Genomic DNA, 71,680 nt, shown 5'->3' on the forward strand with positions numbered 1-71,680 from the left:
ATGTCACTTGATGGAAAAACTTTAATGGCCAATAAATAATACCGAAGATTTATTGGAGAGGTTCAAAAAATTGTGCAAATAAGTTTTTTTTTTCTTCGTTGCACAAACAAACACATGGTCGCTTATACAAATTACTCTCGACGAGTGTTAAATTAATTCAAAATTATCGTCGTCGTTTCAAATAAAGAGACGAATAACAAATGAAAATTGTTTTACATTGTGCATTGAGTTAGACAGGAACATTTAAAAAAATTTCCTAAAGTCTAAAAAAATTCAAAAAACTAAAATTCGATCCAGCCTACGAAATTTTATTAAACATCAACTCACGTAGTCCTGTCGAAATCCAAAAACAGACAAAGAATGATAAAAATATTATTCACATTGAATTTCTAATTGAATGTCGTTGTTCCCCATACGTGTCGCCATTTTGTCTTTGATCTGTTATGCTGATATTATTATTCAGCATGATGTGACACTTACTAGGCATGCGTCGTCGCTCGTTACAATTGTAACAAAAAAATGCCAACAGAGGAACAAAAAAAAAACGAAATCAATAAAAAAAAATTTTTTTGTGTAAAATGGTCAGTTTTGAAGTCGAAATTGGCTTGTTCATCAATAAATCATCTAATTAAATTTGATATTTTATTAAATAGTAGGAAGCCACGAAGGCGGAATAAATTAATTTTCACATGGCAGGTTTTGTAAACAATTCGAACATCTTTTTTTTTTGTTTTGCCTAAACAAACAAATATGCGACTCATGTCATAAATTATATTTTGGTCACACAAGAGTAGACAAAATGGAAGTCTTCGTCGTAAAAAAATGCAAATAAAATACGAGTTTAAATAGAACAACAAAAAAAAATAAAATGATGGTTATCAAACTATTTTTTTTTATTTTTTTCAATTATGAGAATAGTCGAAACTCGTCTAATAAATTTTTGTCTGCTTCAGACATTCATGAATAATTTATGTGATCTTTGACTATCAAAGAAGTTACTGCGTGTATCTAATTATTTTAACTAAATTGTTGGAAATTGTTGGCAATAAATTTTGTCCGTTGGATGATTGAAAGCTCTTTTTTTCAGAAGCAGAAGGGTCAGTAAGTATTTTTTTTTAATTTTTGAAATTTTCATTAGACCTCACTAACACATTTAAAGGAAAAATTAGCTCCTCCCAATGTGTAAGCAGTTGCTTTCAAACTGCTTTCAATATTGTTTAGAGGAAAAACATGAAGAAAATCGATGGAAAAGTAGTTAAAGCTCACTAGACTGGAAAATTTTATTCAACTAGACTCTTGTTTTTGTGTCTTAATTAACTTTTCATGCTTGCCTATATATAAAATTGAAAGTTCATATGAATATTTAATGGAAGCCGGTTTTGTTTAATCTCATTATATTTTTTGCTTCATGTTGTTTTTTTTCTCTTCAAAACACAATTACATGACGATAAGCAGAGGAGAACAAAAAATTGGGAAAACGCCGATGCATAAAGCAGTACAGCAAAAGTAAGAAGATACATAAAAAGCGAGTCCCAACAGAGACATCAAAATTTATTGCAGTTACGAAAGGTGTTTCAGTTTGGATTGAGGAATTTGAGGCTCTTTAAGGGAGTCTGTCTGGTAAGTTTTTAATGAAGTTTAATTTAATTTGAATAATTTTTACTTATTTTTTTTTTCTTAAATTTTCATTTAACTTGGAGAGATACAAATCAATCAATGAAGGCTTATCAGCTCTGCACCAAGCCACAGAACAAGCTCAAAATTGGCTAATAGAACTCGATTTGAATTTATAAATTAATTTGTTGTGATTACATACGATGAAAATGAAGTTAAATATTGATGCTAATGAATGACGAAGACTTGAAGGCAATTCAAAAGATCTGTAACAAAGCATTGAGAACCATTCTTTTCAGAGACCGAATATGGAGATCATGTTGAATGACACAGACTTACTTGACGTGAAGCAAAGAGTTTACTTTAACGCACTTAAGCTAATTAACAAAGCCAAGAAACAATGGCGGATTTTCAGGTAGGCTAATAAAGCTGAAGCTTTAGGCCCCGAGCATTATGTAGAACCAAATTCTTCAAAATAGGCTCCAAAATTGTTGAAAAGTAGGTCTACTGCCAAGAATGAACTGCTTCCTGAATATTTGACTGATAAACTTAAAATCTTTATGAGCTTCAAAGATGAAGTGTTAAAGACTCTCAAAAAATTTGACGAGTGAAGCACAGAACTCATTTTATTACAAAAGATTGAACGAATACAACAAAATGAAACGAGTAGTAACACCTTCGATCGATTTGCGAAAAATTTCTGAACAGCTCAAAATTTATTTAATGTTTAAAGTTATTTAAAACTTGACATTTTCTTAACAAAACCTGAGACCATTTATGAGACTTTAACTCGATTAATCGTAAAATTTGAGTAAAAGTACAAATGCGCTGTAAACTTTCGACTCTTGATGATGACTTTTCGCATTTTTTTTTCTTCATATAATACTCTTTATTGCAAAAGCACCTACCCATGAAAAAACGCAAAACAGGCATTCAACAAAAAAAAAAGTAACTCTGTACTGTGCTGATAATCTGCAACGAAAGGACAATAACAATAAATAACATATCAACGCCATTTTGAATACCCACTTTTATTTAGTCCCCGCACTGAAAAAAATATGCAAAGATGAAAAAAACACATTTTTAAGAACCTTTTTTAATTCCATTGTATCCAAACATAACTTAGATTTGGTCACCAAGATAAGAAACACGAAATGGATCAGGTTTTTAACAAAAATTTCAGATGTTTTTTTTTAATCAGGCACCTTTTTTTCGTCTGAATCAAAATTAAACTGGAGCCTTTCTTCTTTCTTTTTAATTTTTATTCATTTAAAATAATTAAGATTTATTTTTGTCACATTTTAAGATATAAATTTCATTTGAAATTTGATAACTTCTAATATGAATCAATTTCACGTGCGAGTGCTTTCTCATTAAATCATCTTTTTTTTGTCTCTGTCTGAATACCACACATTCTCGTTAATATTATTAAACTTATTAAAAACAAACCTTTTTTAATCGTTTCATCTATTTTTAGAGATAAATAACTTTGTCGTCTCTCTGTTTCAAATTGAGAGAAAAATTATAAACTCTTGACATTTTTCACGTGTTTTTAATAAATAAAACGTTCGTGACGACATCACATTATAAAAAATGTTTTGAAATTTAATTTCCTTCAATTAAATTTTTGTTTTTCCCTTTTTTTCACCACTTTCTGTCTTTTTAATACGAAAAATTTTCAACAGATATTTTAATTGAATGAGAAATGCACACATGAAGAAAATGAAATATGAGATTTTTTTTTTTGCTTTAGAAGATCTTTCAATTTATTCTGTAAATGGTGCAATTAATAATAATTACAGTGTGACGTCTTTTTTTTACTAAAAAAAAAAGTTTAAACGCCAATTCGCTAAAAAATCAAAATATATAAATTTGTCACGTGTCTCCATAAGTGACAAGGATTAACTTTGCAGGATTAGCTTCTGTCAAATAATTTACATTTCATTTCCTTGAAAACGTCATGACGCGTCATGCTTGAAGGAATAAAGTTAATCCCATCTAATTGCCTCTTCCCATTAATTACTTTAAGATTTTTGTTGGAAGTGTGCGACGGACCTCAAATCAAAACCGGGTGTGAACAGATTTTTTCAACGTTTGGTTTGGATTATAAAATATAAAATTTTTCGAAGGAAGAGACAAATGTATCGAATTTCAAGTGTCATCGTCCTCAACGCCTATATGACAGGTATGTTTTTTTCTAAAAAGAGTTCAAAATAAAATTTTTGGGAAATGTGTGATTTTTCTCATGAAAAATTTGATTAATTGTATCAAGACATGCATTTTTTCGTAATAATTTTTATCAAAACCATTAAGAGAAAAAAATAAGAGAGCAAAATTTTCGAAGCAGATGTTCTCTCAAATTACTCTTAAAAGCATATCAAGATCGTTCCGGAGGAGAACAATGAATTTGTTTACAATTATCATCAAAAACGTATCAACACATTTTCAGTCGCATCTCATTTTCATTCATGAACATGAATTATTGTTGTATCAACTTCACTTATCACTTATCTTTTTTGACACCCTCCTGCTTTTGATGATACAATTATTGTTGTAAGGACAACAAAACAATAGTCACGCATGAATGGTACATTATCTACCATCTACGGATTTTTTTTGGTTTGTTATTTTTTCTCAGATTCGAAATTTTGCTAAAAAAAATTACTTCAAAAATCCTTGAAGACGTAAAATTTTTTAATCTTGAAGATTGCACTTGAATATTTAATGAAATAATTGATATTTATGATGTCGTTTTCTGTTCGTTCACCCCAACGAACGGCAAAAACAATCAAATTTTCATCTGTTTTCCATTTGTCATCGTCGAGATATTCAAGGAATGCCCATTTTTTAGGTAAAATATTTTTCGTTAATAATCAAACAAATTATTTTCTTTATTTTTTAAAATAATTTGTTTGATATTATCAACGAAAAATTCTACTTGAAAAAAAAATGAAAAATAATTCCAGGTTCAGATCAGAAATAATCTCTAAATCCTCAAAAATAAATGTTAGGGTGTATGGTTGTTGGTAACTCCCTTCGATGCGCATTTCATGCGTTTGGTCTGCATTAGAGGAAAAATAATTTTCAAAGGGGAACGGAATGATGATAAGTAGGAAATGTTTATTTAATTATCTGAGATAATGTACACAAAGAAGGATGAATAATAAAATTGCACTTGTATGAAGTCGGAGTGCAATGGAATGAAATTTTGTTTTTATGTCCTTTTAATCGAATTACAGAGCGAGACTGGAGATGGAACAAATTTAATTTGGAGAGTTATGGTAAAAAGTAGTTCGTGAAGGATGGAATGGAAAAATCGATATTTAAGAATTTTTTGAGGATTGAATTTTTTTAAATAATTTTTTTTTGTTTTAGGTTCAAATGAAGCTTAAAGGTGGTTCAACGAGGAAAATTTGAGGAGAAATTTCAAAAGAGATAAACATTAAGAAAAAATTAAAATCGAAAAAGCAACTTTTAAGATCTTTTTCATCACAAATCGTTACGAATTTTGACTCAAAGAAACAGATACAGCAGGATAAAATCCCTTGATAGTGAGCAGAAGGTCCTTTGCTCTTCAAGGTATCTAAGTGCATCATGTGTGTGGTTTGCTGTCTTTAAGCATTCGAAATATGTTGATTACAGGAAAATTCGTGATAGCTCGACGTTTTCAATGTAAATATGTAGTAATGGGGAAATGCTTGCCTTCAATGAATAGATTCTGAAATTAATTTAATACATATTCTTTTTTAAATTAAATTTTCATTATTTCGTCTTTGTCAATTCCTTCAACGACTTTGTGTCACTGGAATAGAATTTAAGTCAAATTCTCAAGTTTGGGGTTCAATAAAAAATATTAAAATATTTAGAATAATAACTTTAAAATGTTCAAAATTCAAAAGAATTCAAAGAAATCCAAAATTTTTTTTTAAATATCTCATTTTTATGAAAATTTTTTATCAAAGAAAATTAATAATTTAGCCAAAATTAAAAATTAATTGAAAATATTTATAAAACCATCATTTATTTACAAATTTTCGTTGAAAAATGTGTGGATTTCAGGATATTGATATTTCCTATTAGAGGATAAATATTCTCTTTTTAGTAGAGTTATTTGAATTTTGGGTGCCCTATGATAGAATTTTCATTTTCTAAAGAAACTCTCATAAGATATGATTTGAAAGATATGTCCCAAAAGCATAACTAACCTTATCAAAGGTCAAAATTTTGTTTAAAAACAATCAAATATTCTTTATACTTCAAATTGCGTCAGAAAATTATCTAATTTTCATCTGTTTCGAATTTTATTATTTTTATTATTATTTTTGTTATCGAATTTTGGAAATTAGAAGAAAATACGTAAAAAAATACGTAAAAAAATACGTAATTTTTTTTTAATTTTTTCTTTAAGCTTGAAAGTTTTATTTGACATTTTTTACAAGTTTTCATGAGTTTAAAATATTTTTTTTTTAGTTTCATGACTTTCATCTTAATTCTGTAAATGTCAATTATTTTTTTTTAATTTTTGAAATTCTTAAAAAAATCAAAGAATTTTTTTTTTATTTTTTTAATAGTTTTCAAGAAAACTCAAGCTGCTGAGTTCACAAATAATTTAAATTTACTTTAAAAATTTCCCCAAATAAAATTAACTGAAAAAACTTTCAAAATTTCCTCAAAATCACTTTCATTCGTCTCAACTTTTGTATCTTGAATCAACAAGTTTGGCAAATTTAAACATCGGAATTTCTCGTCTTTGCATAAATTTTCCTGTTTTAAAGCTCAAAACATGACAGAAAACATCAAACTCATCCTCTTATTCAGCGGAAAACGAAAATGCGGCAAAGATTTCCTCACAGCTAAACTCATGGAACGGTAAATCCTCCTCATTTTCCCTTTATTTTCGACTAACTTTCTTTTTTTTTTATTTTTTAGCTACCAAAATCGAGCACAAATAATTCGAATCTCCGAACCCATCAAGACTGCATGGGCTGAAAAACTGAATCTCGATATAAAAGAATTACTCAGTGATGGTCCCTATAAGGAGCAATATCGAAAAGAGATGATCATCTGGAGTGACGAGATCCGAAAAAAAGATCCGGGATTCTTTTGTCGTGAAGCGATGAAGAAAGCTGCAGCTGAGATGATTGTTGTTAGCGATATCAGGCGAAAAACTGATATTAAATGGTTTCAAGAGACTTTTGGGAAGGAAAAGTTGAAATGTATTCGAATTTACGCCGATGATGCTGTTAGAGAAGCAAGAGGATGGAAATTTGAGCCAGGAGTGGATGATGTCGAGTCAGAATGCGACTTGGATGACTTTTTTTTGTGGGACATGATGTGCGATAATGGCGATGTGACCCAAACTAACACTGTGGTGACCCAATTATGCGACTTTATTGACAAAGAGCTTTCATGAAAACGCACAAAAGTTATTTGTTATTCTATTTATTATTATCTAGATTTTACTCAGACAACGTCTCGACCGTTTTTTTGTAACAATTCTCGTAAATGACAAACAAAAAGTGCAATTTTTAGCTAAATAATGGGAGAAGGAAACTTAAGTCTAAGATTATTTCATGAATTTTCTTAAAAATATATACAAGAGAGGGAAAAAAATTAGATTTCCATTAAAAAATTAGTTCAAAATGTTTTAATTAACGACCGCCGATCGTTTATCTCGGTTCTTGTTACGTGCTTTGGTGCGTGCCTTGAAGCTTTCCGCATTATAGAATCGCTTTTCAGCTTTTGTCAATTTTTGCAAACCTTCCAGCTCCGTAAGTCTCGCGCCAAGTTGCATCACATCGCGCACAAATTCATTCTCGACCAGATGATTGTTGATGCCGGGACCCATAACGTTGCAAAATGACGTGTACTGATGATGCAAAGCCCACGAATCCAAACAAACACTTTCTCTGCCGAACCTTACGTTAATTTCCGGCGACGTATCTTCCTCAATGTAATGCATGACGTCTCTAAAAGTCGCACGTTGCGTCTTTCGATCACGTTTTGCGCGATATTTGTGCGAATCCGTAGCGAGTTTCTTCGTCACATCGATGAGTTCGGGCAAATAATCGTCCAAAAAGTCCTCGTCATGAGCTCGTCCCGTCTCGTAAAGCAAAGCGAAAAGTTCGCCCGCATTTACGCGAACATCCAAATGTGCCGAATGCAAGAGTCCGAGGAGATTTTTGATCGATGGGAAATTTCCCGGCTTTTCAACCATATTGGCGACGTCAGATGGCGGCAAAAGAGTCAACAATAAGCCCCATGATGAGAGGGCAGCGGCATGTAACGAAGCGGCATCCGCATTTGCTGAACTTGCGGAATTGTCACCCTTGAGATAACTGGCAGCGAAGATGGTTTCAAAGTTTTTCATTAGTTCAAGTACTGCGCCGAGATCGTCATTTCCTAAAAAGTTTAACAAGCCGAGTGACATGCAACACTAAAAATAGAAGAAAAAATTGTTTATTTAATTTTTTGTCTGGCAAATTTTTTTGCATTCGTTCAACTTAAGTCGAGATGATTCATTCATTCACAATTTTTATAAACACGAATTCCATGAAAAATTTGTGATTTTTACGTTTTTTTCGAATTATGATAAATTTTAATCATATCGTTGAGAAGACATTGACCTAATTTTTGATAAAATTGTTAGAATTTACAACTTTTTTGTGCTCATTTCGTTAATTTCGATGGGTATTTATAAAATACATGTGATATTCGCAAATGTCGTGTCAAAGTCGCGTACAACATTCTAAAATTAGATCATAACAAAAGAGGTTTCTGTGTCATAAAGCGTGACAGGATTTGAAAAGTAGCGAAAGTTAAGAGGCTTATGTCTAAAAATATTCTTTTGCGAGTCAAAACAAACAAAAGTTAGGATGTTTTTAAAAATTTTCTAAATATTTTGTTAAAAAAATATTTTTGAGAAAATTTTTGAACTAAAATTAATTAAATAAATTTAAAAAAAAAATTAAAAATATTTAATAAATTTAATTAATTTTTATATTTTATTAAATTTAATTTTTTTTTCTTATAAAAAAAATTTTTTTTGAGCTTCTAATTTTTACAAATTAATTAATTAAAAAAATTTAAAATTAATTTTAATGAAAATATTTTTTTTTATTTTAATTTTAAAAAATAATTTTTCGAATATTTTAAATCAAAAATTAAGAAAAAAATTTTCAAAAAATTTTTGTAATTAAAATTTTGAAAAATATTTTTAGATTTTTTCAAAATGAATTCACTAGAACAAAAAAATATTTCAAAGATTTAAGAAAATCTTAAAATATTGATTTTTTTAAATGAAATTTTAAAAATATGAATTGACGATATTTTTATAAAGAAAATTTCATCAAACCTCTATTAAATTACAAATAAAATACATTAAAATTAAAAAAAAAAAAATTAAAATATTTTTTAAAAATTTTAACTTTAAAATTTAATTTGTCGTATTTCAAAAATTAAAAAAAAATTAAAATTTCATCAAATAAATTTTTACAAAAAAAAAAATTGTCACAAAATTTTGAAATATCATTTTGATATTTTTTGAGAAAATTAATTATTTTAAATCAAAATTCTAAAAATTGTTCAAAATAATTTAATTTTTATAAATTTTAATTTTAAATTAAAAATTGCTCAAAATTGATTATTTTTTTCGAAAAACTTCTCTAAAAATTGAAATTTTTTATTGAATTTAAAAATTTTTACGAATTTTGACTTAATTAGATTTCAAATTTTTTAAACTGAGACAAAAAACTTAAATTAAATTTTAATTTTTTTTTCTAACTAAAAATCCATTCCAAGGTCATTGAGCGCCAAAAACAGCTGTTAAACCGATGCCAACACGTTACGCGACACGAAATTTGTCGAGTTGGCACAATTTATGTGCACATTAATAAAAATTATTTCAAATCATTGTCATTCACTTCACACACAACACACAATGCCTGATAAGACAAACGACAAATTTTTATGGAAAAACTTCATTAGATTGCATAAGTCGCCTTCAACAAAGCGATAAGAGCTCCAAATATTTACCTTGGCTCTCGCATCGTAGCCAACAGATGGATCCAAAGCTGCTGTTCGGAGCACAGGCGTCAAAGTTTTAATTATTTCCTCGTCATTGCCTACTTGGATGACCAACAAGGCAGCCAAACGCGCAGCCCAAGCTTGTTCGAGTCCCTTTCCGCGTTTCACGGACTTTTCAACCAAATCCATTATCGTGATTTTACGATCGTCGACATAGTCGGGCAGATAACGTTGCATGAGGATTTCACAAACGGCCTGCAATGCTGAGGTACGAACTTGTGCTGATTTTTCCATTGCATTGTCGAGCGCTTGGGATAAGCTGTCTTCGTATTTTTCATTGGAATCGACATCTTCCGTGCCATCCGTGGAGGCAGGACCCTCAGATTGGTACGAGAAAACGCTCTCGTTGTCGAACATGGAGTCATCATCCGATCCATAGCCGTTCGTGGAGGCTTGATTGTGCGATTGAACTGAAAAAATTTAAAAATTTAAAATTAAAAAAATATTTTTCAAAAAAAAAAAATAATGAAAGCATGAGATAGAGCAAAAAACCAGTCTATACGACGACCTTCGCGTTATATAAGTCACACAAAAAAAAATAAACAACTGGATTCAGCTGATTGTATGTGTGTGTGGATAGAACGTGACGCAAAAGTAACATCGTAGAAGCATGGGCAAAGTCCCTTTTTTTCGTCGATTGCATGGCGATGCGAGTCTCCCGCCCTTTCCATGTGTCAAAAACTCACCTGGATTCTTTTTCTTGTGTTTCGGCATTTTTTTTGCTTTTACTTTCTCCTTTCACTTGTAAAATTTCGAATATTTTCTCCCTAATTTGGAATTTTTCCACAAAAAATTATTTTTTTTTATAATTTAATTTCAGAAACTTGTGAAATTTCGCGTGATTTCACGTTGTTGTTTTTTTTTTTGTTGTTGCAACAACAAAGACCTTCAATAATTTCCTTTATCTTTGTGTTTGTATCGAGGAAGTGTTTATATTTATATATACACCACGTTACTTAAATTGTAAATTTTCACTAATTATCGATTTTTTTCTCTTTTTATTCAGGTGTCTGATTCAGCACGAGATATCAAGAAGTCTCTTTTGACCATTTACAAGAGTCTATGTCGCAGTAATTTCTTGCTTTTGCACACACTGGCTCGCTCAACGTCACAATTTTGTCTAATTTATCGAATGGAATAAAGACAAATTGCATGATTTTCAGAATTAATTTACTCAATAGCACATTCAAAAATACACTGATGATCGAACTTTTTTTTCTCTTCTGCCGTTTTTGCTTGAATGAAAACTTTTTTCAAGTTTGACAATTGATAGGGGAGAATGGGGTACTTTTTGAAAATTTAAAAAAACTGCTTTTTATTGTTTTAAACCTTAATTTTTAGGTAATTTTTAAAATTTTGTTTTCTGAAAATTAAATAACATTAAAATATTTTTGTTTAATTTTTGTTAAGAAAAATTTGTATGAAATGTTTTTATGAATATACCCCGTATTGTACTTGAAGAAAAAAAAAAAAAGTTAAAAATTTCATCAAATTTTTCAATTTTTAATGATTTTTGTATTTCGATATGAGTTTTCCTTTTAAAAATATTTTCATAAAAATTACTGAAGTTTTATTTCAAAAAATTCAGATATTTGTTATGATATTCATTTTTTCAATTTTGGCTAAAATGTTCTTAAATCAATTTTTTAATACACAAATATTTATCATTGTAAAAAAACTCAAAACAACAAAAATATTGATAAAAGATGATTTTTTTTTTTTAAAATTAATTATTTATTTTTATACTTTTTTTTAAATCTTTAGCACAAAATGAGAATTTCATTAAAGATTTTGTTTCTTTTTTTATTTATAGAAGAGACCTTCAAATGATTTTTTTTGTCGAACAATATGCGGCAAAAATATTAAAAATTTATTCGCCTAACTTACTTTTTTTCATTTTTTTATTGATAATTGCAAAAATTACATTTTTGAGCAGCTCAAAGAATTCGATGTAATTTTAGATGAGCAAGAAAAAGCCACAAAAATTGCCTCGCCAATTACAGTGGACCTGCATGCTTCAATAAATTTAAAAATTTAGAAGCATTGTAAACTCACAATAACATGTGCCACGGAATAGAGCGGTATGATCCGATATATGAAGAAGAAGAGGAAAATCGTGACTATTCGTGCTCGTCTAACGTTGAGGATTTTCAAGCATCAGAAGCATCCACATTCTCAAATGAAAATGAAACAATAAGTGCAGCAACAACAATCGAGGATGACTCGATAACGAAATTAGGAGTCTATTGTATGGCCTTACAAAAAATGAACAGCGACAGCGACAAGAGCCAAGGCAACGACTGAGGTCAAAAGTCGTCAATCCTTTCAAAGTCAAAATGATGCTAACCTTGGACCAATTAATTTATTAATTGAAACCAAGACAAAAATTGTGTAGTTTTAATACGAAAAATTTTAATGAAGCAAAGATGAAGAAGAATCTTTGTCGTCTATTACGATCGAAATCCACGAATTGGTTGAAGTTCCCGTGTTACTCGAAGTCATCGATTTTTAAAATTTTTTCAAAATGTATTTTTTTTTTCCCAAGTCGTTTTTGGATGTTAAAGCTTAAAAATTCAATAATTAAAAAAAAATAAATTTAAATCAAAACTTGAAAAAAAAAATCGTATGAAAGTGCCCCATAATATGATGATGCCCCATATAAAAAAATCTCCCATTTACCCCTACTACTAATTCGCTTCTTCTAATTCAAGATTTTATTACCAAAACAAGCCAGCCGACGCAATCCTTTAAAATTTTCCTATTTTTCCATAAAAATAGAAGACTATGGTTCAAAAACACCTCGAATACTGTTGATTTGAGAATCTCCGAGACGAGCTGGCAATAAATTACGATTGAAAAGAGAGGAAATTAAAGAATTTAGACAAAAATGGCAACGACACCGAAACAAAGGAAGCAAATTTACAAATATAACGCTCCATGGGATCTTTACAGCATGAATTGGTAAGAAATTCCTTCCTCTGTGACTTCTAAAAAATTTTAAATTTCATTTTTTTTTCAGGAGTTTGCGTCCTGATAAGAGATTCAGATTAGCTCTTGGTTCGTTCATGGAGGAGTACAGCAATAAGGTGCAAATTGTGAGTTTGGACGAGGAAACGAGCGAATTCACGGCAAAGGGAACGTTCGAACATCCGTATCCAACGACAAAAATCATGTTCATTCCCGACACAAAAGGCATTTTTCCGGATTTATTGGCGACAAGCGGTGATTATTTGCGTGTTTGGCGCAGTACGACAAACAACGATTCCGATATTCGTTTGGAAGTTGTCTTGAACAACAACAAAAACAGCGATTTTTGTGCGCCGCTCACGAGTTTCGACTGGAATGAGGTCGATCACAATTTAATCGGGACCTGTTCAATCGATACAACTTGTACGATCTGGAACTTAGAAATGGGACAAGCAATCGGGCGAGTAAATGCTGTTGCTGGGCATGTTCGAACGCAACTTATTGCGCACGACAAGGAAGTTTATGACATTGCATTTTCCCGCGCGGGCGGAGGTCGAGATATGTTTGCGAGTGTCGGCGCCGATGGATCCGTGCGAATGTTCGATTTGCGTCATTTGGAGCATTCGACGATAATTTACGAAGATCCGCAACATACGCCGCTCCTGAGACTTTCGTGGAACAAACAAGATCCAAATTACTTGGCAACAATTTCCATGAACTCGTCTGAAGTGATAATCATCGATGTTCGTGTCCCATGTACGCCCGTGGCGCGATTAACGAATCACAAGGCGCCCGTTAATGGAATTGCTTGGGCGCCGCATAGCTCGTGTCACATTTGTACGGCAGGCGACGATCATCAGGCACTGATTTGGGATATTCAGCAAATGCCGCGCAGTATTGAGGACCCGATTTTGGCGTATACCGCAGCGGAAGGCGAAGTTAATCAGATTCAATGGGGAGCGCTGCAGCCAGACTGGATTGCGATTTGTTACAACAAGTCGTGCGAGATATTAAGAGTTTAATTTTTTTTTGCAATTTCTTCAATAGTAGCAGTGTGGAGTTACCATCATCCTAATTTTTTTATTCCTCGTGTTCTTAAAAAAAATAATTTTTAAGTTTTGACCGTCCCTTGAGTCTAAATAGAGAAAAAAAAATACATAAACAGAAATTAAAAAGACTGTTTAGAAAAGAAGAAAAATTTTTACCAGTTTTGACAAGAATTTGTACGTACGCGTTTAAAAATTTTCTAAAAAATAAATAATAATAATTAATCAGTAAAATAATTAAAATTGCATTTTTCAAGTTCAAAAAATTATTTTTAAAATTTTAATTTTTTTTGACCGCATTTTGAAGAAAATTTTTTTTTAGTTTTAATTTTTTTAAATTTCTTCAAAAATCGAGGAGATATCAATTCAAATCAACTTTAGAATGCATATTTATTAACTTTTAGCTTTGAAACCCATCAAAAGTTGGTTGAAAATTGACTTGAGAAAAAAGTACGATTTTTGCTCCTCATATGATAAAATCGTACTTTTTTTTATTTGATCAAAAATCGATCAGATATCAATGGAAATCGACTTTAGAATGAATATTTATTAACTTTTAGCTTTGAAACCCATCAAAAATTGGTTGAAAAGTTACTTGAGAAAAAAGTACGATTTTTGCTCCTCATATGATAAAATCGTACTTTTTTTTATTTGATCAAAAATCGATCAATGAAAATCGTACTTTTTTTTATTTGATCAAAAATCGATCAGATATCAATGGAAATCGACTTTAGAATGAATATTTATTAACTTTTAGCTTTGAAACCCATCAAAAATTGGTTGAAAATTGACTTGAGAAAAAAAGTACGATTTTTGCTCCTCATATGATAAAATCGTACTTTTTTTTATTTGATCAAAAATCGATCAGATATCAATGGAAATCGACTTTAGAATGAATATTTATTAACTTTTAGCTTTGAAACCCATCAAAAATTGGTTGAAAAGTTACTTGAGAAAAAAGTACGATTTTTGCTCCTCATATGATAAAATCGTACTTTTTTTTATTTGATCAAAAATCGATCAGATATCAATGGAAATCGACTTTAGAATGAATATTTATTAACTTTTAGCTTTGAAACCCATCAAAAATTGGTTGAAAATTGACTTTAGAATGAATATTTATTAACTTTTAGCTTTGAAACCCATCAAAACTTGACTTGAGAAAAAAAGTACGATTTTTGCTCCTCATATGATAAAATCGTACGATTTTTTTCATATGATAAAATCGATCAAAAATCGATCAGATATCAAGAAATCAACTTTAGAATGCATAATTATTAACTTTTAGCTTTGAAACCCATCAAAAGTTGGTTGAAAATTGACTTGAGAAAAAAAGTACGATTTTTGCTCCTCATATGATAAAATCGTACTTTTTTTTATTTGATCAAAAATCGATCAGATATCAATGGAAATCAACTTTAGAATGAATATTTATTAACTTTTAGCTTTGAAACCCATCAAAAATTGGTTGAAAATTGACTTGAGAAAAAAAGTACGATTTTTGCTCCTCATATGATAAAATCGTACTTTTTTTTATTTGATCAAAAATCGATCAGATATCAATGGAAATCAACTTTAGAATGCATATTTATTAACTTTTAGCTTTGAAACCCATCAAAAGTTGGTTGAAAATTGACTTGAGAAAAAAAGTACGATTTTTGCTCCTCATATGATAAAATCGTATTTTTTTTATTTGATCAAAAATCGATCAGATATCAATGGAAATCAACTTTAGAATGAATATTTATTAACTTTTAGCTTTGAAACCCATCAAAAATTGGTTGAAAATTGACTTGAGAAAAAAAGTACGATTTTTGCTCCTCATATGATAAAATCGTACTTTTTTTTATTTGATCAAAAATCGATCAGATATCAATGGAAATCAACTTTAGAATGCATATTTATTAACTTTTAGCTTTGAAACCCATCAAAAGTTGGTTGAAAATTGACTTGAGAAAAAAAGTACGATTTTTGCTCCTCATATGATAAAATCGTACTTTTTTTTATTTGATCAAAAATCGATCAGATATCAATGGAAATCAACTTTAGAATGCATATTTATTAACTTTTAGCTTTGAAACCCATCAAAAGTTGGTTGAAAATTGACTTGAGAAAAAAAGTACGATTTTTGCTCCTCATATGATAAAACCGTACTTTTTTTTATTTGATCAAAAATCGATCAGATATCAATGGAAATCAACTTTAGAATGAATATTTATCAACTTTTAGCTTTGAAACCCATCAAAAGTTGGTTGAAAATTGACTTGAGAAAAAAAGTACGATTTTTGCTCCTCATATGATAAAATCGTACTTTTTTTTATTTGATCAAAAATCGATCAGATATCAATGGAAATCAACTTTAGAATGCATATTTATTAACTTTTAGCTTTGAAACCCATCAAAAATTGGTTGAAAATTGACTTGAGAAAAAAAGTACGATTTTTGCTCCTCATATGATAAAATCGTACTTTTTTTTATTTGATCAAAAATCGATCAGATATCAATTCAAATCAACTTTAGAATGCATATTTATTAACTTTTAGCTTTGAAACCCATCAAAACTTGTTGAATATTGACTTGAGAAAAAAAGTACGATTTTTGCTCCTCATATGATAAAATCGTACTTTTTTTTATTTGATCAAAAATCGATCAGATATCAATGGAAATCAACTTTAGAATGCATATTTATTAACTTTTAGCTTTGAAACCCATCAAAAGTTGGTTGAAAATTGACTTGAGAAAAAAAGTACGATTTTTGCTCCTCATATGATAAAATCGTACTTTTTTTTATTTGATCAAAAATCGATCAGATATCAATTAAAATCAACTTTAGAATGAATATTTATTAACTTTTAGCTTTGAAACCCATCAAAAGTTGGTTGAAAATTGACTTGAGAAAAAAAGTACGATTTTTGCTCCTCATATGATAAAATCGTACTTTTTTTTATTTGATCAAAAATCGATCAGATATCAATGGAAATCAACTTTAGAATGCATATTTATTAACTTTTAGCTTTGAAACCCATCAAAAGTTGGTTGGAAATCGACTCGAGAAAAAAAGTACGATTTTTGCTCCTCATATGATAAAATCGTACTTTTTTTTATTTGATCAAAAATCGATCAGATATCAATTCAAATCAACTTTAGAATGCATATTTATTAACTTTTAGCTTTGAAACCCATCAAAAGTTGGTTGAAAATTGACTTGAGAAAAAAAGTACGATTTTTGCTCCTCATATGATAAAATCGTACTTTTTTTTTTTGCATATTTATTAACTCTTCAAAAATCGATCAGATATCAATTGAAATCAACTTTAGAATGCATATTTATTAACTTTTAGCTTTGAAACCCATCAAAATTTGGTTGAAAATTGACTTGAGAAAAAAAGTACGATTTTTGCTCCTCATATGATAAAATCGTACTTTTTTTTATTTGATCAAAAATCGATCAGATATCAATTCAAATCAACTTTAGAATGCATATTTATTAACTTTTAGCTTTGAAACCCATCAAAATTTGGTTGAAAATTGACTTGAGAAAAAAAGTACGATTTTTGCTCCTCATATGATAAAATCGTACTTTTTTTATTTGATCAAAAATCGATCAGATATCAATTCAAATCAACTTTAGAATGCATATTTATTAATTTTTAGCTTTGAAACCCATCAAAATTTGGTTGAAAATTGACTTGAGAAAAAAAGTACGATTTTTGCTCCTCATATGATAAAATCGTACTTTTTTTTATTTCTTCAAAAATCGATCAGATATCAATTCAAATCAACTTTAGAATGCATATTTATTAACTTTTAGCTTTGAAACCCATCAAAAGTTGGTTGAAAATTGACTTGAGAAAAAAAGTACGATTTTTGCTCCTCATATGATAAAATCGTACTTTTTTTTATTTGATCAAAAATCGATCAGATATCAATGGAAATCAACTTTAGAATGCATATTTATTAACTTTTAGCTTTGAAACCCATCAAAAATTGTTTGAAAAGTGACTTGAGAAAAAACAACGATTTTTGCTCCTCATTTGAAGACTTAAGCTTTGAAAAAAAGTACTTCAACTTTAGAATTTCATAACTTAAAATTCTTAAGTTTCTTTAAGTCCTTAAGTCAAAAGTATTTTTAGCCTTAAATTACTTACAGTGCAATAAATAGAAACCGGAAGTTGATAAAAGTTGAGGTAAAAAAATCATCAGGAAGTCTTTTTTTTTATCTCTGAATAAAATTAAACTCACACTTTCCATTCTCGTTCATTCAAGTTTCCTCCTTAAAAGGAATCGGTTTTAAAAATATTTTTTTCCTTCGTAATTTTTCACATCCTCAAAATGCTCAGCACTTCCATGTTAATTTCCATCACGATAGTTGTGATAATTTTAATCCTTCTTGCTATCCGTGTCTGTTTATTGTGTTTCCGAAAACCCGTTCGACCTCAGAGCAAATACATCAGTCATCGTTCCGCGGCATCTGGCGATCACATTCTCGACAACACCGATGTCGGACGTCCCAATTTGAGCGATAGCGTGAGCATCCAAGTGCCATCGTCGCCCAAACGTTCGCCAATCGAACCAATTTTCGAACATCCCTTTGGCGACGAGAGCATTTTGCGACGAAAAATCGCAAATAATTTGATCGCAAAGGCAGATCGCTTATCGGAGCCAATTCCTTCGAAACAACGAATTTTATCGCGATTCTTGGCACAACACGACAATCACGTTCATGCGGGCGTGGTACTTTGCAATCAAACGGATGGCGGAACAGCCGAAACGAATATCCGGGTGTTCGATAAGGCGCTGAGTCCGTGCACGGTGAAACGGATCACGGAGCTTTTTGAGGAAAGTGAGTTGAAAGAACGCTTAAGACAACGACAAAAGCCGAATTTTATCAACATTCCGACGGAATCGGAGACAGATTTGTTGAGGAAACTCCAAAATTCGTGTTTGAATCGGAAATTGTCGATGACTCAGAGATTATCCGAGAATAGCGGATTGAGACTTCCGTTGGATATTGCAGCAGCATCATGTTTGAATTGCAGAGAGCAGTCCAAAGAATCCGGATATACCATATATGGCGATGCGAGTGTCTTTCAATTTATTGATACGATTCCCAATGAAATGCTAACGCCTGAATTAATTAAAGAAATTCAAGGATAAAGTTAGAAAAATTATTAAAAAAATATTTTAAAAAAAATTGGAAGAAGTTAAAAAAAATTTTAAAAAAATCATATTTAATTAAATTTTAAAGTAAAATATTTTTTTTAATTAATTTAATATTTTTTAAAAATTAATTTAATTTTAAATTAATTCGATTTAAGATTAAATTAATTTTTTTTAACAGTTTTAATTCTTTTTATTTTTTTTAATTTTTAATTAATTTTTTAATTTAATTTAATTTTTTTTTATTTTTTTTTAATTTTATTTTATTTTTTTTAAATTTTATTTAATTTTTTTTTTATTTATTTTTTAAAAGTTTTTTTTTAAATTGATAAACAAACATTTAACCCTCATTTTTAAACAAATCATTCAAAATTACGTCATAAAATTACGATTATTGATAACTTTTGATAAGATATCAACATCACACCGAACCCAAACCCGTCGCGTCAATATCAGACAAAATTACCGAATTAATGTAAGTTGCGACCCTTAAGCTTACCGAACGTAACTTTTGTGCCGAAACCAAAACAAAAAAACTTTTGTCTACCGATTTTTAAGATAACCAACGATAAAAAAAAATGTACTTCATGCTCGGTACTGATTAGATAGAATAACATAAAATTATTAGTAGACTATTAAAAGTCATGCGGAAAACAGGTGAATAAAGTTCGTTCGCATAAATAATAAATTTTTGACGATCAATGGTGCGATACAAGCGATCTGGAATCAGCTTTTGACAAAAAAAAAAAGAATAAATAAAAAAAGTTTTTTACAAGACAAAAAAAAATAAAGAAAAATGTTTTATTTAAATTAATAAAAAAATATTAATTAAAAAAAACGGGAAATAAAATAAAAAAAATAAATTTAAATTTATTTTGTGTAAAAAATGGTAAGAAAATGAAAAAAGTAATAAATTAAATAAAATTAAAACAAAAAATGCATAAAAAATATTTCAAAGGAAAAATGTTTGTTGAATAATATTTGAAGTGACTTATCTTCTTATCTTATCTCCCATAGTTGTTTAGTTAAGATATCAGTGTCGTATTGACAATCTATTGATGAATGCGGTAATTGTTGATCAATTTATCAAAAAAAAAAGATTTATTAAAAAAGGCATGACGCGAAGTTTTTTTTAAATATTTACGAATTTTTTAAAATTATTTTTCTCATTTGTTTTTAAAAATTTTAAAAAAATTTTTTTTCTTTCAATTTTTTATTTAATTAATTTTTATTTTTTATGAATTAAAAAAAAATAAATTCTAATAAGAAAGACTTTATTTTATTATTTTTTAAAAAAAATAATTATAAATTAAAATTGAAAGAAGTAAAAAAAATTTAAAAGACCTAATTTCTATAAATGAAAAATATTTTTTAATTAAATTTTAATTTAAATTTTTTTAATTTAAATTTATTTTGTTTTATAAATTTTAATTTATTTTTTTAAATTTAATTTAATTTTTATTTATTTATTTTAATTTTAAATTTGATTTGGAATTTTTTTATTTAATTTTAAATTAGACTTTTTTTTAGCTTTATTTTTTTTTTTAATTAACTTAACTTCATTCTTTGTATTTTTTTATTTAAAATAAAATTTTTTCTTTAATTTATTTTTTTATAGAAAAAAAATTTTTTATTGATTCTTAAACTTAAAATTTGATTTTTTTAAATTTTTTTCCTATTTTTTTAAAAAAATTCAACAAGCAAAATTTATAAATTAGTACTTTAAAAACAATTGAACTTTTGAGTCATCATCATCGTCATAACTCACACAAAATTTATCGATATCTTATCTTTAAAATTCTCATCCGTCGAGTAATTCAATTTCCGACGAAAAACCTTTATTTAGTCATTTTTCGCGTTTTGTTTGCTCAACGTCAAATTTTTTGTCTAAATTTTGTCTCAATTGACCTCCTTCCAGTTGATCCGCTTTTAATCCTTTGCACTTCAAAGAACCTCACACATACTTGCAACATTTTTTTCCGTCTTCGATAAGCTTCGGCCATAACAAACGACGTCAAGTGACTCAGTCAGTTCTCACTTTGCGAGCATTGTGTGCTTATTTTTTTTGTTGTTCGCGCGGAATGGAAATCAGTGAAGTGTAAAAAAATATTGACAAAAATAATTTTTTATTAAAATTGAGAAAAAAACAACTTTTACATCAAACATGAAGATGCGACGATGGAGAAGTCTGGTAATTTACTGAAAAAAAAAATGTTTAGAAATATTTTCGAAGAAGACATAAATTCTAATCAATTTCCGATTGATTGAATTATTTTATTAACGCGGTCGTAAATTATATTTGGAAAGGTAGTTTATCGGCAAAAAATTTAACGAAGCAAGTGACGAAACAATAATTTTTGCAAAAAGTCATGAACTTCAATTTAAATTGACATTATTCGATAAAGTATTACGTGCACGACCAAAGACGCCAAACTATTATGAGAAACTCATTGATTTGTTATCTCTATTAAAGAACTTTTCATTCATAACACGCGAGAATTGTTGCGCTCTCTCGGTGACTTGGTCAGCGAAAAAACATACAATAACAAACAGTTTCAGTATTGTTCGGGCCAGCTGATGTATCGAATCTTTATCGGTACGTTCAAAGCTGATAACAACAATAGAAATCGCGTGTCGGTGTGAAAATGTGATTTTTTTAAGTCAATTTATCCGTAATGTCAAGGGAACCAAGAGGAAAAAAGTCGTTTTTGAGACTTCGGTTGATGAGAAAAAAGGTTTTTTTGTGAAAAAAATTAAAAATTATTAAATAAAAATTTATTTAATCTTTTTATTTTATGAAAAAATCTTCAAATTTTGATAGTTTTAAAAATTTTAAATTTTTTTTTTATTAATTTTTAAGATTTTTATTTTTTGAAAAATATTTTAAATTAATTTAATTATATTTTTAAATAAAATAAAAATTAAAATTTATTAAGTTAAAATATTTTTTTTGATGAATTTTTATGATTGAAAAAATGAAAAATATTTTTAAAAAATAATTTCTCAAATTTTAATAAAGTTAAGAATTTTCTATTTTTGATTTTTTTTGAATTTTTTCGAAAGTTAATTTTTATTTTAATAAATTAAAAAATTTTTTTTTTATTTTTAAGAAAATTTTTTAAAAATATTTTTTAAAAAATAAAAAAATTTTAAAAATTAAAAATTTCTATTTTTGAAATTTTTTTAAAAAATATAAAATATTTTATTTTTTTTTTTTTTTTTGTATGAAAAAAATTTAAATTTATTAAATAAAATATTTAATTATTTCGAAATTAAAAAAAAAATTTTTTTTAAATTTTTAAGAAAAAAAAAAAATTTAAAAATTTTGAAAATTTTAACTAATTTTTAGGATTAAAAAATTAAGAATTAATTAATTTCAAATAATATTTTGACAAATATTTATAAAAACAAAAATTTTCGTATATTTTCATAATTTTTAATGATATTTTTTGTTTAAAAATTGATTAAATTAAAAATAATTAAATTTTTATTTTAAATTAAATTTGTTTCGTAATTTTAAAAAATAAATTTTTGACTAAATTGAAGCTTAAAAATGTTAAAAAATATTTTTTTTAAATTTTTTTAAATCTTGATAAATTAAAAATTTTCAATTTTTTTTCATAACTTTAAAGAATAAATCTTTGAATAAAAAAATAATTTAAAAAAATAATAAAAATAAATAAAAATAATTTTTTCTTCAAATTTCGATCAAATATAATTTTTCATATTTTTAACTTTTTTTAATTTTTTTTTATTTTTTCAATATTATTTAATTCATTTTTTTTTTTTATCTTTTTTCACAGGGCAATCGCGTGGCAACCTTCAGCGAAAACCTAAACATCAAAATCGGCGTCGGTTTGAACGAAAAAAAGCCAAAACATGTCTGGACCAACAAAATCAAATCCAACAAATATTCCGCCATCACTTTCATCCCGCAAAATTTACTCGAGCAATTTCGTCGCATCGCCAACTTTTACTTCCTCTGCATGTCCGTGATCTCGCTGAGTATCGATTCTCCCGTTTCACCCTTGACATCCATCGCGCCGTTGTTCTTCGTCATTTCCGTAACGATGGTCAAACAAGGATACGAAGACTATTTGCGTTACCGCACAGATCGCATCGTCAACCATTCCCTCGTAACTGTGATTCGCGACTCGCAGATGCTCGATATTCGATGCGAAGCGGTGCGACAAGGAGATCTCGTGCGAGTTCCTCGCGATTGTGACGTGCCGTGTGACTTGGTGCTCGTTAAAAGTTCCGATGCATCGAAAAAGTGCAATATAACGACCGCGAATTTGGATGGCGAGACAAATTTGAAGACTTTGATGGTGCCAAAAGGACTTCCCGACTTGGAAATTAAGGATTTGCAGATGTTGGGATCGATTGAATGCGAACAACCGCAAACGGATTTGTACTCTTTCAAGGGAAAAGTTGAAATTGACTCGGCTGTGACGAATATCGCGGCAATTGGAGACAGTATTGATCACTTGGATGCCTCGACGGTACCTTTAATGGCGGAAAATCTCTTGTTAAGAGGCTCCAAAGTACGAAATACCGAATGGGTCATCGGAGTAGCAGTTTATACGGGTCAAAATACAAAATTAGCACTCAATAGTCGCATCACCCGAAACAAAATGTCATCCAGTGAGGTGTGGATTAATCGATATTTGGTCTTTTTCTTGTGTCTTTTGATCGCAAATGTCACCGTTTGTTACTTGCTCAAAAGATATTACGACGAAAATAAAAGCGCGCACAACGTTTACTTGGGAGAAAGTGTCTACAAAACGCAAAATATCGTCAGACAAGTGTTGCAAGATTATTTTTCGTTCCTCATTGTGTTCAACTACATCATTCCGATCTCCTTGTATGTCACAATTGAGATGCAAAAGTTCCTTGGGTCGTTTTTCATGGAGTGGGACTTCGATTTGTACGATGAGGAAACCGATCAACCGTTTATTGTGAACACTTCGGACTTGAATGAGGAGCTTGGGCAGATAAATATTTTATTTTCCGACAAAACGGGCACTTTGACGAAGAATATAATGGTTTTTCAACAATGTTCGGTGAATGGAAGGAAATTCCGGCAAACAGGACGAGGCTTGCAGGAGGAGGGGAAACCTTATTCGCTGAAATTGAATGAAACGTCGGTAAGTTTAGGTTGAACAATTCAATTTTTTTGTATTTTTATATGAAAAATTTTTAATTTTTTGTGAAAATGTTAATTTTTTTGTGAAAAATATTTATTTTTTTTTTGTAAAAAATATTAAATTTAATTTTTTTTTTTTGGAAATGATTTTTAATTTTTTTTTTTGTGAAAATTATTTAATTTTTTTTAATTTTTAATTTTTTTAAATTTTTTTGTGAAAAATTTTTATTTTTTATTTTTTTTTTGTAAAAAATATTAAATTTAATTTTTTTTGTGAAAATTTTCTTATTTTTTTAAATTTTATTTTTTTTTTGTGAAAAATTTTTATTTTTTTTTTGTAAAAAATATTAATTTTATTTTTTTGTGAAAAATTTTCATTTTTTTTTTTTTTTGTAAAAAAATTAAATTTAATTTTTTTTTTGAAATGATTTTTAATTTTTTTTTGTGAAAAATATTTAATTTTTTTAAATTTTTAATTTTTTTTTGTGAAAACTATCAAATAATTAATATTGTTTTTTTTTAAGAAAAAAATAATTTGATATCTAATTTTCCTTAATTTTAATCATAAATGTAAAAAAATATTTTAGGAAAAAAAGAAATAAAAATTTTCTAAATTTAAATTTTTCCAAAATTCTTAAAATAAGCAAAAAATTAAATTTACCTCAAATTTTTTCCTTTCAGAAAACCTGTTTTGACTTCTTCGAAGCCCTTGCCTTATGTCACACAGTTCAAGTCGCCGGCAAAATCGAAGTTGAAGGTGTTCCTGATGGCATTGAGAACAAATTCTTGAATCACGAGGAAGAAAGTGACAACGATGTCGCACAGGAAACCGACTCGAGTAGGTCTTCCGTCAAATATACCTTCATAGGTATGAAATTTCGCGTCAAAAAACCAAAAAATACTAATTTTTCTTTGAAACTTTTCCCGTAGATCGTCCCGAAGAGCCTCAACAACGTCAAACCATGATCGAAAATGGAGTTGATTTCACGCACGTTCAACCAATTCGACCCATGACATTCATCGAAAGTGACAATCGGAAGTACATTATGCGAGTAAATCTCCTGAAAGCAAAGTCAGCTTCGTTAAAACGAACTTTTAGCGATTCGCCGGATGCTTCGCAGTATCAACAATCCGTTTTGAGAACGCATCGCAGGACGCAATCCGATGCGCCAACAGTTGAGTTGAGTAGCGATTTGGAAGGAGTGACGTTGAGACGAAATGGAGCAGGATTGAGGAGAAATTATTCGGATCGGACAAAGACGAGAGAGTATTATGGAGCAGAAAGTTATACGACGAATGATTTGGTTGAACGGCGATATACGACGTTGAGGGTTAAGCAATATGTGTCGTTGATCGAGTGAGTTTTTGATGATTTTTCTTCGAATTTTAATGAAATTTTATTTTTTTGAAGTCAATTGGATTATCAAGCATCAAGTCCTGATGAAAAAGCTCTCGTTGAAGCGTGTGGAAAGCTTGGTTTGATTTACACAGGAGACAATAATGACATTATTCAACTGAAATTATCGGTTGATTGTTTAAAGGTTTGTAACTTTTTTTACCTGAAATTACTCTCAAAGGTCTTCCATAAAAATTTCTAAAAATTTTTTCTAAAAAAAATTAAATTAAAATTTAAAATTAAAATTAAAATATTTTTTGTATGAAAATTTGGTAAAAAATATCTTAAATTTAAAAATTTTGTAAAATTCTTAAATTTTTTTTTTCTTATTTTTTCATTATTAAATTTTTTAAAAATATTTTCAAGTAAAAAAAAAAATTTTAAAAAAAAAAAATTCTTTCTTTTATTTTTTTAATCTATTAAAAAAATTATATAAAAAATTTTTTAAATTTTAATTTTTTTTTTTCAAATTCAAATTTTTTTTATTTTTTTTAAGGAAAAATTTAAATTTTAAAACTAATTAATGACTTTTTAAATAATTTCAACTTTAATTTTTTAATTAATTTTTAATATAAGTTAGGTATTTTGATTAATATATTTAATTTTAAAAATTAAATTTAATTAATTTTTTTTTTAAATTTTTTTTTTTTAAATAAAATAATTTTTTTTTTATAAAATTTCATAATTCAAACATTTTTAAAATGCATTTAAAATCATTTTTTTTTAAATTAATTTTTTTAATAAAATTTAATGGAATTGAGATATACTTTTTTTAATTTTTTTTTATTTTGGACAGATTGTTTTTTTTTAATTTATTTTTTTTTATTTTTAAATTAAAATTTTTAATTAAATAAAAAATAAAAATTAAAATCCAATTTTTTATTCGAAAAAAAATTATTTTTTTACCTTTTTAAATTTTTTTTTCAATTTTAAAAAATTTAAATTTAACTCAAAAAGTCTCAAATAATTTTTTTTCCATAGAAACGTCGTCCCGATAGTCACGAAATTGCTCTCTTCAAACGTCTCCATGTGCTGGAATTCACTTCAGACCGAAAACGGATGAGTGTCGTTGTGCAAGACAAAAATCGCCAACTTTGGCTTTACACAAAAGGAGCAGAAAGTCACGTTTTGCCGTTATGTACAGGAACTCCAGATGCCAGTTTAATTCAAAAGACTCAAACACACATTGATGAATTTGCCAAAGAAGGATTACGAACATTGGCAGTTGCTCGACGAAAACTCACAAAGGAGGAATATCAACAATTTAACAAAGGTTCGTCGATTTTTTTGTGATTTCATGAGTTTTTTGACAATTTTTTATTATTTTCACAGATTTAATGGATGCGAACAACTCTCTGACGGACCGTGCAAAACTCGTCGAGGCATGTCAGAGCAAATTTGAGACTGGATTGGAGCTTCTTGGAGCAACTGCGGTTGAAGATGCGCTACAAGATGACGTCAAAGATACTTTAGGTGAGATTTTTTAAAGAAATTTCTTCAAAAAATATTAAAAATTAATTTTTTAGTGAGTCTCCGTGAAGCTAAAATCAAAGTTTGGGTCCTTACGGGCGATAAAATCGAAACTGCCTTAAATATCGCTTACAGTTGCGGCCATATACCTGACAACGCGGTGCAATATCACATCACCGCATGTTCCGACAGCAACGAAATCGTCTCACATTTCCAATATTTCGCGCAGGAACTCAAACGAAGCAAGGATTTGCCCGTTGCTTTGCTAATTGATGGCGTTAGTTTGCAAGCAGCACTCGATTATGCGCCCGAATTGTTCCGCGATTTGTCGATTCAGTGTCATGCGGTGCTCTGTTGTCGCTTAAGCCCCTTGCAAAAGTGCGAAGTTGTGAAATTAATGAAAACGGAAAAGTCGAAACCGATTTGCGCGAGCATTGGAGATGGAGCGAACGACGTTTCGATGATCCAAGAAGCGCATGTCGGCATTGGGATTGTCGGAAAGGAAGGAAGACAGGCAGCAAGATGCTCGGATTATGCGATCGCCAAATTTTCGTACATTAAAAAGATGTTTTTGGTGCACGGGCATTACTTTTCGCATCGACTTGCGTACATGGCGTTGTACTTTTTCTACAAAAATTTGGTTTTTATGGGAATTTTGGTGAGAATTTCAATTTTTTTGTGTTTTCATGCTCTAACAATTGATTTTTTTTAGTTATATTTCCAATCGGACTCGATGTACTCGACACAATCCATTTACGATTCGGTATTTTTGACCTTGTACAATGTCATTTACACCGCAATGCCCGTGCTGATCTTAGCTTTGACCGATAAAACGCATCCCGAGCAAAAGTTACTCGATAATCCGATTTTGTATCTCGAGACAATCGGCAATAAAAAGTTTAAATGGCCCAATTTTTGTGAATGGATGTTACTTGGGGTCTTTCATTCGCTTGTAATTTATTATTTGACGTACTATTTGTGGTTGCAAGACCCAATTTTGCTGGCGACGGAACATCCTCCGCCCTTGTATGGGTTTGGGACGCAAATGATGCACAACGTTGTAGTTGTCGTCAATTTGAAAATTCTTCTGGAAGCTGAATACAAAACATATGTCTTCATTATTTCAGTTGTGCTCTCGATTTTGGGTTTTATTTTGACAACTATCATTTACAATTATCTACCAATGTGAGTTTTTTACGATTTTTTTATTTAAATTTAAAAAAAAAATATTTTTTTTATTTTTTAAAATTTTATTTTTTTATAAAATTTTAAGAAATTTTATTTTTTTTTTAAATTTATTTTTCAGTTTCAATTTTTTGGCAGTTTTGAGTTATAAAATGATTAAAAATGATAAATTAGAGCCCTCTGATAAATTTTTATCCATTTGGAGCAAGATTTGACAAAAATTGCTTTGACACAGTTTTTGACACAGTTTTTTTTTCTCTTGATTTAGTTTTCAAAACAAAAAAAAAACTATGTCAAAGGAAAAATTTTTTTTCTTGATTTAGTTTTCAAAACAAAACTATGTCAAAGGAAAAAATTTTTTTCAGTTTCAATTTTTTGGCAGTTTTGAGTTCAAAATGTTTCTGATAAATTTTTATTTTGGAGCAGTTTTGAGTTATTTAGTTTTCAAAACAAAATGATTAAAAATGATAAATTAGAGCCCTCTGATAAATTTTTATCCATTTGGAGCAAGATTTGACAAAAATTGCTTTGACACAGTTTTTGACACAGTTTTTTTTCTCTTGATTTAGTTTTCAAAACAAAACTATGTCAAAGGAAAAATTTAAAAATTTTTTTTCAGTTTCAATTTTTTGGCAGTTTTTTCAGTTTGGAGCAAGATTTGACATCAATTTTTTGGCAGTTTTGAGTTTCAAAATGATTAAAAATGATAAATTAGAGCCCTCTGATAAATTTTTATCCATTTGGAGCAAGATTTGACAAAAATTGCTTTGACACAGTTTTTGACACAGTTTTTTTTTCTCTTGATTTAGTTTTCAAAACAAAACTATGTCAAAGGAAAAATTTTTTTTCAGTTTCAATTTTTTGGCAGTTTTGAGTTCTAAAATGATTAAAAATGATAAATTAGAGCCCTCTGATAAATTTTTATCCATTTGGAGCAAGATTTGACAAAAATTGCTTTGACACAGTTTTTGACACAGTTTTTTTTTCTCTTGATTTAGTTTTCAAAACAAAACTATGTCAAAGGAAAAATTTTTTTTCAGTTTCAATTTTTTGGCAGTTTTGAGTTCTAAAATGATTAAAAATGATAAATTAGAGCCCTCTGATAAATTTTTATCCATTTGGAGCAAGATTTGAAAAAAATTGCTTTGACACAGTTTTTGACACAGTTTTTTTTTCTCTTGATTTAGTTTTCAAAACAAAACTATGTCAAAGGAAAAAAATTTTTTCAGTTTAAATTTTTTGGCAGTTTTGAGTTCTGAAATGATTAAAAATCATAAATTAGAGCCCTCTGATAAATTTTTATCCATTTGGAGCAAGATTTGAAAAAAATTGCTTTGAGTTTTTGAAATTTTTAGTTTTCAAAACAAAACTTTCAAAGGAAAAAAATTTTTTCAGCAATTTTTTGGAGTTTTGACAAAATGATTAAAAATGATTTAGAGCCCTCTGATAAACATCCATTTTTTTGAAAAAACAGCTTTTTTTTTTTCTCTTGATTTAGTTTTCAAAACAAAACTATGTCAAAAGAAAAATTTTTTTTCAGTTTCCATTTTTTTGCAGTTTTGAGTTTTAAAATGGTTAAAAATGATAAATTAGAGCCCTCTGATAAATTTTTATCCATTTGGAGCAAGATTTGACAAAAATTGCTTTGACACAGTTTTTGACACAGTTTTTTTTCTCTTGATTTAGTTTTCAAAACAAAACTATGTCAAAGGAAAAAATTTTTTTTCAGTTTAAATTTTTTGGCAGTTTTGAGTTCTAAAATGATTAAAAATGATAAATTAGAGCCCTCTGATAAATTTTTATCCATTTGGAGCAAGATTTGACAAAAATTGCTTTGACACAGTTTTTTTTCTCTTGATTTAGTTTTCAAAACAAAACTATGTCAAAGGAAAATTTTTTTTCAGTTTCAATTTTTTGGCAGTTTTGAGTTCTAAAATGATTAAAAATGATAAATTAGAGCCCTCTGATAAATTTTTATCCATTTGGAGCAAGATTTGACAAAAATTGCTTTGACACAGTTTTTGACACAGTTTTTTTTTCTCTTGATTTAGTTTTCAAAACAAAACTATGTCAAAGGAAAAATTTTTTTTCAGTTTCAATTTTTTGGCAGTTTTGAGTTCTAAAATGATTAAAAATGATAAATTAGAGCCCTCTGATAAATTTTTATCCATTTGGAGCAAGATTTGACAAAAATTGCTTTGACACAGTTTTTGACACAGTTTTTTTTTCTCTTGATTTAGTTTTCAAAACAAAACTATGTCAAAGGAAAAATTTTTTTTCAGTTTCAATTTTTTGGCAGTTTTGAGTTCTAAAATGATTAAAAATGATAAATTAGAGCCCTCTGATAAATTTTTATCCATTTGGAGCAAGATTTGACAAAAATTGCTTTGACACAGTTTTTGACACAGTTTTTTTTTCTCTTGATTTAGTTTTCAAAACAAAACTATGTCAAAGGAAAAATTTTTTTTCAGTTTCAATTTTTTGGCAGTTTTGAGTTCTAAAATGATTAAAAATGATAAATTAGAGCCCTCTGATAAATTTTTATCCATTTGGAGCAAGATTTGACAAAAATTGCTTTGACACAGTTTTTGACACAGTTTTTTTTTCTCTTGATTTAGTTTTCAAAACAAAACTATGTCAAAGGAAAAATTTTTTTTCAGTTTCAATTTTTTGGCAGTTTTGAGTTATAAAATGATTAAAAATGATAAATTAGAGCCCTCTGATAAATTTTTATCCATTTGGAGCAAGATTTGACAAAAATTGCTTTGACACAGTTTTTGACACAGTTTTTTTTTCTCTTGATTTAGTTTTCAAAACAAAACTATGTCAAAGGAAAAATTTTTTTTCAGTTTCAATTTTTTGGCAGTTTTGAGTTCTAAAATGATTAAAAATGATAAATTAGAGCCCTCTGATAAATTTTTATCCATTTGGAGCAAGATTTGACAAAAATTGCTTTGACACAGTTTTTGACACAGTTTTTTTTTCTCTTGATTTAGTTTTCAAAACAAAACTATGTCAAAGGAAAAATTTTTTTTCAGTTTCAATTTTTTGGCAGTTTTGAGTTCTAAAATGATTAAAAATGATAAATTAGAGCCCTCTGATAAATTTTTATCCATTTGGAGCAAGATTTGACAAAAATTGCTTTGACACAGTTTTTGACACAGTTTTTTTTTCTCTTGATTTAGTTTTCAAAACAAAACTATGTCAAAGGAAAAATTTTTTTTCAGTTTCAATTTTTTGGCAGTTTTGAGTTCTAAAATGATTAAAAATGATAAATTAGAGCCCTCTGATAAATTTTTATCCATTTGGAGCAAGATTTGACAAAAATTGCTTTGACACAGTTTTTGACACAGTTTTTTTTTCTCTTGATTTAGTTTTCAAAACAAAACTATGTCAAAGGAAAAATTTTTTTTCAGTTTCAATTTTTTGGCAGTTTTGAGTTCTAAAATGATTAAAAATGATAAATTAGAGCCCTCTGATAAATTTTTATCCATTTGGAGCAAGATTTGACAAAAATTGCTTTGACACAGTTTTTGACACAGTTTTTTTTTCTCTTGATTTAGTTTTCAAAACAAAACTATGTCAAAGGAAAAAATTTTTTTCAGTTTCAATTTTTTGGCAGTTTTGAGTTATAAAATGATTAAAAATGATAAATTAGAGCCCTCTGATAAATTTTTATCCATTTGGAGCAAGATTTGAAAAAAATTGCTTTGACACAGTTTTTGACACAGTTTTTTTTTCTCTTGATTTAGTTTTCAAAACAAAACTATGTCAAAGGAAAAAAATTTTTTCAGTTTCAATTTTTTGGCAGTTTTGAGTTCTGAAATGATTAAAAATGATAAATTAGAGCCCTCTGATAAATTTTTATCCATTTGGAGCAAGATTTGAAAAAAATTGCTTTGACACAGTTTTTGACACAGTTTTTTTTTCTCTTGATTTAGTTTTCAAAACAAAACTATGTCAAAGGAAAAAAATTTTTTCAGTTTCAATTTTTTGGCAGTTTTGAGTTATAAAATGATTAAAAATGATAAATTAGAGCCCTCTGATAAATTTTTATCCATTTGGAGCAAGATTTGACAAAAATTGCTTTGACACAGTTTTTGACACAGTTTTTTTTTCTCTTGATTTAGTTTTCAAAACAAAACTATGTCAAAGGAAATTATTTTTTTCAGTTTCAATTTTTTGGCAATTTTGAGTTATAAAATGATTAAAAATGATAAATTAGAGCCCTCTGATAAATTTTTATCCATTTGGAGCAAGATTTGACAAAAATTGCTTTGACATAGTATTATTAATTTTTTTTTTAATTGCTTTTTAAAACTTAATTTTATTATTTATTTTAAAAAAAATTAATTTTTTTTAAAATTTTTTAAACAAATTATTTTTTTAAATTTTATTTTTTTTAGAAATTACGACGGTGACATGTTCCATGTGTACAATCGTTTACTCGGCGCCCCAAGTTTTTGGCTGCTATCCTTGTTGATCATTGTCGCAAGTTTGATGCCAGACTACTCGATTCAAGCATTCAAGGCGTTCGGATGTCGGATGAAGAACATTTTTCCGGGAAATGGCTCGCAATTCATTCCGGAAAAGCTAAAGTTGCGTTTTGCGAGTAACGGAAATAATAATAATGACAATAGTTTTAATAATTACAACAATGGAAATGCGGAAAGGGTTCATACGACGCGATTATGAAATTAGTTAGTTAAGATTTTTAATGTTAATGACAAACTTTAGTTTAGTATTTTTTGTTTTAAGAGATCTAGTCAGTTAATTGTCTTGGATAAAAGTGAAATTTTTTGTATACGATTTTAAAAAATTGCATTTTGTTGATATTTGGAATAATTTTGAAGGCTTTATCGATGAAATATGAACAGAAATCATCTTTAGAATGAATATTTATTCAATTTTAGGCTTTAAACTGATCAAAAAATGACTTGCAAAAAAAATCAGAGTTTGAAGAAAGGTCGAAAATGCATCTTTCAATTAAAATTTTGGAAAAAATTCTTGAAATTTTGGAAAAAATCAAGGAAAATCTTCAGAAAAATCAAAAAATACCAGTCGTTCGCACTAAATTTTATCAATTTCATTCGTCTCAGATGTATTGACTACTGTATCACGGCGAACAACAAACTTCGTGTGGGTTGTGATCGCCAATCGCCTGGGGTATCCATTTATGAACACGCTAATTCAAAATTCGTCCGGCGATTGGAACCCACGCCGGAGTTTGTTGTTCGCCGTGATACAGTACTTAACCTCTCTGAGACGAATGAAAGTGATAAATCGCCAGATGGCGCGTTTGTTTCCGCCGGAAGTCCATCGCCGGAAGTTAGATAACCGGAAATGAGCGCCCCCTGTCGCCAATTTAAAGAGACATTGAATTCGCGTGAAGGCAATTTTAAAAGAATCCATTGTAGAGGATACCAAAAACCTCGTGGAGTGAAAAATATAGTTTTAATTTAAATTTTTGAATGTGGAAATTCAATTAAATCATAAGAGTACAAGAAAACTGTGCAGAACAGTTTGTTAAATAGAGTGAAAATCATGGAAAATTCCTACGGCATTGGAATTACTAATAGGTGAGTGAAAAAAAGTTTTTGGCGCAGCGCATTTTCTTCTTCTTCACACGAGAAAAAAAAAGTCTTCTTCTTCGTCGCACACCGTCGCCGTGTGTGAGAAACGTGAAAAAAGGTGTAATGTGCTGCATGTATGCAAGTTGCAGCAAATGTGACTTTCGGTGCCTTTTTCGCGTCGCACCTGGCCTCGCGATATCCCCTTTTCACCTTGAATCATCGATTTTTGCCGTAAATTGTGCAATAACCCCAAATTTTCCCCGATTTTCTCGCAGGTACGACCTATTCTATCTGGACGACGATGAGCAGGATCCGTTCGAGCAATTGAAACAAAAGAAGGCGAAGAGTGCCGCAAACGCCGTGGCTGCCGTGAATGCTGCCCCGAATGCGACGGCAGTGAAGAAGGCTCCCGCCGCGGTCATCAATACGAATGTCAAGTCAAATGTAAATAACAACAACAAGACGGCGGAGAAGGAGAACAAAATTTCGGCCTCGAACAAGAGTAACCAGAACAACGAAAAAACCGGATCAGGCAACAAAGGCGGCAATGCTCAACGTCCCAAGGGAATTAAGGAAACTGGCAACTTGAAGACTTTGGACAATCGCGGACCTCGTGACGGTGAGTTTTCCTCGATTTTTCGAGTTTTTCCTCCATCCGCTGCCGAAAATGCGTGATCCGAGCCATTTTTCCACACACAAACACACGCAAAGATAAAATTAACACAAATTCGTCGTGTGTGTATGTTACTCCTTCGTACTCTTCGTCGTCGTCGTTGTTGCGCACACAGTCCGTCATATTTTTTTTTCGTGTGTTCTATATTTGTTGTTTTGCTTAACCAAACGCACGACTTGTGTCTTTATTTCACGTGTTGTTGTTGTTGTATGCGACTCTCCTCCATACCTACACAACACGAGAAAAAAGAGAAAAATACAAAGCAAAATAAACCGCGTGTATTTTTGGTTCGAATTGCTTTTATTTCGTCAATCAATTTTTTTTTCCACGGCAGACTTTGTTACGAGATTTTACACAAAGATGACTTTTCCGATACTTTGTGGCCCACTTCCTTATCACAAAATATGCAAAATAAACAAAATATTACGAGCCTCAATAAAAAATTATTGATAAGATGTGCGGTTTTGCGTCATTTTTTGTCGCTTCGATTGATAGGAAGTTTTTTTTTGTATGGGAAAGGAAGTTGTGGCTCATCATTGAGAGGCGTTTTTTTTCAATTAACTCTGAGATTTATCTTATCGCCATTTGCGATGACAACAAGAGAGCAAACATGTCAAAGGTGTTATATAATATTGGAATAGCGGCGTGCGACGTGCACCAAAACACACAAATTAGGCAGATGCGATGATTTGAAATGTTTTCGATTTGTTTTTTTTCTTAATTTTTTTGAAAAATTTTCAAATTTATCGAATGAAAGGAATTTTTTAATTTTTGATGCGGTATTCATAAAATATTAAGAATTTTGTTGAAATTGGTTCAAAGTTCAAAATTTTAATAAAAAAATTATGAATATTCTAAAAATAATTTTCAAAATTTTAAGTAAGCATAAAATATTTTGAAGAATTTTTTCTTGAAAAAAAATTATTTTTTTTTTTTTTTTTTTTTTTTTTTTTTTTTTCAAAAAATAGAAAATAGAAAGTTAAAAAATACTTGACTTTAGAACTGTTTTTAACTAAACTTTTTTTAAAAATTAAATTCTAAATATATGAAAAATTTACTTATTTTTATGTGAAAAATTCTTGTACTTATTTTTCAATCTTCAAGAAATTTTTTGGAAAAAAATAAAGAATTTTGCTCATCAAAAAAAAAAAATTAATAAGAATACTATAAAAATATTCAAAATAAAAAATCAAAAAAAAATTATACTTTATAAAATTAAAAATATTATTTGATTAATTCAAAATTTTCATTTTTTTTTTAATTTCCATGAAAAACTATCAGTTTTGTAAAAGAAAAAATTAAGAAAATTAAATTTAACAAATCATGAATTTTTTTCAAGAATTTCGCATATTTTTGTTCATCAATTTGAAAAAAAAAAAAAAAAATTTTTTTTTTTGTTAGAAAATAAATTTTGAAAAAATTACTGAATTGATTTTTATCGCATTTTTATTATTTTTTTTTAAATAATTAAATATTGATCATATATTTTTACTTTTTCAAATTATTTTAGTTAAAAAATTTATTTATTTATTTTTTTTAAAGAAAAATATTCATTTTTTTTATAATTCGAAATTTTTATGATGAAATATGTATCAAAAATTATATGTAGAAAATTTAATAAAATTTAAAATTATTTTTAACAAAAAAAATTTAAAAAAATATAAATTTTAATTCAAAAAAAAAAAAAAAAATAAAAATAAAATAAAAATTAAAAAAAGTAATTAAAATAATAAAAATCATTAAATTAATTAAAATTCTAATCAAAATAATTTTATAAATTTTCATTAGATTTTTTTTTCAAAAAAAAAAAAGTTAAAAGAGAAAAACAAAAACATTTTAAATTGTTGTTTTGGCCTAATTTTTTTTTTAAAAAGAAATTTAATATGCACGCGTCACACATGTGTTTGTCTATTTATTTTGAATCAGAATTGTGACTCAATATTCATTAAATAAAAAAAAAATGAGCATGAGTGTGTGAGAGTGAGAGTGTGTAAAGCCGGGCACATTCTTCTTATTCAAATCATCTCGCGCGCGGTGTGTTTTGCAAAAATAAATTGATTTCTGTTTTTTTTTTGTTTGTTTCTACGTCGCGCACATTTGATTCGTCGCCGAAAGTTGAATGAATGTTATCTAGAGCACAACATTGTGATTGTTCTTGATTTTTTTTTTATTTTTCGCTTCGTTTCGCAGATAAGGACAAAAATGCAAATCCCAAGAACTTTGACCGTCCACAAAACAAGGAAGATCGGAACAATAGGCGCAATCGTGACGGACAAAATGGACCAGTTGGCGAATTCAATCGCGAAGATCGACCAAGAAGGCAAGGCGGACAAGGACGAGATGGCGGCGACAAACCTCGTTTCGATCGTCGTGGCAAACGGGAATTCGATAGGTGAGTGATAATTTTTTTGTGTGTGCGCTTGAAAGTGCCAAATTATAGAGGAACTTTTTTATTTCATTTCGCGCAAAAATCCGCGTTTTTCTCTTCTGCATGCTAAGTAGGCAATCGGGCTCAGACAAAACTGGCGTAAAGGCTGTTGACAAGCGCGATGGCGGCGGTGCACACAACTGGGGCTCACACAAGCAGGACTTGGATGACTTGAACAAAGGTACGGAATACTTAACTGATGGCGAAAAGAACGATTCTGCCGTGGAGGAAACGAAGGAGGGCGATGCTGCTGCCGATGGCGAAGCCAAACCCGTCGAGGAAGAGGTTAAGGAAATGACTTTGGACGAATGGAAAGCACAACGGGCTGCAACGCGTGCCAAGCCACAATACAACTTACGGAAAGCCGGCGAGGGAGAAGATAATGCACAATGGAAGAAGATGGTTCCTTTGGACAAGAAAAAGGCATGTCGAGATTTTTATTTAAAATTCTTCAATTTTTTTCGAAATGTTTTGAGAATTTTTTTTTCGTTTGATTTTAAAGTTTTTAAGGCATTTTTATCAAAATTTTGAGACTCAATAATAAAAAAAAATTTTTAAAGTTTTTCAAATTTAAAAAAAGAAATTTTCTAAAAAAATGTAAAAATTTCTTAAAAATTAATTTTTTTTGGATAAAAATTTTTTTTGTACGATTTTAGAATTTTTAATCATTTTTATCAAAAAAAATTTTTTTTAAATCATTTTTGATAATTTTTGAAAATTAATAGTTAATTTTTGTTCAAATTTAAAAAAATAATTATTAACATCAAAAGATTTATGAGAAAAAAATTTCTTATAATTTTTTTAAAATTTTTAAAAAGATAAAAAAAATTCTAAAATTTTTATCAAGAAACGAAAGTTTATCACAAAAATATTGAAATATTTATCAAAAATTATTTTAAAAAAATCCTTTTTGGTTAAAAAAATATTTTTTTCTTAATTTTTCATTTAAAATAATTTTTCATGTAATTAAAACTCAAAAATTCCTTTAAAATTTGACCTCAAGAGCTCTGAATTTTAAAAAAAATAAGAAAAATGACAAAATTTCACAAAAAAATATTTTTAGCAAATCAAAAAATTTAAATTCTGAGGAAAACTCATCGTCAAAAGCTAAAATTTCTAATTTTTTTTTTCTTTTTTCAATTCAACAGGAAGGCGAATCTGAGGAATCCGACACGGACAAGAACAACGCAAACCAACATGGCGCTGGAAAGGGCGAAAAGAAAAAGGTACTCGACATTGATTTCCACTTCAACGATAGTCGTCGTTCGGGCGGCGGCTTAGGTCGTCCTCGTCGCGGCGGAAAACGCGAATTTGGCGATAAACCACGATTCGATGGGCCCCGTGACGGACCACGTGAAGGACAACGCGACGGACCAAAACCCGAAGGCGGTAACGAACGTGCTGGCGGCGAAAATCGAGGACCCCGTGGACCTCGTCGGAATGAGCGAAGAGTAAGTTTTCTTCTAATTTCATCAAAAAAAAAAATAAAAAAAAACTAAAAAAAATAATTTTCAGCAGGAACGCGAAGATCGCCGTGGCCCAACTGCGCCAAAGGTCGATGATGAACGTGACTTCCCATCTCTTGGCTAAATAAAAACAAACAAAAAAAAATACTTACACAAGAAAACGAGAGAAAATGAAACACACAGCCAATAAAAAACCAAACAAGTATCTTCAAAAAAAAAAACAAAAAATGTTATAAACAAGTAACAGATCAAGTCAAATTGTGAAGAAAATGAAACTTATACCAGTTATAAAAAAAAATTACTAAAAAATTCGCGTAAAAAGAATAGAAACAGCAATTAAAACATTTTAATCTTGAATTTGTGGATTCGATTTATGAAGCCGAAGAAAAAAATGAACAATAATTTGTACTACTTGAAAAAAAAGAACGTGAACTTAGAAAAAAATTTTTTTTAATATTTTATTAAATTTATTCTATTCATTTACTCGATCGACGTATACATTTTCATTATAATAACATTTATATTTTTTGTAATGTACAATGTATTCACTTTTTTTTTAAAGTTAGGGTTTTCATTTTCATACAAATACAAATGTTAGTTTTTTTCGCATTCATTATATTAATTAATGTTATTCATCTTTTTTTTTAATTTTAACAGAAAGAAACAATCCATAAACCTTTCGTTTTAATTTTATCATCAATCAATACTTTTTATTATAAAAAAATACAATGTAATAATAATTATTTCTCGCCACACTCAAAAACTCACAAAACACACACAGACATAAAAAAAAATTATTATTATTATTATGCTTGCAATTTACATCAACAGTAGAAGCGAAAAAACAGTTAATTAATTAATTATTGGATTAAAATAACAATTTAAATTTAAAAATAAAAAAAAAATATTAAATATTAAAAAAAAATTGTAAAAGGTAACAAAACGATTCGTATGAAAAAAAAAACAAATGATTGGCATGTAGTAGTTATTATATTGCAAAACAAAAAAACAACAAAAAAAATGTAAGTGTAATTCAACAATAAAAATTCATTTGAAATTCATCTCTATATCTCTCTTATCCATCGTTGAAGTAATTATTATCTATAGTATCTCGGGATTTCATCAAACTCATCAAAATATTCTACATACATATATATAGGAAAGACTCCAGACCTCCAATAATGTTTGCCCAAAAATAGTTGAAAATTAAAAAAAAAATAATAAATTAAAGTTAGAATACAAAAAAAAATGGAACAAAAAAAAACGAGAAAACTATGTCATTATGTATTATTTTAATAATAAAAATTTAGTGAGTCTGTACTACTAATGTTTATAATGATTTAAAAAAATGTTCGTTTTGGATTATTTTCGATTGTTTTTCGTGACGTGAATTTATTGAGATTCAATTTTTCGCTTTTTTGATTTTCTGAATGGTATTTTTGATAAAAATTAGGTAAATATGTTAATTAATAATTTTGGTAAGTGCAATTTTTATATATATTTTTTAATAAAAATTTATTTACAAAAAATTTTTTTAAAAATTTTATCTAGAATTACAACAAAAATATTTTAAATTATTTTTTTTTATTTTTAATATTTTTAAAATTATTTAATAAAAACATTAATAATTTATTTTTTAAAAATATGTAAAAAATAACTAATCAAAACTTTTGACTTAATTTATAAAAAAATTAATTTTTCATATCATATATTTATTTATACTATTATTATTAAATAATTTCTGAAAAAATTTTAATAGTTTTTATTAATGCCAATAGAAATTCAGTATCATTCATTAATATTTATAATATTTTTCAAAAAAATTAAGTTTTTTTTTTGACTTTTTTTAATTTTTATTTTAATTTTTAGGTATTTTTTTTAATCAATATTATAAAATTTTATTAAAATATTAAAATAAATTTTACAAAAATAATTGTTAAGTATTAAAATAAATTACATATTATTTAACTATTTTTAAATAAAATTATTTATGTTAAAATTTGCTTAATAATATATATTAAATTAAATTAAATTAAATTTCAAATAAAAAAATATATAGAAAAATTTTATTTTTTAGCATTATGTAGACGTTTAATGAAAATTTTCATAAATTTTATCGTGAAAATCTAAAAAAAATTTTGAAATTCTTTAAACTTTTAAGAAAAAAGTATCATTAAAATTCATATTGGTACAAAATTTTTTAATGATTTTCTCACGACTTATTTAATTTAATAATAAAAATTAATAATTTTAAATTATTTAATTTTTTTTTCAAAATTTCTAAATGAAACTAAGAAGAAAAATAATTAGTTTAATTTTATTAAAATAAATTTTTAAAATTATTATTTAATTATTAATTAATAAAATTATTATTTTTGTTAAATAAGTATTCAATTAAATTTCGAATTTTTAAGAAAAATTATTAAAATTTATAATAAACTTACCTTCACTTACAAAAAACAAATAAAAAAAATAAAACAATTTTTTTTATAATTTTCAATTTTTATCATAACTTTCTATATTTTTCAATAATTTTTCATTCATTCAAACAAAAAAAAAGAAACAATTTTTTTTTATTTATTTATACATATTATTAAAAATAATTTAAGGATTAATAGTAAATGTAACGAAGATTCTACACGTTGTTGTTGTTATGTTAATGTTTTTTTTTCTTTTTTTCTTATTTATGTTGTAATGACCATCAAATATGCATGTTTTTAACAAAGAAAACGCTTTTGAACCGTTTTTGATCATCAAATTATAGCAGTCTACACGTCGCAACATTAGACGAAAACTATGTTTTTATTTTCCAAACGACGACGACGAAATCGTCAATAATAGGTATGAATCATAAATCTAAGTTATAATAATAATAATTTAATAACAATCAATTTGTTGTTTTATTTTCATATTTTTTTTTTGTTGTATTATTGATTGCTTAAACATAGCCTTTTCTTTGTTGTTGTTTTTTTTAATTATTTTTTTTTTTTATATTACATCCTATCATCATGTTTACTCTAATTTTTATTTATTTTCATGTTTTTTAATAGAACTTTAAATTTTTTTGTTTTTTTTTCATTTATTTTTTTTAGTATTTTTATGTTAATTTGTATTAATCACATACAGCTGGGACAATAAAGTTACACAGAGCGTTTTTTTTGTGTGTATCTGTGTGAATGATGATGAAAAAAGCTGATCGAATAATCAGTCTTTTATTGGAAAAGCTTTTCTCTAACACGTTCGGCAATTTTTTTTTTTTAATTTTTATATATTATATATGTTTAATGTATATATAATATATAATGATGTCCCGAGAAAGGATGTGAATTTATTAAGTACAAGAGTTTTACAAGTTTTTGTTTGTTTTAAATTTATTTTTGTTTTTTTTTCTTCATAGTATTAAGTAGTAAGTTATAGGAGTAATTTTTCATTTTTTTCATAATAATAATATTTTATTAAATTTAGTTATCTATAAAATAAATGTTAAGTATTTTTTTTTGTTTTTAAGAAACAGGTTCTATAAAGCGTGTTTGCTTCGTTTTTTTTTACTATTTCACCTTTTTTAATATTCTCATTATTTATTTGTTAATAAGGAATCGATTTTTATTTATATTTATTTTATAAAGCGATTTATATTCATTTTATTTATTTATTTTTTTTCTTGAATATATATGTTGTTTACTTTTTTGGTTGTTATTCATTATTTTTTTTATAATATACATATGCAAAACATTTTTGTCCATTTTGTTTTGTGATCGTGTGTATAATAATTTATTTTTCTCTAACATTGTATAATTTTTTATTTTTTTTAATAATAATACCTACTAGAGAAAGTTAGAGAAGAGGGATGGGTGAAAAATAGAAAAAATTATTTTAGCAGCACTGAGCTAATTATATATTATTGTAAATTAAATAAAAAAAAATTAAATCTGTAGGAAATGGATATATGGGAGGCACTTATTTCCTCATCATCTTCAAACCTTGTTTTATTTATTTTTTTCATATTTCTTGGCTTCTTCTTTTTAATATAATAAATAAAAACAAATTTTATATTATTATTATTATATTATACATATTACTTTTAAAAGATGATGGTAAAAGTTTTTTTTCGGGAATTAAAGTTAAAATAACGAAATATATTTCCTAACCTACTGTACAACAATGTACACATCGACGTGACGTGCGAATATTTTTTTTATACAAGAAAAAATAATTATTTAATATTTGGAGGTGGGAAGGTATTCAGAAACTCAGCACTGCTAAAAATATATCATATATGTTTATAAAGAGGAGCCATATAAAGATAAAGTTTTTTTTTAATCAAATACATTTTTTTCATATATTTTTATATAATAATATATATATTTATTTTTTTTTTTGTAATATAGGAATCAAGAGTTAAAGGTTCTCATTTTTTTTTAAATATTTTATTTTTATAATATTCTATATATTTTTTTTTAAAGAGAGGTGTGTTTGTTTTTTTTTGTTTTTTTGTGAGTGAGTGAGAATAGATTAAGATTTTTGCATTTGTTAATTTTTTTTGTTTATTAAAAATTACATTTATATTTTTTTTCACAAGTTTGTATTATTATTATTATTTTTAACGATATAACGCATGCTCAAACTTTAATATTTATTTAGCATCATTTTTAAAATTAATGTTTATTAAACGTTTTTTTGTTAGTTATTCGTGTTAGTCCTTTAATAACATTTTTTTTTGTTTGTTTATAATAATATTATTATATTAATAATTCATTATTATTATTTTATATTTTTTTTTCTTGCAATATATTCAGTTTTAAAAAAACAGCAAAACATATTAATTATAATAATTAATTAATTAAATTTTACAAAGGTTCTAACAATATTTTTTTTTTGTCTTAATGCTAATTGTCATTCATTCATCTTGTTTTTTTTCTATTTTTTTATCATTTATTCATAATAATAATAATATAATTTTTTGTTCTAATAATTTATTATTATTATGTGATTTTCTCTTGATTTCCTTAAGAAGATATTTATAAGTAAAAGGATGACTCTTATTACAATTGTGTATTTTTTTGTTTATTTATGTTGTGTTTTGTGTAACAATGTAGTGTGAAAGTGTATAATGATATACTTTATTATTATATATAATTTTTCATGTATTTTTTTTTTCTTTGCACGAACGACACGATTACAATAATAATCATTTTTTAATATCATTAATACACGAGTAAGTTCGAGAGCGAGTACATTACGAATGAAATAAAGGTCTTTTCTGTCATTATTATGTTTAATGTTTATCTATATGTTAATTTTTTTAACTATAAATCTTTGGTTTTGTATATATCATGTATTTTTGGGCATTACTTGAAAATCGGTCGGAATTAATAAAACATGAAAAGACGACAAAAAATTAAATGTTGGCAGTTTTTAAGAGTTAAAAGCCCTTTGATAATGATAAATTTGCTAAAGCGAGCTAAGAAATACTGATTTTTTAATATTTTGAAGTTCTATCTAATTTTCTATGAAATTCTAATATTTTTTTTTCTTTTAGGCCTAAGTAACACTCTTGGCGGATCTTCTCAGTTTTTTAGTAGAAAATATTTTTTTTTTAAAGAAATGCAGAAAAAAAAGTTTTTATAGAGAAAAATTTCTTGTTGTCTTTGAAAATTTGTGTTTTATTAAAAGAGACCGAAAATCAAGTAATGCCAACTATTTTTTTTTTAATTTTTTTAATACTAACGTAAATAACGACGATCGATCGATGAGTTGATGATTTACGAGTTCGCGATTTATTCCTAATTTTTTTTATTGATATTTTCTTTTACGGATTGAAAAAAAACTAATTAATTATTTTAATTAAAAAAAAAAAATAATTATTTATTTTAATTTTAAAAAATTAATTAATTATTTTAATTTAAAAAAATTAATTATTTATTTTAATTAAAAAAAAAAATTATTTATTTTAATTTAAAAAAAAATAATTATTTATTTTAATTTAAAAAAATAATTAATTAATTTAATTTTAAAAAATTAATTAATTTATTTAAAATAAAAAAAATAATTATTTAACTTTAAATTTATTTAATTTTAATTTTTAAAAATTAATTAATTAAATTTATTAAAAATTTAAAAATTTAATTAATTAAAAAAATTAAAATTAATTAATATTTTTTTTTTCAATCCGTAAAAACATAAAACTGGATAGGAGGGATGAAAAAGCAGTTACATTTTTTAATTTTTTTTAAAGCTTATTATATTTCTGCTTTCACTATAGAAAAATTCATTTAACTACGTAGTTAGTACTCGTATTATCGATGGTATATATTTTTTCGAAATTGTGGTAAAATTAGGTTTTACTAAAATTTCTTACATTTTTTTGTATGTTTGTGTTTTCATGTATATAATGTTTATTTGTGTGTTCAAGAGATTCCAATTTTTCCAAATAAAAAATTTAAAAAAAGCTTTTTTCACGCTAAATTGATATTCTTTATACAAATTTTGATCAGTAATTCGTTAACTAATTTTTTTTTTGTTTTTTGATTTCATAACTAAGTAAGAAGAAGATATTAAACTTTGAAAATTTTAATAATTTTTTTAACGATTTCTAATTAGTATAACTTAATGTCTGCTCTAATATGTTGGTCTTAAACGGAGCACGATTGTTTATTTTTATTTATTTAATATTTTTTTTAATAAATTATTATTTTACTAAATGTTTTATTTTTTTACATTAGTTTTGTTTTGCTATGTATATAATAATAATGTTTATTTTATTTATTAAGTCATCAACAGATATTTTTTGTTTATCAATATTCAATTTTTAAAAATATGTTTAATGCATAACGATAATGCATTGCGCGATTTCTTACCTTTTATTTTTATTTTTTAGCTTCATCTCTATTATTTAAATATATATTTATATTTTTTTTTCTTACGTGTTAGTATTTCTATTAACTTTTATATTCATATTTATTTTTTTTTAATATTTAATATTATTAATAATAATATTTTTTTTTGTATTATACTAAAAATTAATTACTAAATAACTTAAACCGCTGTTTCTGTGTGACTGTGCGACGATAACCGCTCAATATCAACCTCGGGTATGGTCAGTTCATCGGGTACGTTGTCCACGTAGTCAATGGATGACGTTTGGGACATGCGTTTGGATAATGACGTCTGTTTGCGTATTACCTCTGCCAATGATGCGTTACTGGTCTCGCCATAACGGGGATCTAAGCCTTGACGGAAAGCATTAACTACACGTATCTGTTGGCGCGGAAGAGAGAAAAATGGAAAAATAAAAAAAAATAATTAGATTTTTTTTGTTTTAAATAAAATTATTTTTTTTTGTATTTTTCATCAAATAAAATTAAAACATCAATTTGTGTATTTTTTTTTTTTTTTTTGATTCAAACCACTAAAATTGTATACAATAAAGAAAAAAATTAACAGAAAACCGATAATAGACAACAAACGCAAAGACATCCAATCTAGAATATTTACGAAAAACTTAAAAATATCACGACTCTCGGATTTTTATTTTTTACGATGAAATTTATCATTTAAAGTTTTTATTTAAAAATTGTCAAAAAATATAATTTTTTAAAAATTAATTTAATATTTATTTTAATTAATTAATTTTTTTAAATTAATTTTTTTATTAAATTTTTTTTTGAAAATTTAATAAATTTCTTCTTTTAATAAAAATTTAACAATAAATAAATTTTTAATTTTAAAAATAATTATTTTTAAACTAAAAAATATTTTATTTATATTAAAATTTATTATTTTATTTAAAAAATAATTAATTAAAATTTTTAATTAAATTAATTAATTTTTTAAAATAAAATAATTTTTTTTAATATTAAAAAAAATATTTTTTTATTTAAAAATAATTAAAATTTTTAAAATTAAAAATTTATTTATTAAATAAATTTTTATTAAAAGAAGAAATTTATTAAATTTTCAAAAATTTTTTAATAAAATTTTTTAATTTAAAAAAAAAAATTTTTTTCAAAATTTACGATCAACTTTTTCAAAAATTTCATAAAAATTAAACTTTAAATGATAAATTTCATTTTAAACTTCAAAAGCATCTGCTCCAATGAATAGCAACATAAACAAAAAATCGATTAAATTTTCTTCAAATTTAAAATTTTTTCTATAAAAATATTTAAATATAAATTTTTTTGAAGAAAATTAATCGATTTTTCATCCAAAATATACATCAGAGCTTTTTTTTATTATAATTTTCGTGTCACTCTTCAATTTATATATATTTACAGCAAATTGTAATAAAATAAGTGTTGAATCACTTAAAAAATTACAATAAAATTAGTAAATCAGGACATCACACGGAAAAATGTCTTTTCTTTTACTGTACAGTTTTTACAAAAAATCCCTCGATTTTATTTAATTTTTATTTTTTTATAATTGACGAGCAAAAAATCTATTCTATTCTAAAATTTCAAAAATTTGAACAAGAAAAGCGATAAAATTCAGCGATTTATTTTTTTTAAATTTTATTTATATTTTTTTTTTAATTTTTAGAATTAATTAAAAATTATTTAAAAAATGTTTAAAAAAAATTAAAAAATATTTTTTAAAAAAATTTATAAATAGGAAAAATTTTGTTTCAAATGCAAGAAACTAAAAAAAAGTTGTTTGTGTCTTAAAAAAGTTGTAAAATAGCATTTTTCCTATAGAAGACCAGACATCTACTCAAATATATGCTACAAGAGTGCAAACTTACATAACTATTTAACATGCGTCTAAAATCGCGTAGCAAGCAATATTTACAATTTTTAAAGCAAAAACTACGATCACAGGAAGCATTTTCATAAAATAAATAAATATTTACAAAAAAATATTTTTTTATTTTTTTATCTAAAAACTAATGATAATATATATATATATAATGGAAGATTTCTCTACAAAAGCGTCAAGAAAAGAGGGAAAAGTAGAGAAAATTTTCTTCAAAGAGGAAAGAAACGAAAAAAAAATTTTTTTTTTTTTAATAGAGAAAGATTTTTTTTTTGTTGTGTGACATGATTTGTGTTCATTTCAACCAACTTGTGTGCTTCAATCAACGGTATGGAAGATTTTTTAAAATTATTTTTCAGTCTGTCACTTGATAATTTTTTGCATTTTTTTGACCTTCCAACTTTTTTTTTGACATGCGTCAAGTTTACTCAATCGTGATTCAATGCCGTTCTGCCAAAACAAACAAAAATTAAAACAAATGAAGCGTGCAACGATACAATGACATAGAAACACAGAGAGAAGTAGAGGATGCAAAATAATAAAGCACAAGACAACAACAACAACAAATATTGAAAAAAAAAGTATTTTTTGGCAGGTTACTTGGTTGGTGTGTGATTTTTTTTTTAGTAAAAGTTGAACATGAACCAAACTTTTTTTTTAGAATTTATTTGGGAAAAGGTTTGAAATTTTTTTTTATCCGAAAAAAATTAAATTTTTTATTTTTTGTAATTTAATTTTAATTAATTTTTTTTTATTTTTAAAATAAATTTTTATTTTTTTTATTTTAAAAATTAAATATTTATTTTTTTAATTAAAAAAAAATAAAATTTTTATTTTCTTTTATTTTTTTTATTTAAAAAATAAATTTTTATTTTTTTTAATAAATTAAAATTTTATTTTTTTAAATTAATTTTTATTAAATTATTTAATTTTAATTAATTATTTTTATTTTTAAAATAAATTTTAATTTTTTTTTTTATTTAAAAAAAATAAATTTTTATTTTTTTTTATTTAAAAAAAATTAAAGCTTCTTTTTTTTTAATTAATTTTAATTATTTTTTTTTTATTTTTTAATTTTTAAAATAAATTTTATTTTTTATTTTTTTAAATTATTTTAATTTAATGCACTACCGAATTATTTTTTCAAACATTAATTTTAAAACAACAACTAATCAAACATTCTAAATATATTTTTATTCAAATCAAATAAAAATAATTAAAAATCAATCCAAATTAAATTAAATGAATGTTTTCACGTAAAAAGTAAGAGTTAATGTTAGAAAATTGTTAGTTTTAGTAAGAAACAGAGTAACTATAGTTAACAAAGGTTGCTGCATATTTTTAGTAGTAGTAGTAGATTTTTTTGTTGTCGGTAAGGAAAACAAAGAAGTTAGAAGGTAATAGAAGTTGGAAATAAAGCTTACAGCTTGGTCAGTTGAACTTTTACTGTAGGGAACCGGGATTAAGCGTTCCTGTAATTCGCCTCCTATCACCTTTAATAGAGAAAAAAAGTAAAAAAAGGGAAAGTGAACATTAAATATTCTATGTGGATTGTTGTTGGATTGAATTTTTCGCTTGTTGTTGTGTTAAATACTGAAAACTTTTTTTTTATTATTTTTTTTTAATTAAAAAAAATCTGCAGGCAGGGATTTATTTTTATTTATTTAAAAATTTATTAAAAAAAACTACTTTCAGGCGTCAACTTGGCGGATGGGGCGGGGGCCGATGCGATGGGATATTTGTGTATATCATTAAAATTGTGTTGTGTGTGTGGAAAAAAGGGATACATAGTAATAGTAGATAAAGTAAAGAGACACATCATCATATAAAATAAAAAAAAATCATTAAAAACATTTAAAAATAAAAATTTTTGAATAAAAGACATCATTATATTGGTGCGTTTTATATATAAAAATATAATTAAAACGTATCAAGACATATTTTTTAGGAGACGAAGACAAATAACGATTCGTAACATTGAATAACGTTGAAGTAAGTTTTTCCCAAAATATTCGATCCACTTTGTATGTCATAACGCAACGACGATGAATGTTTAATATTTTTATTTTTTAACATATAGAAAAATTTTTAATTAATAAAAAAAAATTTTTTTAGTGTAACTTAATTTTTTTTTAATTTTATATTTTTAACGTTTATACATATGTTTGCTTTGATATATTTAATATTAATACAATAGAGAATTAATTTTATTTTAAGAATTTATACATATATTTTATATTATTTTTAATTTTTTTAAACAACCGATTCAACGAAAATATTAAGTTTTTAAATATATATTTTTTTAATTATAATTAATAATAATTATAGTTAATTATATATAATATATATTATTATGATGAAATATGTCCTGTCGATGAAACCTGAATTTACATTGACAATTGCTTTCAATTCCGAAGGTTTCCTTTAATATATATTTTTTTCAATTATTTGTGGAGAAAACATTAAACGTGATGATTTATTATATTTTTTTTATATATTTGTTCCGTGTTACAATATTTTTTTTATTATTTTTATATGTTAATATTTTTTTTACTTACCTGATTATTATTAATTATTTTATTTTTTGTTCGAAATTTTTTTTTATTATTTATAATTATATATATTAATTATATATTAGGAAGATGTTTACTTTTATATTATAATTATTATTAATTTTTATTGTTAACGAAAAAAAAAATTTTTTAGGCAGTGACGAACATATTTCGAATCTCCTTTTGATATAGTTAATATCAATGTTCATTAAAAAAAATAATTTTGCCTTTTTTATTAAATTTAATAAAATAATGATAATAATAATTATTAATAATAATTAAAAATTAATAATTATTTTATAATGTTAAGCCGCTTAATATTTTTGAAAAATTTTTTTTAAAGATAATATTGGAAAATAAATTAAATATATATATTATAAAGGGACAACAACCAATGATGAGTGAAAAAAAATGGACGTGAAGTTTTAAGTTATTTTTTTTTTGTAAAGTTCATAAGTTTGACAACTACATTTATTTTTTTATTATTATAAATTAATAATAATTATATTAATATAATTGTAAAGACGTAAAAGTGTATAGAGCTATAAATACTGATGTGCTTTAAACTTGTGTAGTATTTAAAAATTATTATGAAAATATTGAAAAAAGAGAAGTACATTGCCTTCTAAATATTTTTTTCTATCTTTAATGTTATTTTTTTAACTTTAACTCTATATTACTTACTGTTACGTGTAACTGTAAATTATATTAGTCAACATCTATATATATTTATATGAATTTCTATATAATATATATTAATAATTATATTAATAAAAAACTGATATTTCATTTAGTGAAAAAAAAAAATTTATCGAAAAAAGTCAAAAATTAATAGAAAAAACGCTTAAATGCGTGTCTCTTGCACAGGCTTTGTCAAGTCTGCATTGACACCGTTACGTGATGCATTTGAGCCAGCTTCCGCCGGATCTTCATCAATAAATGAAATATCAGGTAAGTTATGTGGCAGAACAGATGTTGGCGAACGCGCCACTAACAACGGATGCAACAAACTCAATTGGTGTCCTGGGGCACCGGTATGGCTACGCGAACTACGTAGACTGTGCACAGATCGTCGCTCCTCCAAATCTTCCAAGTTAGATCTAAATGCCCGAATAACACGCAACTGAAAAATAAAATATGAATACAAACATACAAAGAAATTCAAAAAATTCAGCAAAACAAAAAATAATAATTAAAATTAAAAAAAATCACGCAAAATTAATAAATTTAATTTTTTTTTCGAAAAATTATTATATAATTATTAATTAATTAAATTAAATAATATAATAATATATTATAATAATATATATTATTAATAATATATTATATTATAATTATAATATTATTAATAATATATAATATATTAATTAATTAATTATTATTAATAATTATTATAATAATTAATAATTAACACACGCTTAAAAATTAAAAAATATTTTTTTCTATACATATTTTTTTTAATATATAATAATATTTTAACTTTTTATTTTTATAAACACAACAAAACAAAACAAAAAAATTGCATTTGATGAAAAATTATAAAAAAATGAAAATGAAGCTTAATTCTATTTTTTTTTGTATAATTAATAATAAAGTGAAACCATTTATTTATATTATTAATATTAATTAATTGATGTATATTTTATATACATATATGAATGATGTTAGCTGTCGATTACTAAATAGATGAAAGACGCCTGTGTTAGTCAAAAATGTTATTTTTTCTCTATTTTTCTATTCTAATTGTTCAAAAATATATTTTTTTTATTTTTCAATTAAATAAATTACTTTTTTAATTATTATTATATATGTTGCAAGGGATATTATTATATATATATATTTTTTTTACTTTTTCGGAAGTTTTTAGATTTTGGGATGATGAAGGGAGATAGTTCAGAGAGAAAAGAGAATTCAGAAAGAATTTTGCTCGACATGCTTAAAAAATAAAAAATTAGGTAGACATTTTTTTTTTATACAGAATTCTACCGGAAAAGCATGATTATTATTTTTTTTCGTGATACTAATTATATATATTTATATATGTTATAGAAGAAGTTGAGTAGATAAGAAAAGCTAACACAGGTTTCAATCAATTTAGTGTTAAATCTTTTTTTTTTGAGAGAAATATATAAAAATAAGGCGAAAATGAAAGAATACAACAAAAAAAATCACACGAGGGATTTTCTTACCTTAAGATATATAAAAGAGTACTTTTGAAAGAAATTTTCAAAGCTAAGAAATTTAACAAAAGCTATCATGCAATGTAACTAAATAATAATAAAAAAAAGCTTTTTACTTGAACACCATTTACCTGATGTAAGAAGAAGAAGGAGGAGGAAGAAGAAGAATATTGCTTGTTGCTGTACTGATGTTGTTTGTCTTAAAACTAATTGCTTAACATTAACATTATTTTTATATATATATTTTTTTTAATTTTTATTTTTTCACGTTTTTTTGCTTTGAAATATTTTTTTAAAAATAAATTTAAAAAATTTAATAAAATAAATTTGTAAGCTTGAATAATTAAAAAAAAAGACGACGACGCGCACATTAGAAAGCACATGAATCCAATCCAATCCACAAATATTGTGAACACATACTTAATAATAAATATATACTTAGCGCCAATCAATAGCAATTTAGACATCAAAAGCGAATTTTTATTAAAAAATTTAAAAAAATAATATGAAAAAAAAATATTTAAAAAATTTATTTTTTTTGTGCGACATTTAATTTTTACAACGAATTTTGTATGAAACATTAATAAAAAATTAAATAAATAAGAAAATAATTATAATAATTATTTTTTATATAATTAATAATTATAAAAATAATTATTAAAAATAAAAAAAATATATATAATTAACAGGAATTGGATTATGATGTGCTTCAAAACGGAATTTTTCAATTTTTTATATTATTAAAATATTAAAAAAAAATATTTAAATTATTTTTTATAATTATCATTTTTATTTTATTAAAAAAAATTAAATTAAATAATAATTTTAATTAATTAATTAAGATAAAAAAAAATATATTATTATTATTTTTATATTATTAAAAAAAATAATATTCAAAAATAATTAAAAAATAATTTTTAAAGGGTACATGCTCCGAATGTGCTTCATATTGTACCATCAATAATAAAAAAAAATTACAATCACAGACGACGACGATATCACGCTTAATATTGTATCATATATATAATATAATAATAAACAACGTTTAAAAATATATATATTTATCAGATTTTAATATTATTTTCATTTCATTGCTTTGATAAATTGCGATAATTGCTTGTTTTTTTTTGTGTCATTATCTACTTACATTACGTTCGGTTTTATTATCTCTATAATATGGTAATTTATTTGTAGGATTAAGACTTGTTTCAGCAATTGTTTGTTTAATTTGGCTGACAGACTAAAAAATTTATAATATAAAAAGAATAATTTAATAATATTTTTTTTTTTTGTTTTAGAAAAGTTTCAGGTTGATTTTTTTTTTTACTTTAAAAGAGGAGAAAAAGGCACCAACAAATCACAGAGAGAAGAGAAAGAGAGAAAAAGAGGTGTGCGTGACCCGATATTCATCATCATTCATTTCGACAAAAAAAGAACAAAAATCGCAGGAAACAATGGAAAAGAAGACAGAACACAATAGAAGTAGTATATAGTACATAGTTTACCTAAGAGAGAAAAGTTAAACAACTTCAAAATGCAAAAAATAGTTGGATCCAGACCGCTGAGAGCACTAATAATTTAACAACTTGCTATTCTATTTAAAAAAAAAATTCTAAAATTATTTTTTTAGAAAAAAATTTAATTAAAAAAAAATATTTAAAAATTAATTAATTTAAAAAAAAAAAATTTAATGGAATGTTTTTTTTTTTGTAAAAAAAATATATATTATATATATATAATAATAATATTTTTTTTAAATATTTATTTAAAATTTATTTAGGAATTTCACGAATTCTTTATTCTAATAATACTATATGTTGTTTTTTTTCCTAATTCATTCCATCCTTATAATATCATCATTTATATTGCTATTAAAAGCCTTGTTTACGCCAAAGAACATTAACAAGAGCAAGTGCTGCATCTAAATCTATAATTATTATTTTTTAAATTTTATGTGAGCTACTAAGTCGAAAGCGGTTACAAACTAATATCGAACTTTTTTTTCTAAATCTATATTTTTTATTTTTTTAGGGGACATTGGGAAAACATTTCAAAAAAACAAATATTAACTCATCAGAGCAAGAGATGTTAACTAAGTAGAGAATAGGAGAGTTATAGAGTAGAGGTAAAATAATATCATCATCAACTATCTTTAATTATTATTAATTAATAAAGGATGCATTTTTCTCATACACTCTAAAAATATATATATAATAAAGTTATAATAATTTAAATGTATACATTAAAAATAAATAATAATTTTTTCTAACAATTATATTTTGTATACAATTAAATTAGCCGCTAATAAATAAAATTAATATATATATGTTTAATAATGTGGCGGACAAAATTATTTTTTCTATATTATGTATCATATATCATATAATTTATAAAAAATATATTTTTTTCATACTAAATATTTAAATTATACCATTAATTGATGAAAAGTAACTCAAAAAGAGTTTTAAAAAATTGTTTGATTTTTACAATAAGAGCTTCGGTTTATATTAAAATTTTTGATATTTAGTATGAAAAAATATATATTTAAAAATTATATGCATATTATATAATATAATATATAATTTTATATAATATATCACATATAATATGCAAATAATATAGAAAAAAAAATAATTTTGTCTACAGCTTAATAATAATAATAATAATAAATATATAATATAATAATAAAAACAAATAATTTTTTTAAAAATAATTAAAATCGGCCTACGTACTTGTAATTTATGTAATCGGTTATTGTTCTCTTTCTTTTTTTGATAATTTTTCTTTTTTACACCATTATTATTTTTTTTAGTAGTAGTTAACGACGACACGCCACTTGTTGTATACTATATGTGTATTGTACATTTTTTTATCCTAATAGCGCTAATAATTTATTAGTGGTAGTGTTATTTTCTCTGTCGTTCTTTTATACATTTTTATATACTTTTAAACATTATAACATGTTGTTTTGGGTTTTTTTTTGTATAATATATATACTTAACATATATATATTTTTTTATATATGATGTAGTATATAATTGCTAAATGTTGCAATTTGTTGGAAATTTTTTTTGTGTCTTGTGTATGTTAATAATTCATGTATAATAATATTATTATGGCAGAATTCCTACTTTTTAATTTTTTTTTAAAGTTAATATATTAACAAACGGCAACAATTATTAATATTACTTTTAAACTTTTTTCCTTTTGTAATATTATTATTATTATTTTTATACACGACAACAGTAACAGTAGTATAACAGTAGTTTCATTATTTGGAGTTACATGAGTGGCAACAGTGGTGACGAATTTCTAAACTTCTGTCTCACGGATTGGTGACGGAGGCTGTAACATTTTTTTTAAATTTTGTTTGTTTTTTCGCATAGTTTTTTTTGAACGTTGGTTACATTTTAACACACAGAAAATGAGAGAAAAAAGAAGAAGAAAAAAAGAATCTTGCTTTAATAAAAAATAATTTATCATAAGATTCTAGCTTATAAAAACGGCTACAATTTTGTATTGTTTCAATTTTGGCGGGAAAAACAATTTTCAACATTTTTTAATTTAATAAAAAAAAATTAATGTTAAAAAATTGTTTTTCTCCTTGTATAATGGGTGTTTAATGAAGATGAAACTGTTGGAATTTTTTTATATTTTTTTTGGTTTTTCAAATACTTTCGAAATTTTTCGAAGCCATGATAAACTACTTTTTTCTATTAATTTTGTCTGTTTTTAAGTTAGTAAATAGTGTTTTTATGATTATTCACACGCTTCTAGAAATCTAGTCTATGCGACAAACATGAATTCGGAAAATTATTCACATTAAAACTTTTGATAATAATTAGAGAAGAGTCAAAAACCGATTAAATTTAGCTTAGCGATTAAATTTTAAAATATATTGTAACTTATCTATATGATACTTAAACATTATATTTTTTTATTATTTTTAAATTTTTAATATAAAAAAAATATATGTTTAAGTATATTATTTTAAATTTAATTAAAAAAATAATAATTTATGAAATTAAAATGAATTTGCTCTCAGCAGTACGTGGAACAATATTACTCAGTATAAAAAGTCAACAACTGAAAAATTTATTTTTTTAATTTTTTTTTCAGCTCCTTGTGAATAATTTTTATTTATTTTTTTTTTTAATGTTAATGTATTTTTTAATGATTCCAACTTTTTTTCCTATCCAATATTATTTTTTTTTAATTTAATATTTTTTTTTATAATAAAATTTGAAAGAATTGACCAAAACTGTTACAATTTTGTTTTTTTTTCGCTCTAAATAATTTTTTTGTGTTATTTAATAATTTTTTAAATTTTTTGATTTTTTTAGATTACAATTTTTTTTTAATAATTGAAAAATTAAAAAAATTTTTTAAAAAAAAAAAAAAATATTTTGTAAGTGAATGATTTTCTATATTTAAAGATAAATTTAATTTAGAAAATTTAATTTTAATTTAATTTTAATTTATTTTATTTTTTTTAATTTTAATAAGTTTATTTTTTAGTTTTTTTAAAATTTATTAATTTTTTTTTTTTAAAAATTTAATTTTTTAAAACTTTAATTTTAACTTAAATTATTTTTTTAAATTTATTTTTTAATATTTAAAAATAATTTAAATAAATATTAAAAATATTTTTTAATTAATAAATGGAATAATTTTAAATTAATTTATTTTAATTAAAATTAAATTTTAACTTTTAAATTTTAAAAAATATTTTAATTAAAAAATTTTTATAAAATAAAAAAAATAAATAAAAATTTAAATAATTTAGTTTTTTATTTAAAATTTCTTCGAAAGTTAAATTTTAAAAACTATACTTCAAAAATTATTTTTATTATTTTTTTTTATTTTGAAAATAATTCGACCTAACAACACAAAAAAATTATTTGAAGCAAAAAAATAAAAAAAAGTAAAAATTTCGACCAATTCTTTCAAATTATCGCAGTTACGAGAGAACGAGAGCGAGAAAGGATATGAGAAAATAGTAAATAGCAAGAAGCAAGGAAGAAGGGTAAAAAATACGGTAAGGGTACAAATGTGTCGAGGAGTAAAAGGTAAATGAAAATGATGCTCTATATATGTTACAACTAAGTAATTTTCTTTAAATATAACTTTCTAATTATATATGTTTTACTCAGCTTATCGACGACCATGATATATGTTGAAGGAATACTATTTTTTTGAATAAATATAGTTTTGGGAGTTAGTTAACAATAAAAAAATAAAGAAAAGATTTTTTGGAAGGAATTTGCTAAAACTAGGACAGTAACAACATCATCTACGGTGAATATTTTTTATATGGGGGCATCACAAGACAAACAAGTGCAACTTAAGAGACGGGCTTTTATGCAGCGGCAGCATTAGCAGCACAATATCCGAGCTTTTAATGATAAACGACATGATTTCGGGGAACAATTAATTTTTTTTTATATATATTTTATAGATAACCATCAAGATTAGCAATATATATATAATTATATATAATACTGTTTAACTATGGAATCCCTCATTTTTCAATGAAAATTTAATTTTATGACCAATTAGGGGGGATTCCGAGTGAAACATTTTTATTTTTATTCATAAACGAGAACAAAAAATTATTATAAACCTTTTTCCAATTTTCTTGTATTAATCCTGTCGTCTCTATTTCCAAACTATTCCGTTCAAACGATGTCTGGATAAGATATAATAATAAACGATTTATTATTTTTTTTTTATTTTTTCATATAGGATGTTATGATATAATTGGGCTCATGTGCTCACGAATCTAAAAGGTAACTAAATATGGGTCACACACACACACAAAGGTTCACAATCAGGGTTTTGATGCAGAGGAAGGAGTAAAAACGTGACTTAATGCTGAAAATTATTATTTACAAAGTTTTTTTTTGTGCTGTTACCTGGAAAAAAGGGACTTACAATCTATTGTTAAGAAAAATTCTTAAAATTACTTTTTTTTTAGAAAATATATCGACGGGGTCACATTCATGATGATTGTTATAACAGATACAAAGTGAAACATGAAGAAGAAGGAGGATGAGAAATTATGAAACATGCACACCTCTGAAGAAAAATCATAAAATACAACATTTACAATATTTTTTTAGTATTTTTTTAAGATAGTGGCGGACAAAATTAATTTTTTCTATATTATATATAATTATTATAAATAATTATATTATTATATATGATATATAATATTAATATTATTATATATATATTAATTAAATATATATATAATTAAAAATACAAAAAATTAATTTTGTCCGCAGCTTTAGAGAAAGAGAAATTTATGTGCGATTTTTTTTTATAATATATATTTTTTATATAGTATAGTTTTTTAGAAGGAAACACAAATAATAATTAAAAAAATAAAAATTTATATCAGTAGATCATTCAAAGTGTTGTTGTGTGGCAAATTTCACCGGCAGACACAAACAAAATATAACATATACAGTTTGTATGTACAAGATTATATATAATATATAATATGACGGTGATGTATATCTTTGTAATATATATATTACACACCAAAAGCTTGTTACACAAAATTTGACATTTTACAATAAATATATAAAAGATGAAAAATAAAATATTTTTTATCATGTATGTTGTTGTTGTATATATGTTGAAAACTATTTATTTGCGTAATTGATGCAAATATATATGTTTAAAGTATATCGGTACCATTTATCACAATAAAGGTGCTGTTTTAAAAATATTACATAATAATAATAAAATTGTAATAAAAACACCCATTTATTGATAATATAATAAATAGTAGTATAATAGAGTACAGTAGAGGAAGAGGCACATTAATCATCAACATTGTATTTTTTTTTGTATTTTTTGCTGTTTTTGTTCTTATCATTAAGAAAAAATAATAAAGACACGTGTAGATATATAATATATATATATAATAATTAATAAAATTAAACAACAGGATAACATATATATTATAATTATATATTATTATATATAATAAAACACATTTTCAATACAAGATAATAATAGAAGAAGAAAATAAAATTACCTTTAATGATATTTTTTTTTCAAATTCAACTTTTTTTTAGGTAACCATCTATATCTTGACAATGGTTCTTTTTTATTTATTGAATAATTATTATATTATACATATAAGCTTTAAAATGTACCACATAAATACTTTAATATATATTTTGTTTAATTTTTGGGGATAAAGGTATATTTTTTTTTATAGAGAGTCTACACTACAACATTGATGATTGGTTAAGAACTTTTTTATACATATATATTTTTTTGTATATTAAAACATGTCACTGAATTGTGAATTTCATATTATTATATGTATAAATATATATGTTAGGATTATATATATTATGTGGGTTATATATATAAATATAAATTTATATGTGAATAATGACAGCAATTTTTCTTTTTTTTTGTCCTTTTGGTTCAATAATGTCATTAATTTTGTGTCTATAAGATTTTTGTTTGTTTGATTTTGCACAATTTTTCATGGCTTTAGACAGTTAACGATCTCCTTGCGAACGCTTTCTGTCGTTTTTCTCTTTCTCATATTTCTGTAACACTGACACGAGTTGTGCTTCGCATTCGGTAGTTTGTATTTTTCATGAAACTTGCCTGTGCACGATGAAATTTAAAAGAGGAATTAGGTGATAAATATATAATATAAGAAAAAAATCTTATAGATTAAATATTTATGAAAAATATATAAAATAATTTTTTTAAATTAAATAAATATATATTTTATATATAATAAGGATATGTGCAAAAAATTAATAAAAAAATAATAAATAAATAAAAAAAAAATTAAAATAAATATTTTAATAAAAATTTAAATAAAAAAAATTAATTCAGGGGTAAAAGCTTTTGAAACTTTTTTTTTGTAAATTATCAAATTTTGTGTATTTTTTTATATATGTTATATATAACAATCTGTAAAAAAGAGATTAGTTTATTTTTTAAGATCTACTGATATAAAAGTTAAAAATTTATTTATATATAAAATAAATAAAAAATATATAAAAAAAATAAAATTAAAAAAAAAACATTGTGAAGGTATCTTTTCTATCAGGGAACCTATTAATTACACATTCAAATAAAATATATAAAATAACTACTCGGAGTGTATCTATAATATATATGAAAGGGTTAGACAGAGGAAAAACAAACACTCATAAAGTGTATTTTTTTTCGTACGTTCATTAGGAGGAAATATAATATAATTAGAATACACAAGGAAATTTATTTATGCAAAATTTAAAATATTTTTTTTTAGGAAAAATAGGGAAGAATTAGAAGATATATGTATATTATATATAAAAAAGTTTTGTAGTTATTTTATCGAAAAATAAAAAAAAATAAATATTTAAAAAAAAGTTAAGATTTGTGTTACAAACATAAATCAAAAACAAAGGAAATATGTGAAAAATATTAGTTTATAAAAATATTTTTAAATAGTATCCCTTCACAATTTATTCGCTGTTTTATTATATTTTATTATTATCATAATTGACAGTAGTAGAAAAGGGGGGAAATTCAATACTAAAAATATGATGATGATCTTATAAAATAATAATAAAAAAAAATAAAGTTATTTTAATAAAATTAAAATTGTGTGTGAAAAATTGTATATATTCGTCCCGACACCAACAGATTAAATATTTAACTTATTATTTATACATGTATTGTTTGTATGTTCCCATAACCAAATGTATATAATGATGTGTTTAATGCAAAAAAAAATAATAAACTTATAAAATTCTGTTTTGTTTGTATGTTGTGTATTTTTTTTTTTGTATGTTTAATAAAATAAATAATTTTTTTATAAATATTTAAATAAATAAAATTAATAAATAAATAAATAAAACTATTTATTAATAATAATAAAAAATAAAATTTTAAAACTTTTTATTAATAAAATTATTTTTAAAATTTTTTATTAATAAAAAAATAATTATTTAAATTTTTTATTAATAAAAAAATAATTATTTAAATTTTTTATTAACAAAAAAAATTTATTAATAAATAAAATTAAAAATATTTTTTTATATAAATAAATAAAGAAAAAAGTTATAATATAAGGGGGTTTATTTTAAAATATTTAGGAATTAAAAATAGAAAGTTATATTAAACAAAGGGAAAAATTAAAAAAATGCAGGTGTTATATAAACATATACATTCTGTTTCATTTTTCTATATCTTGCATTTTTATATATTTTTTTTATTTTTTAAGGCAAATTTAATGATATTGCTTATGCTTGCTTGCATCCTAATGTAAAAAAGTGCTTTTTATTACATTTTATTTGGCACATGCAATCTATTTTTTTATTTTTAAAGCAAAAATCTATAAAGGCTACTCAAACGTACCTCCTATTGTTCACTAATTCATTAAAATTATTAATTTATTAAAAAAATTGGAGCGGAAAATGTATGTTTTCATCCACTCATGTGTTTATATATGTTTATTTATTTATTAAAAAATTGTTTTTAAAGCCAATTGACAGTAGATATCATGGCTTTTTGGGATTTGGGTGATATTTAAAAAAAAATGTATATGCAAATATAACACACTACGAGAAAAAATTGATTTTTCTCAAGTTTTGTTAAAAAAAATTTTTTTTGGTGTGAATTTATAAAAAAAAAGTGTGTGATAATAATCTATAAGTGTGTAGAGACGGGAAAAATGGGGATTTAAGAAAAATTCGTCAGATTTAAGACCAATAGTGGGGAATGAGAAGGGGCTGTGTAAAAGTGAAAGTGGTAAAAATGGGAGTGAAGAATTTTTTTAATGCTTCCTTTTGTTTACCAATTTTTTTTTTATATATTTATAAAATTATTTATAATATAGACACTGTCACTAAAGATATATTTTCACTAATAATGTTTCACTTTAATTATTTCTCCTGTTTTTTCTTAAATTTTAACGTTCGCGAGACGATTTTCGATTTTTTTTTGTTTTTTTTTTAGAAAGAAAAGGAATTGAAATGCTTTTGACTTACCTGGGTTTGTAGCCGAGTCAAGCCACGAATCCATAGGATTTGTCCAGCACGTGGTTTCTTATCTTCCATAGAGTCATAGGCGTCACCTTCCAAAGCCAATGTCTCGGCATATTCATCTGGATGTCCACGGCCCCAACTAAAAATAAGGATTTTTCGTGAAAATTTTGAATTTTTGAAGAAAATTAATGACTTACGATAGAATTTTGGGCAATTTTTTGGTAGGCACTGTTGTAACAATTTGTCCCCATAGTAGTGTACCGACTCCGAACAACAAACACCATAACCATTGTTCTAATGTTAAAGCTTTGGTCGAAAACGCCATTTTACCGTATTGAACAATGACTACCTGAAATGCGAAAAATTAAGATAAAAATTAAAAATATGTCAAAAAATTTTTTTTTCAAAATTAAATTTTTTTTGGAAAAAAATCGAAAATTAATTAAAAATTAAAAATTGTTTATAATTAAAAATATAAAAAAAAATATTTTCAAATTCAAATTATTTTTTAAATAAAAAAATCAAAAATTAATTAAATTAAAATAAAAATGAAAAATATTGAAATTTATTTTTTTTAAATTAAAAATATTTAAAAAAAAAAAAGAAAGAAATTATTTAAAAATAAATTTAAATTTAAAATTAATTTAAATAAATTTTTTTTTATAAATAAAATTTTTTTAATTTTAAATTAAAAATATTAAAATAATAATAGAAAAAAAAAATAAGAATTAAACAAAAATTTTATTAAAAACTTCGAAAATTAATTATTTAAAAATATTAAAATTTATAAAAAAAATATTTTTTTTAAATTTCAAGATTTTCTAAAAAAAATAAAAAAAAAATTCAAAAAAAAAAATAATAAAAATTTTAAATTAAAAAAATTCAAAAATTAAATTTATTTTTTTAATTAAAAATTTTGAAAAAAAAATTAAATTTTATGATAAGAATTATAAAAAAAACATTAAATTTTTTTTTTCAACATCAAAAAAATTTTAAAAATAAAAAAAAGGAAAAAGAAAATAATAGAAAAAAATTAAAACAAAAAATTACCTGCGACACTACAGTGGTAATCCAGATTGAATAAAAGATGGGATTTGTGAAGATGCCCTCGAAAATGTTGCGCTGACCGTGAATTTTACGCGCATTAAACTCATTGAAGAGCGTCATGAATACGAACGAATTAAAAATGACGGTAAAATGTTGTGTCGGTCCCGCATTTAATTCCTGTCCTCGCCCAGATTCGACATCGAGCAAGATGTCGCCGGCAAATAATAAACCAAAGATTACGGTAAGTTGATAAATTGCTTGGCCCAAGATATTTTTCATCATTGTGCGTGATATTAATGGTTTCGTACGACCATATGGCTTTCTAAGTAATAGATCTGGCGTTGGCATTTCTGTTGCTAATGCAAGTGATGCTAATGTATCCATAATAAGATTTACCCATAACATTTGCACAGCCTAAAAATTACAAATTTTTCAATAAAAATCAATTTTTAAAAATTTTTTTGGGAGATTTTACCTTCAATGGTGAATCCTGTACAGCACAAGCACCAATAAATGCAACAATTACAGCAACTACATTAACAGTCAGTTGAAATTGCAAAAATTTGGCAATCGAATCATAAACATTACGACCCCACATAACGGCTTTAACAATACTACTGAAATTATCATCAGTCAAAATAATATCGGATGCCTCTTTGGCGACGTCAGTGCCTGCGATACCCATGGCAAAGCCAACGTCAGCCTTTTTCAGGGCAGGTCCGTCGTTTGTGCCGTCACCAGTTACTGCAACAACTTCTCGATTCTCACTTACTTTGCTATCAATGATACCTAAAAGCAGAAAAAAACAAATTTTTTTTTACGAAAATTTTAAAGAAAAATCAAAAAATTACCTTTTACTAAGGTATATTTGTCTGTAGGCGATGAACGAGCTAACACACGTAATTTTGGCCATACTTTATCTAAGAGATGTTGTTGAACCTAAAAGCGAAAAAAACGAATTTTAATGTTTTTGTTGAAAATTTTGAAAATAATCAAACTTACATCACCGGAACTATCACGAATTCGTCGATTGAATTCTTTTCCTTCTAAAATGAGGAAATCATCAGTTGGCTTGATGATGCCGCACTTGACAGCGATCGATCGAGCTGTGTTAATGTTATCGCCTGTAACCATTCTGACAGTGATGCCAGCTTTCTGGCATTTTTTGATTGCGTCAGGTACCTGAAAGAGGATGAAATTTTTAATTTTTTAGATTTTTCATTAAAAAATGTAAATTAAATTTTTGAAAATTTTTCACATTTTTAAAAATTTTTTATTTTTTAAAAATTAAAATATTCAAAAAAATTATTTTTTAAATATTTTTTAGCTTTTAATGAAGTTTTTGACAATTTTTTATTGAAAACAAAAAATTAAATAATTTTTCAAAGAATTTTTTTCTACCTTGAAATTTTTTTTAAATTTAATTTTTAACTTTTTGTATCAAACGTAGTCAAAAATATTAATCATTTTAACAAAAAAAAATTTAATTAATTTTTTTAATTTAATTTTTTATTAATTTTTTAAGTCACTTTTTTATTTATGATAAAATTATTAAAAGTTTTACTTTAATTTTAAAAACAAAATTAAATAGGATGAAATGTGAAATTTTTTTTTCAATTTAAAAAAAAGTTGAAAATTACCTCAGGACGGACCGGATCCTCAATACCAACAACACACAAACATGTTAAATTGCTCGTAATATTTTCTTCGTCTGTGAAAAAATAATTTTTTAATAAATTTTCCATTATTTTTCAAATTTTCGATGACTTACCATCCCAATTTGGTTCATTATCGATATGAACTTCATTAATTGCCGCCTTTCCGGGTACAAAATCGCGATACGCTACCGAGATGGTACGTAATCCATCGCAAGCCATTGGCTCAATGACCTGTTGCACTAAACGATCTTGCATGTCACGTGTGAATTTTTCGAGAACACCATCGTGTCCATAGATAAAAGCGCATCTAAAACGAAAATGTTCAATAAATTTCAATTTTTTTAAGGAAAAAACGACAAAAACTTACTTTTTAAGAATAATTTCGGATGCACCCTTCGTGTAAAGACGATATCCGCCTCCGGGTCGAGGGATGACGGTACTCATGGATTTACGCACAGAGTTGAAGGTATAAACGCGCGTAAACGATTCCTCCGGATGATCATCTCGAACGGCTTGATAGCTTTGCTTAAGGCCCTCGACGAAGCCAAGCAACGCGCATTCCGTCTTGTTGCCAACTTGTTGTGCTAAATCTCCGGGATTTAAGCCAGGCTGCGGGAAAATAAAGGATTTTAATGATTTTTTTGTGGAAAAGTTACTTTTGAGACTTACCATCAAACGCGATGTGTATGCAGAGTTGACAGAAATGCCTTCGATAATCAAATTGCCGACATTTGAGGGGATATCGCTAAACTTGGGCGTACATTTACATAATTTTTCGCAAATATATGATTGAACGACGGTCATTCGATTTGTGGTTAGGGTACCGGTTTTATCAGAACAAATGGCAGTGGCATTACCCATAGTTTCGCAAGCATCTAAATGTCTTACGAGATTATTATCTTTCATCATTTTCTGTAAAAAAAAATTTTTTCGTTAAAAATTTGTTTTATTTATTTTTTTAAAAATTTATTGCGAATTTTTGTCCAATTTCCATGAAATTTTTATTTTTTTTTTTCATTAAAAAATTTTTAAAAAATGTAAAAAAATCAATAAATTTTTAAACTATTTAATAAAATTTAAAATAAAATTTAAAATAAAATTTAAAATTAATTTTTTATTAATTTTTTTTTAATAAATTAATTTTCAAAATATTAAATTAAAAAATTAATTAAATTTTTAAATTAATAAAAAAAAATAAATTAAAATTTATTAAAATTTTATTTTTTTTAATTTAATTTAATTACAGGAACCAAAAAAAATATGAAATTTTGAATTTAATTAATTTTTAAATAAAAAAATTTAATTTAATTAAATAAAATTTTTTAAATAAAAAAAATAATTTTTAAATTTTAAATAAAATTAATTTTTAATCAAGGACAAAAAATTCAAAATAAATTGAAAATTTGTAAAAAAAACTTACTTTAACAGAATAGGCCAACGATAGCGTAACAGCGAGGGGCAAACCTTCGGGAACAGCAACAACGAGAACAGTGACACCAATAATCAAATGTTTAACGAAATTATTTGCATAATAGTTCTTCCATGGTTTTCCTTCAATGACAAACGTTTGCACGCAAAACTGTATGATGAGAATCAAAACCGTCAACACGGCAATTGTCGATCCCGCATAACCAATTTGAATGGCCAACTTTGTCAGTTTCGCCTGCAACACGGATTTTTCCTTCTTGGCTCCCGCTTCCGCCGCTGGCGCCGACGACGCAACATGATTCTCCGTTTCGCTGTCGCTCACAACTTTACTCGGAGCCGCCAAATGACTGTTGCCCATATTTCCTGCCGCATCTTCGCCTGTATCGCCAGTTGGTGAGAAGAGAAAAAGAAAAAAAAACGCAAATATTGTTAATGCGGATCAGAAAACCATTAATCGCGCACGAGTTTTTTTTTGTGTGCGCCGAATGAAAAAGAGAACGAGCGAGATACCACAAATAGACAAATTTACCACATTAAAAGCAAATATTACACTTATATTTTATTAGTTCGTAGACATAGAAGATAAATAAATACAAATGTTGTTATTCGTAAGAAAAAAAAGGAAGAAAATCATACGAAAATTATGTGAGAAAAAGAAAATATAATTATTCAAGGATATATTTTTGGCGGAAAACTCGGAATTTGATTAGTTGGTATATTTTTTTATGTTATGCTCAACAAAAAATATTGTTTGTGGTTGCTCATAATTATTAATTAAATGCAGCAATTAATAAAATTCCAGAAACTCATGCAGAATCATGCAAAAAATAACTAACAAGCAAGCAATTACATGCTGTCGAGAAGTATTTCAACTCATATCTTGAAATTTTTGTGCATTTTAATTAATATTTAATAATTAAAAAATTTATCATTAATTTAAATTAAATTTAATCAAAATTTATTAATTTAAAAAATATTAAATTTTAATAAAATTAATTTAAAAAAAAAAATTAAATTATGATAAAAAATTAAATTATTTTCATAGTTTAATTTTATATTATTTTTTTTAATTTTATTTTTTTGAACAATTTTTGTAAATTTGTAATTTTTTTGTAATTTAAAAAAAATTAAATATTAAATTAAAATTTATTTCATAAATAATATTCATTTTAATTAAAAAGAAAACTATTAATATTATAAAAAAAATTAAATTATTTTTTATTTAAAATTAAATCAATTCATAGCTTAGTTTTTTTTAATTTTTTTTTTTTTGTTTAATTTTTTATGAATAATTTTTGCATTTTTTGATATTTAAAACAATAAATATAAAAAAAAAAATTAAAATTAAATTAAAATTTGTTTTATTATCTTAAATAAATTCATTTTAAATTAAAATAAAAATTTTATAAAAAATATTTTTAATTTAAAATTAAATTAATTCATAGTTTAATTTATTTTTATTATTTTTTTATTTAATTTTTTATGTAAAAATTTATATTTAAATTTAATTTATTAAATTTAACTTTATTTATTCAATTAAACATATTTATTTATTAATTTTTACAATAATTTAAAATAATATTTTTTAAACAATTTATTTAATTTTTTTTTTTAATAAAATTAATTAAAATTTTAAATAATTGATTAAATAAATAAATTTACGTTTAATCATTAAAAATCATTTTGTCGTTGAATATATTTACCTTTGACACTTTGAGTTGAAATTCTACTTAAACCCATAACAAATTCATACAAAAAATTATTAGTAAGTTAGCTTTTCATGCAATAAAACTAAATTAGTGTAAAAAATGTTATTAAAAAAAATAGTTAATAAAGAAAAAAATATTAAAAGTGTGTGAAAGCAGGTTATTAAGTAAGTAAGTGTGAGTATATATGTGAATATTGTATAATATAATAAATATTTACGCATAACAAAAGTTAAATAAAAAAATTAAGTGAGAAGTAGAAAAACATCAAATACTTTGAGTATATATAGTATAATATATATATTTATATAGAAAGAGAGAGCAATGATGAAAAATAATAAAAAAAATTCACCTGATAAACTCTTCTTTTTCCTCTGCTTTTTGGCTTCTGTGTTTTATAATTGGGTTATTTGTGTGTTTTTTTTTATTTATTTTTTTGAATGTTTTGTTTATGATACGGAATTCGTTTTTTTTTTACAAGAAGAAGGTTTTTTTTTCAACATGCAAAAATATATAAACAGATTATTTAGCGTCAAAATATTTTTTTTATTATATTTTTCAGGTTGAAAAAATGAGGAGTGGAAATTCGAACAGAGAGAGAAGTCAAGAGATGGGGGATTTTTTTTGGGCGACACGACAACGATTTTTTTTGTGATAAATGAGTCACTGAGAGAAGAATTGTAGATTTTTTTTCGAGATGATAATGCATGAAAATATTTTTTTTTTTGACTGAATTTCTAAAAATAAGCTATTTTGCAGTGCAAAATTTTCTAATTATTTATTTTAACTACCTATTGAATGTTTTTTGTTTTTTTTTTTGTGAAGTATGACAGCCTGTGTTCCCATTAAAAAAATCTATTCTAATATTTTTTTTTGTTAATCATAAACTTTTAACAAATAAAAAAAAGAAACTAAAGCGCACTCATTTTCGCAGCTTTTTTGTTAGTTACAATTTCAACGGATTTTTTCTGTGCACTTTTATCCCAAAAATAAGACAACAATTAATTAAATATTAAAAAAAATAATTTTTGTCGGAAAAAAAATATTTTGAAGGGGAATGCAAAATGCAGGATGACACAAAAAAATTATTAAAAAAAAATGTTGAAAAAAAGTTAAAATGTTGTAAAAAATAAACTTTTAACTACATTTTTCAAGTAATTCTTGAAAGTAAAAAGCAGAAGTAGTAGTTAAAAGTTGCAAAATTGACACGAAACGACGAAACATTTTATTTTAATTTTTTTTTTTGTAGAAATAGATGTTGAGATGATAGAGAGTTAAAAAAGTTTATAAAATGTTCATTCCCACTACATTTAATTTTTTATATTATTAAAAAAATATTTTTTTTTAGAAAAAAATGTGAAAAAATGCAAATATTGTTTAATCGTGTGTTGTTGATTGAAAATAAAAAAATAGAAGAATCGGGATGAAGTGTACAGAAAAAAATGGGTTGAAACAAAAAAAAAAGGATTTTTTTGCACTACAGGACTAATTTTTTTTTAATTTTTGAAAAAAAAAAGTTAAAAAAATCAGACTGAATTTTTATCAGTTTTGAGTTGTTGGTTGTTGGGGACTCGGAGGGTTGTTGGATCATCAAGCAGGCAGGCGGAGGAGGAAAACCAAAAAAATTCGGGGCAAAAATGAAGAAAAATCGAACGGGGGGAAAAACATTTTTTTTTAATTTTTTAAAGGACAGAGACTCACAAAGACGATTATTATTTTTTTTTTGAAAGTTGGAACAGAACAAAACAAAAAGGATACTGACCTTTCTTGGCTTTCTTGATTTCAGCTTCTTGTTCGTCAACGGCGGCGCCTAACAACGTAAAGATGATGCCAGCTTGTGAGTTGACACCGACAGCGGTAACGAGCATCTTGCCGCTGCCTTCCATGACGTGTGTGCCTGACAAGACCATGGGATCGAAGCTTTCGCCTTTCTTCACGTGATCTGATTCGCCGGTTAGAGATGATTCGTCAATCTGTTAAGAAAATAAAAAAATTGTGAGTATTTTTTAAAAAAAAATTTGAGTTAAAAAATTAAAAAAAAAATTTTAAGATAAATTTTATTTTTTAATATTCAAAAATTCAATATTCAATATTCAATAAATGTGAAATAAATTCAATAAAAAATTCAATATTCAATAAAAAAAATATTAATATTCAAAAAATAAAAAATAAAATAAAAAATAAAAATTTATATATATGAATAAAAAGAAAATTAATTGAATAAATTTAATTTGATTATTTAAATTAAAATAAAAATTTTTAAATTGTTTTTTTTTTGTAGCTAAATTTAATTAAAAATTTAAAATAATTTAATGTTTTAAAAAAATTAATAAATTTCAAAAAATTAAATGAAAATAAAATAAAATAAAATTAATTAAGTAATTGAATAAAATAATTTAATTATTTAAATTAAAAAATAATTCAAATTAAATTTGAATTAAAATAATTATTAAAAAATCTTAAAAAATATAAATAAATAAAAAAATAATCAAAAATTTTGACGAAAAAGAATTAAATTAAATAAAAAAAATAAAATTCAATTTTTTAAATAAAATATATTTTTTTTAAATTTAAAAAATTTAAAGAATTTAAAAAAAAATAAAGAATAAAAAAAAAATTAAAAAAAAATAAATAAAATAAAAAATAAATAAATAAAAAATAAATTAAAATTAAAAAAAAAAATAAATTAATTAAAAATAAATAAATAATAAAAACTAAATAAAATTTTTCAAATAAAATAAATTAATATTAATTGAGTTAATAGAAAGAAAAAAAAATAAAAATAATTATTTATATTGAATTAAAATTTTCTAATTAATTCTAAATGAAAATAAATATTAAAAATTAATTAAAATGTGTAAAAAAATTTTTTTTAACTCAAAAATTAAATTATTAATTTTTTGATAATTTTTTTAATAAAATTTTTTTACCTTTAGATCATTGCTTTGTATTAAACAGCCATCAGCTGGCAGCAAGTCACCATATTTGATCTGACAAATGTCGCCAACCACGATATCGCCGACAGATATCTGCATCACTTCGCCGCGCCGTATAACGGAGAATTTATGTTCGCCCTCGATACGATTTTGTAAGCCACGAAATTGTCTTTCTTTAGAATAATCATTGAATGCAGTAACCAACACAACAACAATCACAGATATTAAAATAGCGAGACCCTCAATCCAGCCATGATGATCGTCTTCATCGTCTAACGCAGCTAAAAACGAAAAAAATTCATTAAAATTAATTTTTTTTTAAATTGGGGAAAATCTTACCAGGCCCTTCCTCGTCGGCAGGTGAGTAAAATGATAAACCAAGGGATACTAATGCAGCTACTTCTAATATAATAAGTGTAACGTCTTGAAGCGCTTCCCAAACTAATTGCATAAAGGTTTTCGGTGGTTTCGGTGGTATTACATTGGAGCCAAATGTATCTGCCCTGTGTTCCATGTCCTCTCTTGACCCACTTAATCCTGTAAAAACGCAAAAAAAGAGCGAAAAATTAACAAAAAATTCGCATGGAACGAAGAAAGTCGCTTTTATACGGAAAAATAATTATGTTTATTGCTCTCTTGAGACGAGATGTCAGCCGGAGGAAACTAAAATCTACAAACACGTGTCGGAAAAGTTCGTAAGGTACGTACGAAAAGTATAATTTATGTCTGTTCCAAGACTTTTTACATTTAAAATTTATGATTAAAAGACAATTAAAGCGTTTTTATGCCATTTTAGGTCCTAAAATAATTCAACATTGTAGAAAAAAGGCAAAAAAATTAAAAATTGGATCAAAGTGTTGAAAAAATTTCATGAAATCAACAATCGGCAAGGGATTTTTCGTTTCTAGTTCAATTCTTTTATTTTTTTCAGCTCGTTTTCGAGAACAATGATTGTTTTCCGTGGAAATGCGAGAAAAGAGGAGAGGTTGGAAAAAAATCGATGCGAAAAATGTTTGTCATTGTCGTGATAAATTTATTTTTTTTATGTAACTCGTGTGGAAATCTTTACGAGTCCATAAAAAATTGTTTCATATCAACGCGAAGGAATGCAAAATGAAAATGTTCCTGCATTGCAGGTGCGAAACAACGTACCCTCTGTCGCTGATGTATATAATTTTTTACATAATTCTTGTA

At 25.1% G+C, this 71,680-nt stretch overlaps 6 protein-coding genes across 13 annotated transcripts in view; 4 read left to right on the forward strand and 2 right to left on the reverse strand.

Annotated features, from left to right (window-relative positions):
• The first annotated feature begins 6,344 nt into the window (after nt 1-6,344).
• Nucleotides 6,345-7,027, forward strand: LOC134836121 (phosphomevalonate kinase). Its single transcript, XM_063851335.1, has 2 exons — nt 6,345-6,483; nt 6,544-7,027. The coding sequence occupies exons 1-2, from the start codon at nt 6,398-6,400 to the stop codon at nt 7,025-7,027; spliced, it is 570 nt and encodes a 189-aa protein (XP_063707405.1). The 5' UTR covers nt 6,345-6,397.
• Nucleotides 7,028-7,239: 212 nt separating this feature from the next.
• On the reverse strand, nt 7,240-10,921 carry LOC134836119 (interferon-related developmental regulator 2). The gene is made up of 3 exons (XM_063851332.1): nt 10,386-10,921; nt 9,649-10,109; nt 7,240-8,050 (listed from the first exon to the last, which is right to left on the reverse strand). The coding sequence occupies exons 1-3, from the start codon at nt 10,411-10,413 to the stop codon at nt 7,262-7,264; spliced, it is 1,278 nt and encodes a 425-aa protein (XP_063707402.1). The 5' UTR covers nt 10,414-10,921; the 3' UTR covers nt 7,240-7,261.
• Nucleotides 10,922-12,416: 1,495 nt separating this feature from the next.
• On the forward strand, nt 12,417-13,893 carry LOC134836120 (DDB1- and CUL4-associated factor 7-like). Its single transcript, XM_063851334.1, has 2 exons — nt 12,417-12,660; nt 12,719-13,893. The coding sequence occupies exons 1-2, from the start codon at nt 12,587-12,589 to the stop codon at nt 13,686-13,688; spliced, it is 1,044 nt and encodes a 347-aa protein (XP_063707404.1). The 5' UTR covers nt 12,417-12,586; the 3' UTR covers nt 13,689-13,893.
• Nucleotides 13,894-20,908: 7,015 nt separating this feature from the next.
• Nucleotides 20,909-32,795, forward strand: LOC134834509 (phospholipid-transporting ATPase IF). Its single transcript, XM_063849218.1, has 10 exons — nt 20,909-21,063; nt 22,676-24,019; nt 24,700-24,886; nt 24,949-25,375; nt 25,430-25,559; nt 26,396-26,687; nt 26,747-26,887; nt 26,941-27,542; nt 27,597-28,069; nt 32,476-32,795. The coding sequence occupies exons 1-10, from the start codon at nt 21,037-21,039 to the stop codon at nt 32,762-32,764; spliced, it is 3,912 nt and encodes a 1,303-aa protein (XP_063705288.1). The 5' UTR covers nt 20,909-21,036; the 3' UTR covers nt 32,765-32,795.
• Nucleotides 32,796-33,485: 690 nt separating this feature from the next.
• LOC134833489 (SERPINE1 mRNA-binding protein 1-like) lies at nt 33,486-39,524 on the forward strand. 3 transcript variants are annotated; one of them, XM_063847810.1, is made up of 6 exons: nt 33,486-33,648; nt 33,918-34,261; nt 36,506-36,707; nt 36,815-37,170; nt 37,896-38,194; nt 38,259-39,524. In XM_063847810.1, the coding sequence occupies exons 1-6, from the start codon at nt 33,614-33,616 to the stop codon at nt 38,331-38,333; spliced, it is 1,311 nt and encodes a 436-aa protein (XP_063703880.1). In that variant the 5' UTR covers nt 33,486-33,613; the 3' UTR covers nt 38,334-39,524. The 3 variants fall into 3 exon arrangements, with proteins under 3 accessions (XP_063703880.1, XP_063703882.1, XP_063703881.1); XM_063847812.1 differs by having other exon boundaries at nt 38,262-39,524; XM_063847811.1 differs by having other exon boundaries at nt 36,818-37,170.
• A 5,613-nt stretch (nt 39,525-45,137) lies between these two features.
• Nucleotides 45,138-71,680, reverse strand: part of LOC134835607 (plasma membrane calcium-transporting ATPase 2) — a 65,157-nt gene continuing 38,614 nt past the window's right edge. For 2 of the 6 annotated variants that reach the window (XM_063850496.1, XM_063850497.1), the window contains exons 2-19: nt 71,639-71,680; nt 70,826-71,023; nt 70,481-70,767; nt 69,313-69,523; nt 67,903-67,938; nt 65,837-66,222; nt 65,086-65,328; nt 64,784-65,025; nt 64,530-64,723; nt 64,399-64,469; nt 63,761-63,940; nt 63,610-63,697; nt 63,234-63,547; nt 62,762-63,172; nt 61,909-62,060; nt 61,715-61,850; nt 48,388-48,456; nt 45,138-45,466 (exon numbers count right to left, since the gene is read on the reverse strand). The exon at nt 71,639-71,680 is cut by the window's right edge and continues 129 nt beyond it. In XM_063850496.1, the coding sequence (XP_063706566.1) occupies nt 45,245-45,466; nt 48,388-48,456; nt 61,715-61,850; nt 61,909-62,060; nt 62,762-63,172; nt 63,234-63,547; nt 63,610-63,697; nt 63,761-63,940; nt 64,399-64,469; nt 64,530-64,723; nt 64,784-65,025; nt 65,086-65,328; nt 65,837-66,222; nt 67,903-67,938; nt 69,313-69,523; nt 70,481-70,767; nt 70,826-71,023; nt 71,639-71,680 (3,482 nt within the window). In that variant the 3' untranslated portion in view covers nt 45,138-45,244. Of the gene's footprint in view, nt 45,467-48,387; nt 48,457-50,064; nt 50,639-61,714; nt 61,851-61,908; nt 62,061-62,761; nt 63,173-63,233; nt 63,548-63,609; nt 63,698-63,760; nt 63,941-64,398; nt 64,470-64,529; nt 64,724-64,783; nt 65,026-65,085; nt 65,329-65,836; nt 66,223-67,902; nt 67,939-69,312; nt 69,524-70,480; nt 70,768-70,825; nt 71,024-71,638 lie in introns of those variants that run through there. The other 4 variants (XM_063850495.1, XM_063850499.1, XM_063850500.1 and 1 more) reach the window with 4 other exon arrangements.

Source organism: Culicoides brevitarsis, chromosome 3, assembly GCF_036172545.1.
Source record: "Culicoides brevitarsis isolate CSIRO-B50_1 chromosome 3, AGI_CSIRO_Cbre_v1, whole genome shotgun sequence".
NCBI classification, from domain to species: domain Eukaryota; kingdom Metazoa; phylum Arthropoda; class Insecta; order Diptera; family Ceratopogonidae; genus Culicoides; species Culicoides brevitarsis.

What these genes read in the sequence shown, in the direction of transcription:
- LOC134836121 (XM_063851335.1), top strand. Translation starts at nt 6,398, where the DNA reads ATGACAGAAAACATCAAACTCATCCTCTTATTCAGCGGAAAACGAAAA. An exon ending in ACAGCTAAACTCATGGAACG is followed by an intron (nt 6,484 to 6,543) that starts GTAAATCCTCCT and finishes TTTATTTTTTAG; the next exon opens with CTACCAAAATCGAGCACAAA.
- LOC134836119 (XM_063851332.1), bottom strand. Translation starts at nt 10,413, where the DNA reads ATGCCGAAACACAAGAAAAAGAATCCAG. An exon ending in ACACAAGAAAAAGAATCCAG is followed by an intron (nt 10,110 to 10,385) that starts GTGAGTTTTTGA and finishes AAATTTTTTCAG; the next exon opens with TTCAATCGCACAATCAAGCC. An exon ending in GCTACGATGCGAGAGCCAAG is followed by an intron (nt 8,051 to 9,648) that starts GTAAATATTTGG and finishes TTCTATTTTTAG; the next exon opens with TGTTGCATGTCACTCGGCTT.
- LOC134836120 (XM_063851334.1), top strand. Translation starts at nt 12,587, where the DNA reads ATGGCAACGACACCGAAACAAAGGAAGCAAATTTACAAATATAACGCT. An exon ending in GATCTTTACAGCATGAATTG is followed by an intron (nt 12,661 to 12,718) that starts GTAAGAAATTCC and finishes TTTTTTTTTCAG; the next exon opens with GAGTTTGCGTCCTGATAAGA.
- LOC134834509 (XM_063849218.1), top strand. Translation starts at nt 21,037, where the DNA reads ATGAAGATGCGACGATGGAGAAGTCTG. An exon ending in CGTCAAATATACCTTCATAG is followed by an intron (nt 24,887 to 24,948) that starts GTATGAAATTTC and finishes CTTTTCCCGTAG; the next exon opens with ATCGTCCCGAAGAGCCTCAA. An exon ending in CAATATGTGTCGTTGATCGA is followed by an intron (nt 25,376 to 25,429) that starts GTGAGTTTTTGA and finishes ATTTTTTTGAAG; the next exon opens with TCAATTGGATTATCAAGCAT.
- LOC134833489 (XM_063847810.1), top strand. Translation starts at nt 33,614, where the DNA reads ATGGAAAATTCCTACGGCATTGGAATTACTAATAG. An exon ending in GGCATTGGAATTACTAATAG is followed by an intron (nt 33,649 to 33,917) that starts GTGAGTGAAAAA and finishes ATTTTCTCGCAG; the next exon opens with GTACGACCTATTCTATCTGG. An exon ending in CTCGTCGGAATGAGCGAAGA is followed by an intron (nt 38,195 to 38,258) that starts GTAAGTTTTCTT and finishes AATAATTTTCAG; the next exon opens with CAGGAACGCGAAGATCGCCG.